Below are 61333 nucleotides of genomic sequence, written 5' to 3' on the forward strand. Positions count from 1 at the left end.
TTTAAATACATTTTTCTCTAATTTTAGTAGATGTACTGAAATGATTTCTTTACCACCTTGCATTGCATTCAGGTTAAATTTTGAGGGGAGATGTTTGAACTGTTAAGAAGACCAAACAGTCTTTTTAAACTACTGAAAAAGCCTCTGCTGAAAGGAACGTAAAGACCTGGCTCAAATCATCCTTCTTTCAGCAAGGAAAGAAACAAACTGAAACAATCAAAAGAAAAAAATAGGGGGGGTTTACCATTAGAGGCAAAGTATTTGTAGTTTTAGTTTTCATTTTCTATTTGTATATCCTTTCCTTTGTGTTATACACAAAGTATTATTATGGTGAAATTCATTGTTCATTGAAAATTCACCAGTACAAGCAATAAATTATGGCTCTTATATCTATATCTAGAGATAGAGATAGAGATAGATAGATAGATAGATAGATAGATAGATAGATAGATAGATAGATAGATAGATAGATAGATAGATAGATAGATAGATAGATAGATAGATAGATAGATAGATAGATAGATAGATAGATAGATAGATAGATAGATAGATAGATAGATAGATAGATATAGATAGATAGATAGATAGATAGATAGATAGATAGATATAGATAGATAGATAGATAGATAGATAGATAGATAGATAGATAGATAGATAGATAGATAGATAGATAGATAGATAGATAGATAGATAGATAGATAGATAGATAGATAGATAGATAGATAGATAGATAGATAGATAGATAGATAGATAGATAGATAGATAGATAGATAGATAGATAGATAGATAGATAGATAGATAGATAGATAGATAGATAGATATAGATAGATAGATAGATAGATAGATAGATAGATAGATAGATAGATAGATAGATAGATAGATATATAGATAGATAGATAGATAGATAGATAGATAGATAGATAGATAGATAGATAGATAGATAGATAGATATAGTAGATAGATAGATAGATAGATAGAGATAGATAAGATATAGATAGATAGATAGATAGATAGATAGATAGATAGATAGATAGATAGATAGATAGATAGATAGATAGATAGATAGATAGATAGATAGATAGATATAGATAGATAGATAGATAGATAGATAGATAGATAGATAGATAGATAGATAGATAGATAGATATAGATAGATAGATAGATAGATAGATAGATAGATAGATAGATAGATAGATAGATAGATAGATAGATAGATAGATAGATAGATAGATAGATAGATAGATAGATAGATAGATAGAGATAGATAGATAGATAGATAGATAGATAGATAGATAGATAGATAGATAGATAGATAGATAGATAGATAGATAGATAGATAGATAGATAGATAGATAGATAGATAGATAGATAGATAGATAGATAGATAGATAGATAGATAGATAGATAGATAGATAGATAGATAGATAGATAGATAGATAGATAGATAGATAGATAGATAGATAGATAGAAAATCAAGTCAGTCTGTTGTCTCTTTCATTCATTTTCACTCCACATAGAAAAAATAAGCGAGCTTCAGCTTAGGGAAGGTGGGGAGGGTGTCACGTGGTGTTCGTCTCCAGCCAATCAGGATCAAGTGCGCATTGCGATCCTGTGCAGAGAGGTTGTTTTATTGAGGGCTGCTTGCGATCAATGAGCGAGTGGAGCTGTCCGCCGTGCTGAAAGTTACTTCTTTGATTGGCTGTTTTCTGGCAGCGCTGACAGCTCCCACTTTCCTCTTTCCGAATGTAACAAATGACGGTATGCTTGTATTTTCACGCTATTTTTTTCCCCCTGCAGGTGTGCAGTCGTTATTTTTGTTTCCACAAATGACTGTTTGCGAATGATTGGTCTACATCTGAAACAATAAAAGCCCAATTAAAGAAAAAAAAAACTGAAGCCCCTTGAAATGCAGAAAACATTTCTCCAGCATAGAGGCTCTGATGCCTAATTTGTTGCCTCTGTAAATTCAAGAGGCGTGGATGATTTGAGTTCGAGCTCCTTTTTTTTATGCCTCACCAGCTCCTCAATCGCGGGTAGTTGGCTGCAATTCCTTGGGGGGATATAACTCTCCTGCTCCATAATAACACAGCTACCAGTGGTCCCATCAGTCTGGCTGCACACACAAACCCTGGTCAAATGGGTGCCATCCGGGCTGAAACTGTCACAGCGTCTAGTGAGCAGAATGAAATCATAACTTTAAGGTACAAGAGATATGTGCAATGAAACGATTTCTAGCATTTCATATTTTTGTACATTTATTCCACCACCTTCAGTGTGTTTTATTGAGACTTTGTCATGGATAAACACTTTGGTGTGCATAATTATGAAGTATCGTCTGCAAATGCAAATATTTTATTCCCTCTGTGTCTCTCTTTGCAAAATAGCTCAAATTCAGCTGGATTGGACGGAGAATCTACGTGAACACGAACTCCTCGATCAACTGGATTTAAATCTGGATTTCATCTGGGCCATTCTAGCCCACTTTGATGCAGAACACTCCTTGTCTTGAAGGACGGCTCCGTAAGTGGTTCTGCGCAGCTCCTCTGACCCTGCTGAGGATGAGGATTCCCACAGCATGATGCTGCCACCACCAAGTATGCACCCTTCATGAAACATTACTCTTTATTTACTGCAGATGCCACAGAAAATCATTTGAGTTTAGTTTACACCGCCTTTAGATGTGAAAACTTTTATCATTTTGTTTGCTTATTTTTGTTTTTTTGCTTCTTTTTTTTTGCAGAATAGCGAGGCAGCCATGATCCAACATCTTCTTTGCTTAAGCGAGGACAGGACACACAAAAGCAGGATAGGATTGGACTCGCAAACTTGTTAACCTATTTAATGACAACAGAGTAAACTGGGGCTAACTACTGCATCATGGTGCACATATTTTCTTTTTTTGTGAAAGACGCTCAAAATCTGTATCTTTTTTTTCTGCATCGATGTCATGACTTAAATCTTAATTAAATACACATATGTGTATAAGTGCTTTAGAAGACATGAACATGTTAATTGGATATTAATAATTTTTCATCCGTATTCAATGTGTTTGTTGTGTTTAAAGCATAATTGCCCAAGTTCAGTCCTATCCAGGTCCAGAGCTGCTGTCCTGCAACTCTCAGATGCATCCTCTCTCTGGATGAATCAAATTAATGGCTTGTCACCTGACTTCTGCAGAGTTGAACGACTACTGATGAATTTCAGCCTTTCAGTTCAGGTGTGTTGGCGAAGGGATGCATCTAAGCGTTGCAGGATAATAGCTCTGTAGGACTGGGGAAGCCCTGATTTACAGCAAATACATCATAAATGTACAGAGGACTTAAAGGAGCGCTTAGCTTATGTGTGGCTGTGAAGAGTATATTTAATACGGAGAATAATGACTACTACTAATAATAATACATTTTAACCCTTTTCGTGGCCCAATTTTCTTGTAAAATCGATCTGCACTGATAGTTTGTACTGATATCGATAATATTGTGCAGAACTTCACGTTCCAACCTTCTTCGTGACGTAGAAACAGTTGTTTTGGTCCCCCCCCCCCCCCCCACCCCCTCTCTACTTCCCCATCACCCCCCCTCTGCCCAATCGGAGGTCCATCTCTCACATCCTACCGGAGCCGAAATGGATCTGCTCATGCAGCGGCTCCGTCCTCCTGTGAGGAGGACCATAACGCCCTTTGTCGGGTGCTCTGTGGCGCCTGGCCGCTGCTGTGATCGGCAGCACTGACATGGAAACCCCCTTCCAGCTGCACAACGACTTCTTCCCAGAGCAGCAGCAGCAGCAGCAGCTCCAACACTGTAAGTACCAGCACTATTACTGCGGACCGGAGCAGCAGCAGCAGCGCGTCGGCAGGCAGCACGACCAATCCTGCACCTGCAATAGCTGCACCACCTGTGATGCGAGGAAAAGCCTCGTCTTTCGCGGGACGTCGCCGACCACTGTGGGAACTTTGAGGACACCTTCCGAGACGTCTTCGAGGCAGGGCTGCCAACACAGCACCGCCTGCGACTTCACACCTTCCAGTCATGGTAGTTCAACTAGACATCATCATCCTCACCGCCAACATCATCATCATCATCAGCAGCAGCAGCAGCAGCAGCAGTATCGGCAGCGGGGCAGCCAGGGGAGCAGCCACAAAGACAGCAACTCCTACAATGAAATAGCCATGAGCAGCTGCAGATACAACGGCGGCGTCATGCGGCCGCTGAGCAACTTGAGCTCGTCCCGCAGAAACGTACACGAGTTCGACTCCGAGTCGCAGCCTCTGCAGCCCATCTCCGCCGCAGATGCGTCGGACACTCTAGTATCCAAGCCGGAGAACAATTCCGCCACGCTGATGCCTTACGCATCGGGGGACGGAGGGGCCGGCTGCGGCCACAGCAGCGGCAAATCGGGGAAAAAGAAGAACCAGAACATTGGGGAGAAGCTGGGGCACCGGCGGGCCTTGTTTGAGAAGAGGAAGCGTCTCAGTGACTATGCTTTAATCTTTGGGATGTTTGGGATCGTTGTTATGGTTATAGAGACTGAACTCTCGTGGGGAGCCTATGGCAAGGTGCGTATTTACTCAAACTTCATGTCCCGCTTGGGCGATTTAGTCACTGCTCTGCTCTGTCACTGTGGATGCAACTCGTATATTTTAAACAACTTCTTCCAAAAGTGTGCAAGAAAAGTCTGAGCAGCGTCCCAACACATACAGGCCGATTGGCCCTTTGCTGCCCAACCATGAAAGAGAATCCTAATGATTATGATAAAAAAAAAACTTCAAAGTCCTGATTAGTTGCAATGGTGTAAAAAGAACTTATTATATATTTTTTAAAAAGTTGTGCATGTGTTATCATCATGTTCAGTGTTGTTTGGCTTTAGTGTTTTCACTCTTTTGCAGGAATCCCTGTATTCATTAGCTCTAAAATGCCTGATAAGCCTTTCTACAATCATTCTTCTGGGGCTGATTATCATTTACCATGCAAGAGAGATACAGGTAATGTCCTAAGTCTTTTTCTTCATTCTTCTGTTTACCTTTTTATTTTAATTCCTTTATTTTGTTGTTGTTTTAGCAAAGAGATCAACTTCTGAACTCTGTGTGATACTGAGAGGAGGTTTATGATCTCTGCTGTGCTGCACTTTTAGGTGTAATTCCAGTTGTGGTTTTTGATATGGCTGATAGTGGTGACAGAGTAATTTCTTTTCACCCAAAGCATGTTTTCTATTGTTTGTTTTTATATAAGTGGGGAGCTGGGCAGAAGGATTGTGTCATTCACACCATCAATGCAAACACAAAACAACAATAACATCTCTTGCCTTTCACATGTTAATTGCAAGTAGAGGAGCTCGAAGAGGAAACACAAAATTTTCTCATCTTTTTCTGCTTGAACGCGGTGATATTGTTTGGTCTTTAGTCTTCACCGGGTTCATCTTTAGCGTTCTGCCTCTTTGGTAAGTTGAAAGTGTTTTTATACAGAACCAAAGACTGCTAAGAATCTGGCATCCTACAAAATGTTAGAGCTAAATTTTGAACTTTTTTATAGATTGATTTGTATACAAAATGACACGAAATAGAAAAGATTTAAGGAAATGACACTCACATTTCTATGTTATTTGGCAAAGACAAATACCCACTGGTGTTTATGTTATGTCTTTTGCATTGTTATACTTTTTTCATTTTCATTGCTACTAAAGTATCAGATTAAACACCAACAATTTGTTAAATTATGATATGTTGGTCTTTGCAACTTCATTTGTTCAGTTGTCATAGACTTTTCTTAGAATATCATGACTGAGTTGAGGGCACATTGCTAAGCTCTTAATAGGAAGTGAGCGTCCACTGTTTTTGTTCTCTATGTAAGAAAATGACCAATGGTTCACAAATTTAGCTGAAGTTACCTGGTTTATTGCTTCTCTTGTCAAAGTAAGGTGTATATATTTTTAGACTTTTTAAGACATGTGTCATTTTTAACTTGCTTAGCTCAAACTGGAATTTTCTAGACTGAATCAGAGGGAATGCACATTATGACAGACTGCCTATCCATTTATTTAATATGTCAAACCTTCACTCTATTTGTAAAAAAAAAAAAAATAGATTTCAATTTTTTTCAACATTGTTAAAATCTTGCTTCATCTTTTCTGGTGTGCAGGATGTAAAGTTACACCCATAATGTTGATGTTGGATAATAATTACTAAAGAAAACAGCAAATTCAGACACTCTAGTATCATTTCACAAGGTGAAACAATAATTAATGTCCTTCCCTCAATGCTTCATAATTACAGGTGCAAAAACTGCTACTGCAATATATTTACTAAATCTGCAACATGAACATGATCTAAAGATGACTGGAGTTTAAGCTCCCAGCAAACATTTGCAGTCTGAGGCTGCAGAAAGTGCAGGTGTTGCACATTTGAAGTGGACATGTTGGGGAATCTCTGGCTCGCCAACTGTATCTTAAGACCAGAAGTATAACACTGGTCCACCGATCCAAGACGCCTTGTGTGAAAGACGAGGTGTTAACCAAACTACTGATAGAGACTTGTTATACCTAAAGATGTCCAATATTGTATGTAGACTGTAGTTTTGATTAAAAAAAAAAACATCTTATTGCATAAAATTCTGCTCTCTTAACTCGGAATTTTTTTTTATTTACAATGCTTACAATCTGAAAATTTTAGAAGATTTTAATCAACCTAACTACAAATATATTTCTCAAACATCTAGCAGCAAATAACTTGTTCAGCAACAGAATAAATGCTAATACAATTGTTCCTATGAAGCAGAAATCAGTATTACTAAAGTTTTAATTTGTTCTGATTAGTTGTTTAATTAAAATATTGTTTTCACATATAATTAGTTGTGTTTATTTTCAAATTTTAATCAAGATTCTCAAACTGTAACAAAAAAAGTGTTAGTTTTCATAGATTCAATGCTTTTGCGTTAATATTTCCAACTTTTTTGACGTTGTGAAACGGATCAAGATTCAAATGTTCATAAAAATTAGATGATTGAATTTTTAATTTTGCACACATTAAACCTGACTAACACTGGTGAAAGTTTTTCTTTTTACTTATAAACGGTGGCAGCCTGACAGAAGTCATGCAAATCGGGTGAAGTGTCTTCCCCAACAACGGATATGGACGGAGCAGGGATTTGAACCAGCAACCCACTGGTTACAAATTTCCTGATCCTCCTGAACCACTGCCCCAGTAAAAAAACAAATACAATCCTCATATGGTGAGTCAGTACTGAGATGCTCCAACATAAGTCTTTTCTAACATTGCCTTGGAACAGTGTTATGCTCTGTCTTCCTGTCTTCTTTGAGTTCATGCCTGTAATTAATTGTGTTATTTTCTGCAGAGCGGATGTGTGCTGCCTGAAAGGTTTCATATATCTGAAGCATACTTTTTTTTTATTTATTAAATTAAATCAAAAGGAAAACTTCACTTGAAAGGGAATTGCGACGTAAGCAGTTCTGCAAACAGCGTCATATTTAATCATGTTAATGCTTCGTCTTATGCATAAACAAAACTGTATATTGCGAAATGCCACAAAAGGTATACGCTGATCCTGGTGGTTTCTGTCCGGTTTGCGCTTCCCTGCGATATTTATAGATGCCTCACACTTTTCTCTCTCTTGCTTGGATGAAAAAGGTTAGCTTTCTTCCTTTCTTTTGATCTAAAGTCACATTATCAGTTGAATGCATCAGCCTCGTTGGTAAATTTAGTACTCGCAAATCCCACAGGAGGCTCAATCATCGTGTTGTAGCACTGCTTTCAACTGTGAATCTTTCTTCATAAAGTATGACAGCAAAGCACCGACATCACTTCCACATTTCATCTCACTACCTAGCTGTTTCATTTTCCCTGCAGGCAGGTTCAAGTAGATGCTAGAAATTATATGGGAAATTTGTCTTGTGTAGAACTTTACAATTTATTTGCACTTCGTTTAGCCTTTGCACATTTAACTTAGATGTGGTGTGAGTTACTGCATGCAGAAATATATTAAGATTTGAGAAAATATTTTGCTTTTGAACCTCAGGTTTAAGAGGAATATTATTGCTTTTCGTCCTGCAGTCAACAGGTGGTTTCATTGGATCCTGAAAAGTCCTTTGAGGGATTTATTGAAAACTTGGGTGCAATTTCCTACCAAAAGTAAAACTCTGAAGCTACTACGAGTCACATTGTTAAGGAAGCAAGTCCTGTACAAACATGGACTGAAAGGCCACTCATAGAGGAAGGCCTTACATGTGCAATCCAGATTGAACTGGATATTTTTAAAGACGTGCTCTGTGATTTGATTAAACTAACTTGCAGTCTGTTTCCATAATGAGAAGTGAGTCATCCAAATGGACAATGACCCCATGCACATCACCAGATTATTCGCAAAGCGTCTTAAGTACAGCAAGGTCAATATTTTGGAGTGGCTGTCACAAAACCCTGATCTCTATTTCACAGAATATTCATAGACAGATCTATAGAACCGTCTGTGAACAAGATGACCTACAAACCATCTTAGTTACTCCAGTTCTGTCAGGGGGAAACTATTGTGAGAAGTTTCTTGTAGAAAATCTCTCATTCACCATAGAAATAATGTCAGAAAGGGAGAAATAAAAGTTTTCATTGTTTTTTCATGCAGCGAATGTAAATATCTGGTTGCAGCTGTGCGTCGAATTATGAATCCTTTTTTATAAAAAGACATTTGATTAACTAAATGGAATAATTCAGTTTTTCTTTCAGGATTAAAACTGACGCCGAAGCCCAACTTTCTCCCTGTTATCTCAGGTACACTGAAATGCTCATTTTAGCTCCAGAACCAGCTCGTTTTGAGCTGCATTTATTGTCAGCCGATGCATATTTACCCCACAGTAAGGCCGTTCAAAGCTCTTTGATCCGAGCTCCTCCGACAGTCACATCAAGAACCAAAGCATGTTTCACACCAGATAGCTCTCCCTTCACACAGAGAGTGGTTTTTCATGTACTGACCTAAAAAAGAAGAACGTTGCCACAATTGTTTGCCACAGAGTCAATTGCTGCAGCTCCGATTTCACCACAAATTCTCAATAACTGTACTCTGGAGATAAATCAGGGAACATTATCATGTCTTGCTCAAACTTCTTGGCTCAGGGTCTTGTAAATGTGAAATATGATGGGAAGTTCTGTCTTGCAATTCATCAAACCCCACTGGGATGTAACCATCACCCAGTTCCCTTTTGCTGTTTAGCTCCAGCTCACAGTGTTTGCGCTGCGACTTCCACCACACCAGCTGCTCCTTTCCTTCCTCACCTCAGGCTCTTTTGTGGCGGTTCTGCTACTCTGTCAATACCCGTTTCCTGCAGACTAACATATGTGCTGGCACACACTCTCAAATAAGGATCCGCGTAGATGGATTACTTAATTCCAAATTAGTCTTGATCACGACACAAATGTATACAGCCTTGTTGATGTGTGTGTGTTTCCTTTTCATGCCCTTCAGCCTCCAGTTTCACAGGATAGGAAATGTGGCAAAATCTCTGTTAAAAAACGTGGAATAAAATCCTAAACTTGTAGTTTTTATGTAGTTTTATGGTAGATTTAGTCAATATATACCTAAATTAAGAGTTGTATTCATTTCATTCCAGATTTTGAGTAAATGAAGGACCTTTTAAGTGATTTGACGTCAATGTCTGGTTGGAAAACTCAAGTGTTTCAACTTGCTAGCTGGTGATTGTATATAAGGTTGAAAAATTTAGAGGTAGTCTTGTTTCATTCTCTTAAATCCACTTTCTTAAAATCACCAATAAACAGTGCAACAGATTGATGCTGCCACCATTATTGTCAACTGTTGCAAGTTTGAAAGTCTCAGATTGTCACTTCTAAGTATTATTCCTGTCAAACAGTTTTTTTCCCTTGGTTGACAGTGTTACAGATATGCTGACGTCAGCATCAGCCCAATCCCTGACGCTCTAAAACTGGCTTCTCTAGGCAGTGATATTGGTTTTCTAGAAGGTTCCAGACTTGAGTCTTTGAGGTTCCTGGGTTGTTTCAGGATGTCCTCACAAACTCTCCTTTAATCTAGGGACAGTTTGTGTCCGATGGTTGAAACTTGGATCCAATGGAAAAGGCTGGATTACAGTAATGCTCTGACTCTTTACTCTATGAAACATTTTTAGACTCTGCTTAAAATCTGTGTTTAACTTTCCTAATTCTGCCAAGAGGAGTCGTCCAAAATTAGCCCAAAACTATGAAAAACCTTGTTGATGACTGCAACAAAAATTCTTTGAGGTACAATTTTTTTAAAACATAAAAGACATTTATCCCATCACGAGTAGGGAAGAAGGTATATATGTATAAGTCTGTATGTATAATTTTGACCCGGTGAGAATTAAAGAAATTCAACAATATATTAACTTTTACATCGGATTCTTTTCAGAAATCACTTTCTATGCAAATTGTCCTTTGTATAATCAGTTCACTCTGAGGAAACATGGTTCAAATAAATCCTTAAACTTTTTAAATTATTACCATTCATGCCCATGATGAGTGTATGTAAACTGCAACTGGAGAAGAGTTTCAAGGGCGGGGGGAAAAAGATGCAAATCAGATAATTTGATCAATGTTAGATAATAGCGGCTGAGAGGCTTGAAAGACCGTAAGGACAGCGAAGGAAAACCACCCGTACACAGTTAGCTATCAGATCACAGCCACCCCCATCACTCAGCATTAAAAATCCATCACTGGTCTCAAACGGAGATAGGCAAGTAGATGTACAACTATATCGTTTTGTTGTTTTTTTCCCCTTGGGGAAAGTTTGCAAAGAGCAAATAAATGCATTTTATAAGATGTAGAATAGATCTGGTCAGTTGGTCTGAAAAAAATATTCACTCTTCATCTTAAAGACTGCATGGAAACTAAAATCCAAAACAGCCCCATTAAATTTGAGGAGGCCACACTAAACTAAATTGGAAAGTGTATGGAGAAATTTCATTTTAACTTTAGTGCAAGCCTTCAGTTCCACACAGGAGCCACGCATCAACCCTCCGCTTTAATGTGATGTTTCCTTTTTTGACCCTTGCTTCATTTCTCGCCACAAAAGTGCCAACGTGTTTGCAGTGTTGCAAAATAGATTTCTGCCTCTAAAGAGCACTTTTCCCCCTGCTCCTGCAGTGGAATAGATTATGCATGCACATCCATGTGTACTCACAGATGCCTGTCAGATGTAGAGGCATAAGTCAGGATGATGAAATGTTTCTCCTCACTATTTTCAGAAATCTCAAAACTGATTTCCTTGTCAAGCTCTGGAAAAGATTTTAAAGCACAAACACTTTCCCCCTTGGCATAGCAGAAAACTCCCAAGGTTAGGTCAGACGAGATGGAGACTGAATGCTGTAATTGTTTTATGGAAACATCTGGTTTACTTTTGCAGAGAACTGGGGATCTACTGAAACGGCTACTTTACAACAACAACTCAATGCATTGTTGGCCAAATGTATTGTGACCTTTGGATAAAGATGTGTAAAAATTATGAAAATAAATTCATCTTTTATCACAGCTGCATAATTTCGCACGCTTGATTTAAGAAAACTCCAACCTTTAGTTTGAGTCCATCTATTTAGTGAGTACAAATCCCATTTTTAAAAAAATAAGTAGTTTTAACAAGAGCAATATAATCAGTTTTGCTTAAAATATATGCAACTAAAATTTTATGTCTATGATTTGTAGTCCATGTCTTTGTTGCCCTTTGGTATTAATAAGATGTAACACAGCACCATTTTAGTCACAGACCGAAATGGTGGAATGCTGGAAAGGGAAATACTTCAATTTTGGGGTCATTAAACCCTCAAACAGATGCTATTTAAATGCTAAATACGAGTTTAGTTGTAAAAAAAAGATAATAAATGTAAAATTTGCTAAATAGAATTTTTAACAAGATGTTACCCACTCGTCTCGACTGTGTTGTAGGCAAAAGTTGTTCATTCTTTGGCCCCAATAATTATGTTATTTGCCTTGGAGCTCTTCATTTGAGACTTTTGCCCTGTCTGTCTTTAAATAATGTGGAATCATGAACGCTGACATCAACGCAGTGCTGAGGTGCTGTTTTTGAATTCCTTTAGATCGGACCATGACATATTGCTTTATGAGACATTTTAGCCTCATGTTGTCAGAGAGCTTCTGTTTAAATTATTGCTCGATCCTTCAGATTTAGCAGTAATCAGGCCTGGGTTTTACAAAACATTGTTTCACAAACACTATGGAAAACCACCGTTAATTCAAATGTTTGTGAAGAACAAAATGGCGCTGCAGAGTCAGTAGCTCTGCCTCCATGCAGGAAGAAACCTCCGTCCTCACGCACACACACAACCCTGCATGGATGGATGAAATCATCCGTTAAAAACATCATCATGTATTTAATTCAACATCTGTGTCTGACATAGAAATTTGTTGATCTGAAACAAAGGCTGGATTTTCTTGTTTGTAATGTCAGATTATGTTACTTTAATAAAAGATTCATTTATTTAAATGTGTACTATATATTCTGCTACGTCTAATCAAATTGTCTCCAGGTTCAGAAAAACTACTATAGATGAATCTATTTATTGTACTTTCACAATTAATTTTATCACTTGAAATTTTTTTATTATTATTATTATTATTATTATTCAGATGAGATGTTTTATTTTCCACTTTATGACTTCAGGGCAACTTTGGTGCATTTGCAGCAAAGCATGAATATGACTCTGTACTTCTGTCGTGACTTTGACTTCCTGTTGCCTAAACCTGATGCTAGCTGCAAGGACCCGAGATCCTCTTCTTGTCATCTGACAGCTGATGAGCAGAGACTTTTTCTGAGCAGACACAAACTCACATCAAGGACCTCTTTGCTTGGGAGCATCTGTTTTGAGGACACCATATCTCTCTTTACCTCATAGTGACAGTTTTGCTGAGTTTTGCAAAACTTTTTAAAAATGCTTTTGGGGCCTGTCCTGTTTTTTGGTAAAAGTCATTGCTGACAGACGGTGTTAGACCGTACAGACCACAAGAAATATAACACACCACAGTGTCGGAACTTGCACCAGCAAATCCGGCCGAGGCTGAACCCGACCGCGCTTGTCGAGTCGCCTTCCCTCTCCTGGTGCCGCCTAATGTGTCAGAGATATGCTGCAACGTGCAGGAGACGCTCCGCATTTCTCAAAGTGAAGGAGACGCTCCGCATTTCTCAAAGTGAAATCTGTCCTCTACCTGGGAGTCCAGATGGGAGTCGGATAACCAGCGCTGACTGGTGACCTTAGCGTTTTCACCGAACGTCCAAGCTTTCAGCAGCAGAGACGCCCAGTCATGCCAATCCCAAAGATTATTTATTGATGGTATTTACTGCACGTGACTTTAAACATTCAGATGATTTTGGATTATTAATGCACACAACTGGGCTGCAGCCACTGCTTTCTGAAAGACAGGCAGATTTACACACTCTGACTGGAACATTGCTTGAGTGGGCAAATTGCAAATGCAAGTTTCAGACTTAATCTCGAGAAACAAAAGCAAACTGAATCTGCAGCAGCCTCAGATTTACTCGGCAAAGTGGCCTCTTAGTGGCTCACTTTGATAACATAAATAAAGCATTGCTTTAATGCCTAATTGGACTGAACCTCTCAACCTAATTTACTAATGAGACTGAGCGATTTAATTCTCAATGACAAGATATATGTTTCCATCTCCACATTACACAGATTAAATATTGAGTCCCATTCCATTAGTTTTATTAGGAGTTGCGAAACCAGTAACTAAACTAACCGGTGTTTTGCCTGAAATGCTTCCAGACAGTTCCGAGTTCATGCAGGGAATAAAGCTTAAGGCCTATTCAGCTGTGCTCTATATCAACCTGACGCGAATAAACTTCTGTGGTGATGAGAAAAGGGGCATGCACTCTGAGTGATTAGGCCGCATTTTGAGTCCATCAGGAAACAAGCTGACTATCCGAGAGAAGCAGTGGATGAATTAATGTGTCTTCAGTAAGAAGCAAAGCGCTGGCTGCTTTCTCTTTGAGGTTTGTTTCACAAAATTTGTGATTACTCTGTGTGCTTCTTTTCTCTACTGTCAGTATGAGGCTGTAATATTAGGACAATTTTAAACATTGCAAACAACATTTTCATCTACAAAAGGTTACGAAGATTGCTGTTAATATGCTAATGCTGATATCTACCTTAACTACTAATGCTGGCATATCTAAAAACACTGTTTATATTTATTAAAAAAAAACATTCCCAAGCTTTAGGTGAAACTTCAAGTCTTCTCACATTTGAGAATTATATGTATTGCTCATGAACTATAATGTGTGCGTACTGGCATATATGTTTAGGTGGCTTATTATGCTTCCTTGAACAGATTGGATCATGTTTATGGGCTACGCAAATCATGTTTATTCAATTTTTTGCACAAAATCATTCGTAGATTTGTTGAGATTTTAGTCTTCTCAGCTGTGCCCATTTTGAGATCCTTTCATAAAAAAAACTGTTTTGGGGCCTCTTGTCACTTTTAATCCAAAGAAGTTGCTGGACACGTCACCCAACTCAACGTTTACACCAAACATGGAAATGTCTGCAAATAGAGCCATCATTATACAATCGTACTACTTTTTAAAGCAGAAATAGAGTCTCCTGAACAACCAATAAGAATGCAGCAAGCAGTTTCTGAATGGTAAATCAACAACAAAACATCCAATTGGAAGAACAAAAATGTGCAAAATGTGGATTTGGCATTATTTGTCCTCTTTAAAAAATTCAGACGGAGAGGAAAATTCAACGCTCGAAACAGTTTATGAATGTACCTAAGTGGACATTCATATACTGAATAATTATGATTTTTTAAATAATAAGATTTGGGTCCAAGCCCTCTGCTATGTGTAACAGCAAGTGTTTTGAATGCTGAGGTGGTTCGTCAGTGCATCTGCTAAATGCAGTATAAAATTGGGAAATTATAGGATTGTGTTATTATTCGAACATTTTTATAGCAGGGGATTTGCATCCAAATCAGTTATCAAGCCAGTTTCAAGTGAGGATTTATTCAGAAATTCAAAATTTTATAAAACCCCAAAATCATTCATGAGTAAATGTTACCCTTTTTTATACATGTGAATTTTTCTCACTTATTACTTTTGCATTCATCTAGTTACAGTGATTGCTTTGAGATTTCCGTCGGCTTTGGGAAGGTATCGCTTCAGGCATCAACAATACTGAGTTTTCTAAGATGACATGGCATGACCTGAGAAGTAACAACAAGAGTTCAAGTTTTGCTTTGCTCCCTTTCTCAGACAGCCTGGGGCAGCGCTTGTCGCAGTGGTGAGCAGACAGATCAGTCTGACAGAAGTATGAAAGAAATGCATGTAGTGAGAACAACCTTTTAACACACTGGCCAGTTGAGCGGAGACTATGTCACACCAGTGGGTAATATGTCCCACAACAGCATTCATGTTGTGACCCAATGTTTATTACTTTAGTCAAAAGAAAATGTCTTATCAACATCAGACTTTTTCCAATATTTGTGTTAAGATGCAGAACTTTATAGGACAAATAGTATAGAGGTAAGTTTCTCAGGTTATGATGGTCCTGTGTGGGATGAAATTGAAATATTTCATTTAAATGATCTTCAGGAATAAAGTCATAGATAATTAACAGCAAATGAAGATTAGGTGAGTACAAGCTGCCTCCTTGAATTCTCTTCAAGTTCTGCAAGTTTCACATCCATTGATTTTTTTTTTTTTTTTTTTTACATATTTTAGGCACCAAAAACCAAAGACGAAAACAACTAATGTCTTAACCGAGCCATTAGTATGCATTAGCAGGAATGCTAACATGATATCACTGTCATACTACAGTGGTATCATGTAGTCCACAATGCATTCAGTTTGTGTCCAAAGTTATCTGAATTTAATTATATACTAAAAATAAAATATGTTTTGAACACATTAAATGGGGTTGTAAACCGAATATTCACTTATGACAATAACAAAAGTAATTTACAAATGAAAAGAAATCAACCTTAATTAGTCTAGCAATGAAAGAGCAATAAGAAAATATAATGCAGAAATTTCAGAGAAAGCCCAAAACCAGCAAAATAAAGTTGATTTCCTGGCTCTGGTTGCATATTTGAGGTTGCTGTCCTCCCAGAAGGTGAACCTTAATTATGTTGTGATGCGTCATAATGTGAAAAGTTTTGCAAGACACTATTTTGCAAATTAATTAGGAAAGATTGGATTTACAGTCATTCATTCAAATCATTCATCAGAAACAGTGTGGTGTTTCTATTCTTCTCCATATGTCTGTCATAACTCCTGCTTCTGCTGCTGGAGGGAGATATTTTCTCATCTGATGTAAAGGGCCCTTGGGGGTGTTGTATTTCAGGTCATCCATTACTATAATTGCTTTTACACACCAAGTAGGCTTTCCTCATGCAACCTAGCCTAAATGTTTAATTACGCAGTTTTAAGGTTAACAAACTTTGTAATTGCTTTTGACAGGCCCGGTTTGTTGCCTAAAACGTACAATAAAACATGGCTTGTGCTTTGTGCAAACACTACAATGTGCTCAACTGCTTCAGGAGTCTCAGTTCTTCCAGTAAGAAACTGTAGTCAAGTGTGGTCCCAGCTTGTGTTTCATTGTCTACATTACACTAAGTTGGAAAGCCAAACAAGGGCAAGCTGTGGTTAGAGTTACGCACTTCTCCAACAGATGTCAGTCTGTTCAAGAAGCTCAGTGTCAATCATTTGAAATGAACAACTGCCCTTGAAATTTTAATGTGTGTGTTTTCTTGGGTTGGAGAGGAGAGTCATGGCAGGTTTCATATAAATGTAAACGAGCTGCAGAGGCTTTGTTGAACAGTTATAGTGCTTGTTCAAGGACGTGTGTTTATTGTTGCATTCTCTGCTTTGTTCCTAATGTGCCAGCTTGTTGACACTTTGTATTTCTGGCACAGAAGCTTTTTGCAGCAGAACTGAGTCAGAGGCGTGCAGCGTGCGCTAAACTCTGTGCATTAATGTGATGCGGTTGAAAAGCCAAAGTGTTCAGAGTCCTTTTAAAGCCGTCAAACTACACAAAGCATTCATGTATGTCTGCAAGAGAAGTGACAGCGCACTTTTTTTTTTGTTCCCTTTTCTTTGTCCTTGAGATGAATGCATTAAACAGGAACTTTAGTTCTTTTGAATTTGACATATGAGGGTTTTTTTTTTATTAATTCTGTTTTATATCTGAGCTAAATTTACCATCTAGGTCACTGATCCCATTAACGCTTCATGAGTGGGGCGGTTCTTAACTTCTATAAAAAGAATCCCAAACTGAACTAATGGCTAAACGCACAGTCATGATCTGACAGCATGATTTAACTGAATAGGAACAATTACATTTTTTTAAATAGTAAAACAGACATGTCGATGGAACCACTATTAATTGTATTTCAGTCCTAATCAATAAACCTTTTTGCAACTGAAGCAGATTTGGGTGTAGAAACTTAGACATATTTCAGTATTCATTTCATTCTTACCCCATTTGTTGCACATTTGAACAGCGTCCTCGCTATATTTGATGCCTAGAGCAAAGCAAACTGCATCAAGCACCATAAATACAATAACAGTGAACTATAATTTTCTGTGAATTTATCAATCATCTTTTAATGTAGCCAAGTAAGACAAAAGGCTTGAAGAATAGGTTGAAACATATTGCCAGGCATATATATATATATATATTATATATATATATATATATATATATATATATATATATAATATATATATATATATATATATATATATATATATATATATATATATATATATATATATATATATATATATATATATATATATATATATATATCATCCAACTATGATCATGTATGTTTTTGATGTGTTTCTGCTTCAGCACGCCTGATTCAAATGCTTCTATTACCATCTCAGCTTGTCATTAAATGCTACTGAAGCATGTTGATCACTCATTCGTTTTAAATAAGGTGTGCAGCAGCAGCAGCAGCAGCAGGGAAACACCTGCAAAAACATTCAGCACAGGAGTCCTGCAGGACCCAGGTTGAGAAGCCCAAAACAGTCAGATGTGAGCCAGAATAATAGAATACAAACTACAGCTTATAAAGTCCAAGTTCGAAACAAATGACTGGAAATGAACAACACTGAAGAGGCAACAAGCCAAACCATAGAAAAGTGGAGGATGTGGTGAGGAGATGAAGCAATTGAGAGGCTTTTAACTGCTGGGAGGATTGATGAGCACCATGAGGACCGGGCGTGTGAAAGCAGTGCAGCTGGGGAATAACCTGATCCGTGGAAGCTAAAGCACAGTGACTAATAAAAACAGACTGAACACAGAGGAGCTGAGCAAGATTGCAGGTGGTTCAAACTGAACCAAAAACCTAAACACTAACAGTGAAATAGGACTCTAAACCGGTGCACAATGAAAAAGAAGACAAAGAACAACAAATTAACTAAACATAAGAAAATTAAGTTTTTTTTCCACCTTAAATGAAGATAAAAATTAATCCAAATACAAAACCAATTTAAAACTAAAAAGACAAACACCAGACTGTTAGTGTATATTTAACAGTTTTTGATCTGAGATATATTGTGGCTCAAGTCAAGAATCTTTGTATAAAATGTGTAAAATCTTAAACCTGATTTTAGAAAGAATTGGTTGCAAATAAAAAGACGTTGGACAGCTGGAAGTGCATTCCCTCTTTTGGGTTTTGGTCTTAATAATCTTTGTTGGCTCTGAAAAGTTGAATATGTGTTTTTGCCTGATCGACAGGAGATAAAATCATAAATATCATCAAGTTACCATAAGATTTTAAACTGCTATAGCGCTATATTTCTATGTTTTTGAAGGGATGACAAAATACGTTTTCTAATGCGTATAAGTAAACTAGAATACACATTGAATTGCTTTTGTTTATTCTTATTATTGATGAAATTGACCAAAGCTATATTTACTCCTGAAATATTCTGCTGTCGATATCCTTTAACCCTTGTGACTTCTAGATGCACATTTTAAAGCTCATTCAACTTTAACTTCACATTCACTTCATCAGATATGCAGAAGAATGTAGAAGAAAAGAATCCAGTGGAAAAGATCCATGCCACTCCTCAAAAAAAAATCTGCCCACTTTGCTTTTAGCAAGCAAAACCTTCCCACTCTCACCTCCTATGGCTAAAGATTTCATACAGGCTGCAAAGCTTTATTAATGTTGAGCTAAAGGTTCGGTCGACCTTTGCACAATTTTGCCTCCAGCTATGTTACGCTGTAAGCAGGAGCACTGTGCTGTATGTGCATATTACAACCAAGCACATTTCTGAGGTTTTTGATCAAATGTAATGGTGCAGTTCTCCTTTTCTTTTCTCTTTTCAAAAGCCGTCCACTAGGATTAAAAATAAATAAATAAATAACGTCTGAACTGTTCGCTCATATTTGCTGACAGCAACATTTTTTAAAATATCTGCTGCCGCTTGTGACGGCTGGTGCAGTCAGAGGACCTGGAAGTCATTAAGTGGATGGAGCAAGAGCAGCTGTGGAGGAATACCGGTGCCGTGCGCTAGAGAGAGAGGAGGGGGGTTAATATGGCTCGATAGCACTTAATTTGCAACCCAAACCAGCAAACAGAACCTCCCTGAGACAAGGTAGATTGAGACGCTCTGTCCTCAAGCATGAGCATGGAGAGGGATTGTGTGGAAGGGGAGGTGATGGCAGCCATCAGGGAAGCTCACGGCAGATTGGATCGAAACGGCATGAGGTTTGAGCTGCAGCAGCAGAGGTGACCATGTGATGAAGCTACGTGTATGACAGAGGACAGGGAGGAGGAGAGTGATGATAGGCCCTGAAATCCATTATTTCAGTCCCCTATGAAACCGTCTGCCTTCTGGTCAAAGTGCAATGGTGATCAGAACCGTATGCTAATGTGTAGGCAGGCAGCTGTTTGCGCCAGAAATATCCCAATATTTACCACATGCTGCAAATGAAGTGTTTTGTGTTACAGCCTTTATTTTTGCTTTAAAGGAGTCTGAGATACAAGTAAGCAGAACTTTTAAGTTATTGCAGATGTTCCCCAGATTATTCCTAGTTATGGCTCTGAATTAGTGCCATAATGATGGCGTTGGAAAAACAACTTTGCGTAAAACTGTTGAAATGCTACTTTTCTAAGTTCCTGTTGCAGCAGGCTGTGTTAACACTCTTTGTATCTAAACAGGAAAAACAAGTTGAGATTCGGTTAGTTTTATTGGTCTTCTCCTATAAGAGTGCTGCAGTCAAAATGTTTTCAACATTTCCAGTCAAAGCTCACACCTCTCCTCCTTTATTGACAGCTCTTCATGGTGGACAACGCAGCCGATGACTGGAGGATAGCCATGACATATGAGCGCATCTTCTTCATCTGCCTGGAAATCCTGGTGTGCGCCATACACCCCATCCCAGGGAACTACACCTTCACCTGGACGGCCCGCCTGGCGTACTCCTACGTTCCATCCAAGACGGACGCGGACGTGGACATCATCCTGTCCATCCCCATGTTTCTGAGGCTGTACCTCATCGCTCGGGTCATGCTGCTGCACAGCAAGCTCTTCACCGATGCCTCGTCCCGAAGCATCGGCGCCCTCAACAAGATTAACTTCAACACCCGCTTTGTGATGAAAACCCTCATGACCATCTGTCCTGGCACTGTGCTGCTGGTCTTCACCATTTCGCTCTGGATCATCGCTGCATGGACAGTGAGAGCTTGCGAGAGGTGCCTGGACCAGTTTTTGCCGCTACGCCGTGCTTCACGGCATCAAACATAGATAGAGGCATAAAAATAGACCAAACACTTCTCAGCTCACTGTCTCTGAGCCCTAGGAGAGACGGAGTTATATCATAGACTGACCAGCAGAATGAATCTCTTTTCAGGTGAAAGTAAAACATTAGGTGTAAGGTAAACCTGTTATTGTTCTTTACAGGTACCATGATAACCAGGACATAACCAGCAATTTTCTTGGAGCCATGTGGTTGATCTCAATCACGTTTCTGACTATTGGATATGGGGATATGGTCCCACACACATACTGTGGAAAAGGAGTCTGCCTCCTGACGGGCATTATGGTCAGTGTACACTGGGTGCTCGTGACCTTTATGGTATTTTATTTGCTCTGTTTGCTTAATGTTATTGTTTAAAAAGTCAAATTTTGCTAACAGCATAAAAATACTTAACTTTTATCTGGGAGGAAAATAACTGAGACTGAACATTTGGTTCAGTTCAGTTCAGTTTATTAGTGTTGGTCAATTGAAATGAACAAATATAACCTCAAGGCATTTTACAAGATAAGCAGGTTCATTCATACATTCATTAATGTATAAATCCAGTTTGATCTATGCTCTGTGTGAATCCAATTCATTACAATAGCCAGCCAGATAATCACACTGCAAAAACACTAAACATTACCAAGTATTTTTTTGTCTAGTTTTTAGTGCAATATATCTTAGTAAGAAGTCAAAACTGACTTACAAATCTTTTCTGCAATATGTAGATATTTGTTTTAAGTAAATAATTCCTTAATATTCATTTAAAAATATATATATATATTTGTTTTCCTGGCAGATTGTTTCACTTATAATAATCTACCAACTTGTTTTTATCATAATGATGTCATAAGACATTATTATGGGAAAAACAAGATATTTTTCACATGAAACTAGTACTTTCTCACCAATATTAAGGAATTATTTACTTTAAAAAAAAGTTCTTACTGGAAAGCTACTTGTAAGTTTGTTTTATTTCAAGTGCACTAGAAACCAAACCAGAAATACTTTGTATGAATTTGTTTTTTTGCAGTGTACTTAAAAAAAAAACAGAAAACCAGACAGAGAAAAAAGTATTAATTGCAAATGGTGCATAGGTGGTGAAGAGCAGTGGTCGATTTGTCCTCCAGCAGACTAAGCCTGTAGCAGCTTTATTATCAGGATAGCTCAGTAAACCCTTTGCCTTTATGAGCTTTATCAGAAAGCAACACGTAAAGCATAGTCTGAAGATTGTAAGTGAGAGTGTGTCTCGCTTCATGCAGAAAAACTGGGACGTAATTCCCTCATGTCTCCAGAGAAATGGTACAGAGTAACATTAACACAGCTTGAGAAAGCAGTCAGAGGTCATCGCTGTAGTTGTTTTTAACAAAGGAATCAGGCATGATCAGAGAACTGACTGGAGAAAAAACATGGAGATATTTGAATTCATGAGGGCATATAATGACCCTGGCTATCAGTTCTGTAGAGAATGTCTTTGCCATGACTTGTCATTGGGTCTCCAGATTTATTTTCCTCAGCATGAGGGTGAAAGAAATGTAGTCCAGCGTGTCTGTTTATGTCTTTCTAGGGCGCTGGCTGCACTGCCTTGGTGGTGGCTGTGGTGGCGAAGAAACTGGAATTAACCAAAGCTGAAAAACATGTTCATAACTTCATGATGGATACCCAGTTAACAAAACGAGTACGTCAGCTTTCCTCACAGATCTCAGATGTTTCTCCTGTGCGCTTGGTTTTATTTATGTATTTATTTATTTTCATTTTGCAGGTGAAAAACACAGCTGCGAATGTTCTCAGGGAGACGTGGCTCATCTACAAGAACACCAAACTTGTGAGGAAGATGGACCACGCAAGAGTCAGGAAGCATCAGAGAAAATTCCTTCAAGCCATTCACCAGTAGGTCCCGCGCTCCTAAACTCGCCTACTGTGCAGCAGGATGTTCATTTAATTCAACAAAAAAAACCTGAAATCTGAATTGTTTGACACCTGTAGCAAAACATATGTGTGCTCATATCAAAGAAGAATGTTACGGTTCACATGTAGCATGCTAGAAAAGTGTAAACGTGCTGGGTTCGATCATGCATGCAGTTTAACCCAGCTGTTATATGTCATTAGTATGAATGCTCATTATGAAAAAAGCACAACAAGTAAAAGTGTGTTTACCTTAGAATATCGTTGTGCGTCAGGCGTGTGATATCGATTCGTTTCTTGCTGGCATTGTGCTGTCCCATTGACTCTCGTGCGTCTCTTTCTCGGTGAGTCAGATGTCAGGCTGACCTCAGGGCTGACACATCAGTGTTTCTGCTTCTCCGGTGGCCGATCAGGCGCATACCTGTCAGCTAGTCCTTTAGTGGGTCCCCAAGGACTTCCAACTTACTCCAAAACAGTATCGATTTTAGCCTCACCTCGCTGTTGTTTTTCCTCACGCTACAGTGCTCACCGACACTTCTGCTCCGTGTCCTTTATCTGTGGCTGCTGGAAATTGGTGCAGAGCTTTATCAAGAGAAATAACTACAGTGATTTTGTTATTATGTGGTGTAATGTTTAAAAAAAAAAGAAAAGTCTGCTTTGTGTGCATTTGGTTTCTTTCTGTGGTTTTACTCATGTTTATGGGTCTCTGTAGGATCTTGTGTGCAAGTTTAATTTGCTCATGAATATTTTTAACATGCATTTGTGTTTTGAAAATATTTGGGTGGTTTATTATAGGACAGGGGGAGTAAAGCAATGCTCAGTTTTACTGCTGCTTTTCCTCCTGCTGCAACCTGCATCCGGATCAGCAAAGTTTCTGGCTGTTTATTTCTTATTCTCCAGGGGTGGTGTTATTTTATTCAGCCAATTTGCAGCGGTGATGACAGTGTCTCACGTCCACCTCCTGTTCTCCAGGGTTAGGGTTAGACAGTCCTGAAATGGGAATTGCCCAGAGCTGCAGCTTAATCTATAATGAACAACACCCAGTAGGGAAAAGTCACATCCAGCATTCAGTTCTTCGTTTAAAAACAAATACTCAGCATGTTGTCGGTGTCATCTGGGCACACCTTTGTCTTATAAAGATTTTTTTTTTCCTTTGGCGGTTTTGATTTAGAGAGTTCGAAAGATTGAATTGGGATTTGAAGCCTACATGCTTTGTATCAGATACAAACACTTAACTGATATAAATATAGAAAAGAATAACTCACACATGTAAGATTTTCAGCCAAATCACATCACCTGTCATTGCATTTTTTTTCTACAGTTTTCAATACTGAAAGCAAATAACATGAGCTGGGAGCTGCTGCTAAATGGAGCCGTAGATGCTTTTTGACACCGCCTTTGTCTCGTATTGCTTGAGGAATGTTTCTGGGACTGTGAATGCAATCAGGAAGGTTGATTTTATTTACTCTACTGCAAAAATAACAAGATTAGTAGTGTAGGGAAAAAATGAGATTAGAGATAAAGTGTGAGCACAGATCCAGCAACCAGAAACAGTCTAAACATTAAGAAAAAGATTATGTGTTTTCAGGATGATTCGCAGCTAAGATGAGACTTTTGGACCTGCTCGTTAACGAAATGAATATCATATGAATTTCTGGTTTCTATTTAATGACATTTTGAAAAGATTATCCAGATGAATGAGCTTGCATTCATCTTGAATATACTGTAATCCAAATGGGGTCAAAGATACATCCTGACTAAAATACATACAAACACCCACATTAATGTTTGGAGCAGCAACCTGCCATGTACCTACTGTTTAAGGATGATCCTCACATGCTATTCCAGAAGTTTATTGATTATCTGTTTCATCCAAACCAAAAACAGTTTTAATATTAGGGATCATTTTCTAATTGGACCTCCCATTTTGGACTTGGTTTCATCAGTCATCTCTTAATTTGAGGAGACATTCAACTCAAATCAACTCAATTAGTTCTAAGCAGAGTCACTGGGTTCAACTCTTAAACATGCATGGTGGTAGTAGCATCATGCTAAGGTGGCTGTTTATGAACCGTTCTTGATAGGAAAAATACCCAACTTGCATATCCTTGCCGACAAAAAGCATAATTAAGCAAATAGTAAATCTTTATGAACTGGATACATTTGACTTTGAGAAAGAACTGTTCAAACACCTCATCAAAAGCTCAAAATGAATATGACGTTCATGTCGACGATGAGCAGATCAGTAAATGCGGACACGTTGCAGCTCATAGTTGAGGTGACATCGTAAGAGTTGGTCACTCCAATCTATACTAGCAGGGGGGGTTTTTTCATCTGAATATGTTTATCTGATGTAAAAATTCATCTGTCTACTTCATGTTTCCTTTTTTTTTTCCTGTTTGTGTCGACTCAATGAAATAGAGCTCGAAAGTAAGTCTTCGCCTTTAATGTAGATAGAGACCTGTTGTGTGCATGCCAACGAGAGCTTGTCCTTGAACCCGATGATGCTACTAAAAAATGGCACTCCCTCAGTTGATAAGTGAAATTCATTCCTTTTGCATCACTTGAAGATGTCCGTGTTATTTAAGGTGCTGCACAGGACTTGTAAAAAAAAAAAGAAAAAGAAAAGAAAATAGAATTGAAAACACAAAGTACAACTTTTTAACACGCCTACTGCATATTCTGAACACATCCACAGATCCATGTCATGTGAATTTCAATTATCAGTGATGGAGGGTGTTTTTCTTTCCATTTCTGCATGGATGTGATGACCTCTGACCTTTAATCAGAAAGCTACTGATTAAACTCCAATCAACTGTGCTTTCACATACCGAAGGATGACAGCTAGCACTCCCCATCAAGGCAGACCTGCTGATTTATAATTTATAAAATCCCTAGAAGACTTGTTACATGCAGTGGAGCCGTCGTGCTCATATAGAGCAGGGTTTGGGGGGTCATCTTTCGGCGAGTGGAACCATAATTACGCCTGTTACAGCATTTGCAGCCGCATTTTCCTCCATTTCTCTGTTTGACAACTCAATAGCATACACCCAAGCTGTTAACCAGCGCAGTAACAAGGACATTCGTCAGTCATACAAGGGTAATTAGGAGCGTTTGCAGCAGAGAGTGTCTAAATACTGTCAAGGGTGTTTGGATCAGACATGGTCAGTATACAAACAAATGTCTTACACCACGTTTTAGGCCATTGCAGCTGAGAATTGAAGTGTCCCCCATGCAACCCCAAAGTCCCCCTCCAAGGGATTACAATTAATTTTCATCCTGAAGGTTGAAGTGGGAATCATAGCAGGAAGCAGGATAGTGCTTGTTAGTTCAGAGATTATTGAACTGAAGACGCAGAGAGCGACCTGTGAGGAAGGTCAAACTCCAAGCAATCCCATTTGCTCTGAAGAGACTCAACAGTGACCGCCAGCGTGACGCTGTCAAACAGAAACTGGACACTAGCATTTACATAATTTCATATTTAAACTTATCTAGGAAGATTTTTTTACAGCACTGCATAGAAGGTCTTTAATCAATGTTTGTTTTTGTATATTGGACTGAAGCTTGTATAAGGAGAGAAGCTTTCATAGAATCTCTTCAGGCTTTCTGTGGTTTTTCTCTGGAGTTGTACTTTGTATCTGACCATTTTCTGAGGAATGTTGTTTTTAACATTAGTTAAATCCCTGAATAATGCAAATCTTCCCAAACTGAGGAAATGAACCATTTTAATCATAAAACTTAGCAAAAAAAAATATGTATTTTAAAAGGGATCTTTTCAGAATGCAGTGATCATAATCTTTGTCTGATCTTCAATCTCTGTTTGGTAAAGCTTTGATCTGCCAAAACTCATCCTTTTAAAAAAAAAAAAAACTACATAAAGATACGAGAACAAAATTCAAAGTATTTTTTCTAACCACCAGGCAGAAAATTGTGACAGTAAAAAGAATTTAATTATTTATAAATTATTTAGTTTATGTTTTAGCCATCTTCAGCTGCTTATTTTATCAACTACCAACATTTTGCCATTATTTGTTGTCAACAGACAATGGACAAAACGTGTTTGAAAAAGCATCAAAAGTCCGAAAGTAAAACTATAAAAAATACATTTAGAAAACCTGGGGAACTGTTAATCAAGACATTTTTAAGGAATAGCTGGTAACTAGGAAGCAAAACAGGAAATGAAACATAATCCAGAGCTCTTGTACAGTACTGTGAATATTTTCATCAAATACCTTTGTTGATTGTACCAGATAATCTTTTTATTCATAGAACAATTACATCCAATGTAGATATAAGTTCTTAATCTACACAAGTGAAAAAACAAAGTTAGTTATTCAGTCATGTGGTCAAATGTCTTCCCTCAGAAGTGGCGGTCATGGACAGAGACAGAGACACAGGGCAGCAGCACTAACTGAGATTGCCTTGAAAGATTTAGTGTGGCGTTGAAAAGCTTAGCGTAGCCGTTTTCCCCTGATGAATAGCAAGCAGATTTAGAGTGCTCGTTTAAAAGGAGAACGCCCTGAGAGGACTGATTGACCGAGGTGAGGGGAAAAAAAGACTGAATTTAACTTTTCTTCATTCTGACCTTGAGCTGCTTTGTTCTCAAAGCTCCCCAACTACTGTGAAATCTTTGTTTCAATTTAACACACACAAAAAACATTATATCTCTTAAAATCTCACTGAAACCGCTTTCTTTGTTTGTTTTGTTATTTTTTTTAAATAAATAAAGCGGAAGGAGGTATCCTACCAGACTCAGTTGTGAGGATATTAACTCGCTGTTGCAGGTTTCTTTTTGGCTGCTGTGGCGCCCTCTGCTGGACAAACGTATTATTTTTGCTCAACATCTGTCTATCATCAAACGTTAAAATTGACCTGCCCTGCAAAAGCATTGATAGATTTTTTTTTGTCCCATGTATTTCTTGATGCTAGTTCACATTTGAGTTTCAAATTAATGTTTAAATTATAATAAGTTGATTTTTACTCAGTGCAAGCGAAGCTGTGGATTTTGAGAGATTTCTAAATCAATAATCCAAACATTAGATCTCAAAAGCAATATATGTCTTTGCCTATTATGACTCAGATGAAAAAGATGAATTAATGTCTTGAATCCATGTTTAGTTGACACTCTGCAGGAGAAAGTTGTGGCTTTTGGGCCCCATGAGAACGTAAGTGAAGAGACTTCATTGGCCTAATTAAACAGGCAGTGTGATTCCTCAGGCAATATGTCTGCAGTGAATACATTAACTTCACTGTACGTCTTCTTTTCTGTGGTAAAAAAAATAAATAAATAAATAAAATGGCTTAGGTTGTAGTTTACATTTCACCAGGTAAATACCACAAAAATTTAAGCCTTCAACAGTAAAATTACAATGGTTTTGAGTTTTTTTAAGTTAATACTGAAAATTTTGTAAAATAACAATGACACACAAGGGTTTTGTATAAACTGTAGTAGAAACAACAAGCATTAAAGTGTCTTTAAAAAGTACTTATATCTCTTGAACCTTGTTATATTTGGTCACATTACAGCACAAACATCAATGTATTTTCATGGAATTTGATGTAATACACAAACAAATTGGTTCATAATTGTCAATAAAAAGAAAAAAATTCTTGTTTTTATTATTATCATTATTATTATTATTATTATTATTATTATTATTATTATTATTATTATTATTATTATTATTATTATTATTATTATTATTGTCACTAATACAAATCTGAAAAGTGAAATATGTATTTGTTTTCATCTCATTTTACCCTGATGCCCCTAATTAAAATCCAGTGCAACCAACTACTTTCATAAGTCGCTTCGCAAATTAGCAAATACGGCCCGCCTGTGTTTAACTTGTGATCATTTTGTTGGAGAAAATTATTAGCAGAAATCGCTCATGGTTAAAAACTAGATTGTGATATAAAACAATATTCCAAGACTTTAATATATTATAAAATATTGTTGAGTGGATCATCTGACAACATAGAAGATGCTTTGCAAACCTACCAAGAAATAGAGCCAGGAGACTCAGGGTAACTCTGGAGGTACTGCAGAAATGCACTGCTCAGGTGGGAGAATCTCTAGACTGGACAATCTATGCACATACTTGTGCACTTCTCAAATATGTCCTTTTCTGGAAGAGTGATAAAACCAAAGTCATTATTTAAGGCAACCATAAACAGGTTAGCTCAGTTTTCCATGACTTATGTAGTTATGTAAATAAAGAAGGAATTTGTTGAAGAAGGTTTTCTAGAGAAGACCAAATTTTATTCTCTGAACTTATAATTAAAAGATTTGACCTGAAAATAAAGTAAAGTATTAAATAAAGTGTTAAATCCCGGGGTGTGATCAAATTTGAAAATGATGTATAATTTTTTTCTAGCACTTCCCAATTATTCACCACTTTGCGTTGGTTAATCCCATAAAACCCCATTACAATACACTAAAGTTTTCTATTTTAATGTGCAAAAATGAGTGACAATTCAAGGAGTATGACTACATACAGAGACAGTCTTCTGTTTCCATCCATAAGCACGGATGCCGTTGACTGACTGAGAAAGGAATATAAAGAGACAACAGAAGACCTTCCCCACATCAGTACCGCATCAGAACATGAGTGTTTGTATACAACATAGACACTCTGAGATCCCTTCCTTCCCTTTGTTTGAAAATTGGTCGAGGATGCAGAGCTGATCTCGCTCTCCCGCCTCTGTGGCCTCCTCCCACTTGCATGCAGTTCAGCCAAACAGATTGCCATCCCCTACCCACCTCCCCCTTTCTCTCTCTCTTTCTCTCTTCAGTCCTTCCATTCTCTACACACATCCTGTGCATGTCCCAGGAGTGCTCTCCGTGTGTATGCCCTTGTGTGTGCACAACCTAAAAACTGATTTCTGACAGCGTTGATTTACCGGGTTGTGAATGGTCTTGTGTTCAGATTGAGAAGTGTTAAAATGGAGCAACGCAAGCTGAATGACCAAGCAAACTCACTAGTGGACCTTGCTAAGGTAAGATAGACTGTTCCACTGTAAATACGATTCGCTTAACTCCTGTGAGTGGCCTCAATGCATGCTGTTTCACTCACTAAGTCGGTGTTCTGGTGTAGACAAAGTCTACAGGTGTCAAATAAACAGACAGGCTTTACATCTATGTTCTGTTGTGTGGTCCACTCACCTGAAAGTGTCTGGGTATGAAATAATAGCCCCTCTTTATTTAACAGTTTAAGGTATTTATCCCAACATATGCCCTCTAATAAAAAAATTTTTTAATGCAGTGTAATTTTTCATTTTGTTCGCCTTTAGAGTCACTAACTACAAGTGGACAACCCTGTGGGAGAGCGCAGGCAGGGTGCCAGCCTGACGCAGCACAAACACTAACCTGGGAAGGGAGACACGCTGTGATCTGATGATTCAGCCTGAAATAAAGGCAGAGGAGGGGGAAAGGAGACCACAGTGACATTCAAAAACACAACACAGTCAAACTGGACATGATCCAGCATGTCACTGAGAGTGTTAGCTGATATCGCCCAATCATCTGTTGCTGTAAAACACCAGTCAGACTCCTAACATGTCATGGGGAGAAACTGACCGATTCAGTTCATTTTGGTCCTAGCTGTTGTCATGAGAAGACACAACCACGTAAGGGCAGTAAAACATCTTTTTCTTTTTTAAGGTTTGCTGTAGAAAAATTGAGCTCAACATGTGCAGCTGTCGAAGATGAATTGCCTCTGCAGTGCTCTCTGAAAATCATCAGATCACGGTGCATCTCTTTAATTCATTATCTCCTGCACAGCCTGTTGTCTGTGTGCTCGGTCTCTGACTGCCTCCTTTTCCTCCTGCTTTCATGAAGTCAGCTGGTGGTTCGTTTCATGCTTAAAGTGAATCTTTTCTTGCTCTTTTAATAAAATTGACTCCTGCACAAATTGCTGGGCCAGGTTGTTTGCCATTAAAGTTTAATTCCTTCTCACTTCATAACTCACAGTTAGGTTTTTACCTGAAGAGCTGCATCAAGTAACAAATAGTGTTCTCAAAATTGCACATTGGTTTATTTTGTTATATTATAGTCACAAATGTTGATTTTCTTTAACAGCATTTATCTACAGCATTTTATGCTGTAGATAAGCAAAGCATGGCACGTAACTGTGAGGTGGAAGGAACATGATTAATGGTTTTATAGTTTTTGGGCAAATAAAAAATCTGAAAAATGTGGCGTGCATTTGTAATATATTGTATTCAGGAAGGTTGCATATAAATTTTATTTGTCCAAACATTTTTGGTAAAATCTTTGTAAAATATCTTAACCCTCTCTATATACTTCACAATTATGTGCTACGTCATGTTGGTCTGAGTGAAGCACATTCAAGTTTGTGAAAAAAAATCAGAAAAAGTGCAAGGGACTGTGAACACTTTTGCAGAGCAGTATTTTTGTGATTCACTCAGAAATCTTTGCATGATGAGTATATATGGATCCATAAATACAATAGAACAAAGTAAAACTGTTGTTACCGGCATATTTAGCATTGCCAATGTTTCTTCAGTCAACACTGCAACAGATAAGCAACATTTTCCATCATTCCTGCCTTAAATCAGAATAGGACAAGGTAAGTGATGGATGACATTGCCTCTGGCCTGCCAAGGATGATTAGTCTTACACTGAATAATCCCTCAGAAGCCATCCTCTGACAATTTCACCCCGAAGGCATGTTTGAAATGTGACAAGAGTTTCTACATTTGCAGTTGAGGAATATGGAAAGCTAAAAGTTCAGGAGGAACAGACTGCAAAAAGAGCAGAAAGAAACCTCAGCTGACACATTTCCTGTGTCCTCCAGGCCAACAATTAATATGGTTTGTTCTCCACTGAAACATGATTTCTTGCAAACTTTGTACAAAAATGGTCCCTCGTGAGTTCTGTGATGTTGTGGACATCAGCTTTAAGCAGCATTATTATAGTATTGCTTGAAAGGATCTTAAACTGCTTTTTCATTATTTCTCTTCAGATTTCAACAGAACAGTATCGCAAACATTCTCACAACTCTTTTGCATCATGAGAACTGTTTGAAACATAAATAGAAATCTGTGGATTTTACCAGAAAATATCCAAATGGTTTAGTTCTGGGTCCTTATTCAGGGTACTTGTGTGAAACAGGTTTCTTACCAAGATGTGGTTTGAGAAGATGGTAATGTAATTATATGACATATCAAATTTTTCACATTGGCAGTAAAATCTCTTATGTTTCAAATACACATAAGATGCAAGTAGGTGAAAAGCAAAAAAATCTGCTCAAGGAAAGGTTTCAGGGAATCCAGATGTTCAAATAAAAATCCAGAGAGGAAAATTAAATTAACGATAGACTGGTAAATGTGCCTAAATAGAAGTATTCAAAACAATAAATATGTAAAGAAGCAATGGTTCACAGAAAAATAACTGTTATCGGGCATGTTGCATCTTTTGGATTGTTTTTAATCTAAGCTCCCATTTATTTCTCCTGGTTCCAAATGCAGTGAGGGCTAAAGTTAGCTTCTTTGAAAGAATGTTAAAAGTGGTTACAGTGAGACTTTGGTGCTTTAAGTTTTGGATGACTTTGCATTAATTTTAGTGTGGACCCACTGTAATCAACAGAAGCATCACTTATAGTTTTATCTCTGAAATCCTCTTTTTATTATGATATTTTTTTCCCTCTGTTGCATAGTTGGCAAAGCTCCTCAGGAAGCTTCAGGCTCAATTTACATTCAATCTATTTACATAATTTTGCAAACCATATATTCAGAGAAGATTTAGACTTGGAAAGTGTTCCTTTGACTCCCTTGAGGTCCACTGCTTTTTCTGCAGTTCCTATTTTAACCACTGCATGTCTTAGCAGGTCAAATTTTCCTGGATTCAACAATTAGAAACAGAAGAAGAAACTGTCAAGGGAGCACATTCCAAGAAGAACAGACAGTATCAAACTTCAAAATTAAAATAAAGTAACATAAATTTTAAATCTTAGCCAGTTTGAGATTTGTTTCTTGTTTGGTTTAAGAGTAATGATGTTTAGCATTTAAATCTACAATTTGAATTACAAATCCACCTCTGGAAGACATAACCTTTAAATCTCATTTTTAAAATGTGGAGAAGCTGAAACGCTACTTTGTGTGTGTTAGATAGATTACATTATTTTAACTAGGGTAAATTAATGGACTTTAATTTCTGCTTTGTTTTTTAGGCATTTTCTCATGTACAGTGTACCAATTGGAATTAAATCCGTTAATGAAGTATATGTTTTATTGGTATTGGTAACTTTTTCTTTCCTCTTTTCTTACAGAATCAACATAAACTACTTATTTAAATGGATGCCAAAGAAGTGTTTTTATCTCTATATTTATGAGTGTTACAACCTGCACATGTTAGCAGTGAAGAATGAACAACAAGTTGAAAGACTGATTGCATCAAGTGTGTTTCCTCTCTGCTGTTGCAGACGCAGAACATCATGTATGACATGGTGTCAGACTTGAACGAGAGAGGGGAGGACATGGAGAAGAGGATTGCATTGCTGGAAACAAAGCTGGAAACCCTACTGACTAATTTGCAAGCTCTTCCTGGACTCATCAGCCAGGTCATCAACCAGCAGCACAGGGACTTCCTGGAAGTGCAGCTCCAGCCTTATGACAAACACAGCCCTGAGCGCTCGCAGTCGGTGTCACGGAGGAGGTCATCCTCTACGGCGCCGCCGACCTCCTCGGAGAGCAGCTAGAGTCCAAACGGGGAATGCCTCCGCTCAAGACTTTTGCCATCATATGGCCAAGTTGCATTTACTGTAAAGCCTTATGGTTTCAATAAGTATTATCCAAATTCTGATGACAGAATCCGACTTCCTGGGGACGATGCATTTTAACGGATAACTTCATGCTGTTCTTATTTTTATTACCTCAAAAGATGATGTTATCCATGCTCTGGTGATAGACCACAAATAATGGCCCTTCCCTCAGTAATAAAAGGTCTCCCCAGGCTCTGACAGGAACTCTACTCCGTCTCTATGCAGAGGTAGCCAGCTCTAGGTGTCAAGGTTACCAGGCGTGAACCTATTGCACTAAAGTAGTGCTTCTCATGGACTTTGCACTTTTGCTGGCTTGACTCAGTTGCAAACTGAGAAACTGCTGAGAAACCAGACAGAAAGCATGTCAGCGATGTGACGGAAATAGTGAAGTGACATTAGACGGCAGGTAAATAGCACTCCAACACACAGTCGCTCAGAGATAAGGTAAAAAGCTTGAAATGAGGAAACAAACACGTATGTTTAGGTTAGAAAACAGCATCAACTATAGTGGGGGGGTTTTTGCAGAGTGCCCTCTGTAGAATGACTAATTTTAAGGGGGGGAGATGTTGCACATAGTTAAATCCTCAACTCAATTGAATGCATCAAAAATCTGTACTTGCACTTAATTTTTAATGAATGCACTTCAATGCTGGCTGACATATGATCTAAAGATCTATACCCATTTTAAAAAAAGTCGTATGGGCATGGGTTTATTGTTGTCAGTTCTCAATTTGTAGTGTTGTCTAATCCAACAAAGCCACATTTAGTTTCTTTTGTTTGTTTGTTTGTTTTTTATTTTTTATTTTTTTGGTTCTTGATAGAAATGCATTTACTTAGACTTATAGAGGTCTAATGAAATGCACTGAATGATCATAAACAAAGTAATCTATGCTATACCATTATCTATGCTCTCTGTCTTCCAAGCTGGGCAACAAAATATGCCGAACAACAACTGTCAACCCTATCTACCTTTTAAAGCTGAAGAAATACATATTTTTATATATTTTCATGAGGACAAGCACACCTCTTGCGATAAATAAACGGCAGGAAAAAAAGGTGAAGAGTCAGAAACGGCATATGGTGGAAAAAACCTGGAAATGGAGAAGATATGTCTGAGTTTTTCAAAAGACGGGGAAAATTAATTAATTAGGCATTACTTCAGCATAAGACCCCACTGATGTAATCTTTTCAAGAATGAAGAAGATAAACTGGTCACTCGTAAAATCAGCAGCTCGGCCAGCACTCAAACATAAACCAACCGGATGTGCAGACCACAAACATTAACAACGTAGAAACCAATGAGAGATTCTGTTGTATGCAACCTAAACGATAAAGCAAATAAAAAATACCCAATTAGATGGGTCTGAGTCCTTCTTTGTTTTTCCTTGTGTAACATGTCGGACGATTTAAAAAGATGGTTTCTATGTTCAAATGTTAACAGTGCAATGAAAAGGTATTTGTTCCCTGACAAATTCGCTCAATTTCTTACATATTGTATTATGTGGACAAAACTAAACTTGCATCCCATGTGCAAATATTTTCACTTGTGGAATAAAGATATCAAGTAAATACAAAAATAGGAAATATATCTGAAAGCAGAAAAATATTTTTCCTCATCCAAAGAGTTTTAGGAACAGGATTCAAAGCACACCTCCAAGTCAACTTGAATGGACACAAAATAAAGATTTTTGAGTAGCCTAGTCAAAGTCTGAACCTAAATCTGCATCAGATGCTGTGGCGTGACCTTAAATAGGACATTTCACCAGGTAAGCTTTCCAATGCGGTAGAATAAAAACATTTCTGCTCAGGAACAGTGAGCAAAATTTGTACAAAGATGAACAAGAATCATTGCCAGGCATCAAAATAAACTTTAATTTATGATCTTTACTTGCATATAATTTTTATCAAGTCCAGAGAACTCCAAAGCACTTTATACACTACATTCAGTCATTCACATGGTGATGATCTACGTTGCAGCCCCCCTGAGGAAGCCTGATCAGAAGTGAAGCTGCTGTATAATCAGCACAATCAGGCCTTCTAACCACAACCAGCAGGCACAAAGACTGAGACGGTTGGAGCAGGTATTCAAACCAGCAACCTACTTCCTTCCTCAGCACTACCTACCTCCTGGACCACTGTCATTCCAGTCAATTGTCACAGGGGTCACATTGTTTGCATGTCTGAGGGGTTATTATTCGAAGATCAGTTCAGCCTGGGAGCAAACTTATAAAAATGAGTTTTGATTTAAGATCTTTCTTGCATTGTCCTAAAAAGTGCTGCAATTCAAATGAATTGAAACATATTAGAATAGAATAGAATAGAATAGAATAGAATAGAATAGAATGTACTTTATTGATCCCCAAGGGAAAATTGTTTAATTGTTGAAAGCTACTCCATAATAAATACAAAGTTTGTAATATACCTAAGCGTGATACATTCATTTGTTTCTATAAACAAATAATCAATATATTAATCAATAAATAATCCATAAATGAGCACAGAAATTTTTTTATCAGATAGATAGACAGACAGACAGACAGACAGACAGACAGACAGACAGATAGATAGATAGATAAATAGATAGATAGATAGATAGATAGATAGATAGATAGATAGATAGATAGATAGATAGATAGATAGATAGACAGACAGACAGACAGACAGACAGACAGACAGACAGACAGACAGACAGACAGACAGACAGACAGATAGATAGATAGATAGATAGATAGATAGATAGATAGATAGATAGATAGATAGATAGATAGATAGATAGATAGATAGATAGATAGATAGATAGATAGATAGATAGATAGATAGATAGATAGATAGATAGATAGCAATTATATTACAACAAACATTAATAATGAAACAGATTATTCCTAACTAGTGAAGCAGTTTCCTGTCAGCCAAAACACCGGGTAATGCGCTCCTTGCTCCTTTGACATCGCGAGATTTGCTGTGAATTCTCGTACAGCGGCAGTTCTGTGGCGTGTGCTTGCTAAAACGGCTAAACGTTGCCAAATCATTTGTAAAATTTCTACAAATAATTTCATTGACGTTAAGTGCGAACTGGATACATAGTCATAATGAGTATACTCGCCAAGATAGCGGAGATAGAAAATGAGGTAAGATAAACATTACCAGATGGGAGTAGTTGAGTTAGTCACGTTTTAGCTAACAGTTAGCTGTTAGCAGTAGCTGAAATATTCTAATACCAGTAGTTTTTAGCATCCCGGCTTTTTCATTGTGATCGCTTTTACGTAAAAAAATATATATTTGTATTGAACTTACAGATATACTATGAATTGAACTCAACAGTAGTACCAATATTGTCATTGTAATAACTCCCAGTTCAACTAGCAGCCAAAATAAGTGACATGATTAAAAAAACAACAGAAAAGGCTGTCTGATAGAGAAAACAAACTGTTTGCAGGCAGTATTAATTATACATTTGAACTATCTTTAAGGATTATGACCATTGGTCCAACATTACGAAACAAAAAATGAATGACGATTAACTGTGTCAAATATGTACATAATATAATTCCTTACGAAACAACGTTTTATTGTAAACCTTTTATTGACTGTTTTTCAATATTTATTTGTTTTATTTCTTGTTAGTGTTCGGTTTATCTTCTTAAAAATGTAATTATTTGATGGATTTGAGGTTACTGTATAAGCTATTAATATCTAATACATGTGTTTTCAGCACTGCAATTTTGTTTTAGCGTAAACTGCATGTTTTGTACTCACAAAATATTAATGTTACGTTTATTTCTTGTTTGAGCTGTAATACAGATACCTTGTCTTTAATCGTCAATGAGCTTGGTGTTCTAAAAAAAAAAATTCAAATTTGATCACTGTTGTTTTATGTCTGAAAAAAAGTTGCAAGCATTGTTGTTGCATTGTTTTTTCTATCTGCTGAACCTGCTGTGGTCAACTAAATATACAGTCTGCACTGTACATATTTGCTAGAAGAACTTTATCCTCAATATACCTCGGATATATATTTCCTACCGTATTAGTTTTATGTAAAAAATAATAATAATAATAAATTGGAAATTTGTTTCTAATTCTTAAAATTTGTTGGGGTTTTTTTGTAATTTTTTTTTCTTCATTTTAGAAATAAGATACAAAAATAAACACATAACTTTGTATTTTCAGATGAAATCATTGTTAAATAGTGGAGCAGATGTTCTGATAAATTACTCAGTGTTACGTTTTTGGTTCAAAGACATAATAAATTTCCTTTTGATGATGATCGATGTTCAAATGCCAACAACTTCCTGTAGATGGCCAGGACACAGAAGAACAAGGCCACAGCTCACCACTTGGGTCTGCTCAAAGCACGTCTAGCAAAGCTGAGGAGGGAGCTGATCACACCAAAAGGAGGCAGTGGGGGTGCAACAGGGGAAGGTAGTATCTCAATACTGTGGATTTATTCCAAGTACTACTGTAATCTTGGTTTATTTCCTTCTGAGTAAAGTGACTTTCCTATAAAACTTAGAAATATAGTTAATATTTTGATGTTTCTCTGACTTTCAGGCTTTGACGTGGCAAAAACTGGTGATGCCAGAGTGGGTTTTGTGGGTTTCCCATCCGTAGGAAAGTCCACACTGCTCAGTAACCTTGCGGGTGTGTATTCAGAAGTTGCAGCATATGAGTTCACCACCCTTACAACGGTGCCTGGAGTCATTCGGTATAAAGGTGCCAAAATTCAGGTACAAAAATAAACTCTTTCTTTACCATATGGGAAAATATGCAGAAGTGTGGTTGAGTAAAAAAAGTATCCCTTTTAAATGATTTCTTCTTAGCTTTTGGATCTACCTGGAATCATTGAGGGAGCCAAGGATGGCAAGGGCAGAGGCAGGCAGGTTATTGCAGGTACTGTTGGGATTATTGATATTTGTTGAAAACCTTAAAAAACATCCAAATTATTATTTTTGCAATTTGAGTTTCCCTAGGTTTATGTTAATGCATGCAAATTGTTAGAAATATTAGCATGGTTATTGTACAGGCTTGAAAAGTATGAAAATTTAACTGAAGATTTTTCAGGTCTGGATAAATATGACAAAAGAAAATATAGTGTGAAAAAGTATTTTAAGACTTGATTCTCTCTGCCCTTTATGGAAATCTGACATATAGAATGTCTTTTTATACCAAAAGATGATCTTTTGCTAGCTTAGTTTATTGATTCATGTTATACCACCATAACTGTGCTGCATTTAATAATGGTCATGAGGATGAACTCTGGCAAACACTGAACTGTTACAGCTGTTTAACACTAGTAAAGAAATATAAGGAACAACTGTTGTTTTTATATTTTTAATTGTATCCACTGAAGACATAAAATGTATTCCCTCATCTAAACTATTGTTTTCCTCTCTCCCTTTCTCTCTCAGTGGCTCGAACTTGCAATCTAATCCTGATAGTGCTTGATGTGTTAAAGCCTCTTGTTCATAAGAAGCTAATAGAACATGAGCTGGAGGGCTTTGGCATCCGACTTAACAAGCAACCGCCCAACATTGGTTTCAAGAAGAAGGACAAAGGAGGCATCAACTTTACTGCTACAGTACGTCTCTCACTGCACTGCAGGATTTCTCATATAGAACCAACAATGGTTGCATTATATGTTCCTGTTTTTAAAAAACGATTCTAACAAGAATCTACTTCAACTTGATATGTATTTCTAGCTCACTAACAAATATGGTAACAGTAAGATAAAGACAAGTTTCCTGAACATGCTGAAAATATTATACATAAGGGGAGTATTGTCATAAATGCTTAATGATATTCTGCATAAAACAGTTACTAAAATATGTAGTAAAACATTTAGCAGAGCAAAAAAAGGTTAAGAAAGTAATTTACCATGTAAAATAGGTCACCAGAAATATTACTAGGTGTCAAAATATCATGCAAAAATATACTTAACAGGAATCATTTTAAAACATCAATACAAAACATTTTATAAAATTAGATCAGGTAATAAGCACCATAATAAGTAGAGGCTTTGGGGAAATTATTTTACCCGTTTTTTGCTTATCTTGCTGACAAAAAGTATTCATTGGTGCAAATTTAAAATATTTTTATTCTGCGTCTTTTCCTTTTCATCTGTGTCGTCAAGTGTGCACAAAGTGAGCTAGATTCCGAAACCGTTAAGAGCATCCTGGCCGAGTATAAGATCCACAACGCCGACATCACCCTGCGCAGCGACGTCACGGCTGATGACCTCATCGATGTGGTGGAGGGAAATCGGTAAGCTGCTGAGGCGGGCTCTCCGTTGTTCGTCTTTTTGGGTGTGGCTTGTTGCTTTCTGAAATCAAATGTCATATGTCTACGGCAGTGCAGCTGCACCTAAATCTCTCCTTAAAAGCTGGTTTCCGAGATAGAATTATGTGACAAATGTTGAATATCAACAAAAATCTCTACTAGGCACAGAAATTACAGCAGACAGTCTGTTTCTGTTATCTCATTTGCATATATGTTTTTTTTCTTTTTTGGGTGGGAAGGCGGTTGAGTGAGAGTTTCTAGGAGAAGAGACTGCAATAATTATTACATAATTACAGTGATCTCAAACAAGGCATCTAATTTAAAGAAAATGTCTTAAAATAAGAAAAAGAACCTTTTTTGTGGACTGCTCAATATTCTAACTTCAAAAGCTGTGGTGGACCTGAAACATACAGTCACTAGTATCTGTAAAACTTAATGAACTACAGCAATGCTGCAAATGAGAGTGGAGTCACGTATCTGCACAGCAATGTAAGAGAACAATACATTGGAATTTTTAAAAGAGGAGCTGCACACTGTGCTTTTCCATTTTAGTTTGGCTTCATTAAATTAGCAGTGACACATTGCGATGTGTTGCGTCTTGCGGTTTGCTAAAAATAAATGTCACGTTAAAGTCTGCTTCAAGTCGTGACTTAAGTGGAAGACAAAATGCAGTTAGTAAAGAGACTTTTTTTTCTTCCTTTCACATTTGGTCAAATTTATTGTCAGAGGCAAGTACTTACTGACTCCAATCATTTCTCCTCAGGGTCTACATCCCGTGCATATACGTGCTGAACAAAATCGACCAGATCTCCATCGAGGAGCTGGACATCATCTACAAGGTGCCCCACTGCGTGCCAATCTCTGCCCACCACCGCTGGAACTTTGATGACCTGCTGGAGAGGATGTGGGACTACCTGAAGCTTGTTCGCATGTAAGGGGGGATTGATTTGTTCTTTTTGTATTTCTGTGGGAATTCTGATTGAAGTGGGCAAAATGAAATATTTGCATATTGGCGAGTTAAAATCTGATTGTAATGTTCTCACTTACAGCTACACCAAACCCAAAGGCCAACTTCCTGATTACACATCTCCTGTTGTACTCCCTGACGGACGAACTTCGGTCGAGGACTTCTGCTTAAAGATTCACAAAAATCTCATCAAAGAATTCAAGTAGTAAGTACTTCACAGTTTATTCCAGATTTAACACTTAATTTAGTGTGTTTCATAAATTTTATGGGATTTTTTTAAAAATCACAAATTTCAGAAACAATGGATGTGTCATAAGCTAAAAAGAAGTTATTGCAGTAAATGACTGAACACCTCGTTAGAACCATTACCTTCTATTTATTACATGCTATAGACAAGAAGGACTAATGAGAAAAAAATGGAAACACCCAAGGATATGTATACCAGTCGTATTGTAAATGAAAATATTTATGAATGGCACATTTAATTTTAAAATATGTTTAGGTTTAGATTAACAGAAATAGTTGCAATTAAACACTAAATTGAAACAGTAAATAATCTTAGTGTATATATAATTCAAAACATACGCTTAAAGTGAAGTAAACAAACATCTTAAAATATAGAGCTGTCTAAATAAATAAAAAGTCAGTGATGACAATTGCCTCTTTCTATATAAGAGGAATTTTATCCTTCACAGCTTCGAGTGTTCATATTAGTGCTGCCTGAGTCAGCCTGAGATCTGGCATCTGTACAATAGCACAGTTAGATTAATGATGGCCCTGCAGATGTATTTTACATGCAGAGCAGTTTCAAGATTTGCACGTTATCCAAGGCAACAGCCACGCTCTTCATCAAACTCTGCATGCTGCACTGCATTTGTACACATTCTGTTCACTCTGCTCTATCATCAAGACTGTGCAGGTGTCTGTAAAGTAAATGAAATCAAATTGTAAAACTGATGCAGGACCTACTTGGGGAGGTTTTGCTACATTCATTCACTCTTTGCTGAAACTCAGGTTAATGTTCAGATTTGTAATATTTTTAAGATAAAACTCAGATATGAGTACCGGTACTTTGATTATCTCTGGGTATGAGAAAAGGGTTTTTTCTTCAGACCCTGCATTCCTAATTTAAATGATAAAAAAATCTTGTTAATAACTGGTGTTTTTCTGGACATTTCAGGATGTGTGAGTTTAGTTTTGTACCTTACATTATATTTTACCCGCATCTCTTAATGGGTGAGGCAGAGCCATCAATCACTCCCTGTGTTAGTGCTTTAGAGCATTAAACGTCCTCGAGGGAGATGATTGGTCAAACTGTGACACATGCAGTTAGAGAGATTTTCTGTCTTTACCTAAATGCTTTTTTGCCATGTTAGCCACTCTATAGTAAATTGCTAATTTTAGCCAAGAATAAATGGTTTTCTTTTTTTTTTTCCTTTTTCTTCCAGCGCGCTGGTGTGGGGCTCCTCTGTGAAACACAACCCCCAGAAAGTGGGGAAGGACCATGTTATGGAGGATGAAGATGTTATCCAGTTGGTGAAAAAGTGAACTGGGTTTCGAATCACTGCATGGCTCAGCAAATATCACCAGATGTCAATTAAAACACCTTTGTCATGTGGTCAAGTTGTTTGCTGTGTTGTTGTAATAGTGACATCAATGCGACACATCTGGAAGTACCCGCGGTACCTAACACCATAAATAGTTCATATTGAATGTTGGTTAAGGCTTGCATTAACAACCCAAAGCTGTACAATAAAAATATAAATGTACAATTGAATTTATCTTGTTTCCTCTGCCATGGTTCAGTTTGCACGAGCTGCATGTAATTTGCGACTAAAGCGTTTCTGCAGTGTGACGTTGAAGAACTCGTGTCACTGCGAACATTTCAGTCTGGCTGAAGAGGAGGTAAAATTTAAAAAAAAGCCTTGTTTGAAAGCAAAAGTGATTTATGTGACATTGATGATGAAGCCAGTTATTCAGACTGCTGGGCTCGTTCCTCCCCCACCCATTCCTGTGGGGTACAGCCACTCAGGTTAATCAGTTCATTTGCTCAAATGTGTTCTGGGGGTCATCAGATGTAAGTTGTTTGCAAGTAACAAAACTCCAGAGAGCAAAAATAAAGCTTTTATTATCAGCCATGGGCTCTGTGGCAGAGACTGCTGTTAGTATGCTGCATGCACCAGCGGAGGGTGGAGGAGCCATGTTGTTACTGCAGATACAAGTCGGCGAATAAAGCCGATCGCTTTAGTACGTGCAAAGGCAAGTGGTGCTGCCGACACAGCAAATATTGGTTATCTTTCTTGTTTTCTATTTCAAAAAATTCAACTTTGCTGTATATATAGAAATCCAAATCGTGATGAATTTATTGCTTTTTATTTTTCTCTTATTTGTTTTAACTGCTTTAAGTAATGCAGATTCCTGTAATGCAGATTCCTGTAACTATGTGGTCCTGAATAAATGAATGATGACAAATACAGTAAAAGAATATAGATGGAGCTTTTTGAAGATGAAAACTTAAAGTCAGAGCAAAGCTAATCCCTGTTTTATTATAAAACAACAAATATTGTGATTTATCAGGGGTTTTCAAACTTGGCGAAACTTCTCATGTGGAGAATATCAAACAAAAGCTATTTGAAGAACATTTGCAGCCCTGATTTATCTCTATTCACAAGAAGTGTGAAATATTTAGTTTTCTGGAAAGAAAAAACTGGAAGACTTAGCTTGGCAATACTGGAATGTTTTTGGCACTACTGAAAACCATTTAATTTCCCAAAATCTATAAACTTAAATTGTTCCAATGCAATGTTGAGAATCAAGGTCTTTATACAATGTTTGAAAGAAAGTCCAGGTAATTTTAACAAGACCAAAAGGTTCTGAATGGGAGATTTTTTTTTTTGTTATAGACTGAATGTAACTAACCAGATGCTCTTTAGTAAAACCTGCAGTGGTTGAGCGTGAGGTCTACTGTCCAGCAACAGCAAGATCAGCCCTCCCCAGACAGCGCTTCTACCCCACTCCCCTTTTTACCCTGTAAATTATAGCAGCACTTTAGCTAATGAAAGAGTTGAGGACTGGGCACTAATAAAAGCCATTAAGTGAATAAAGCACTTCCCCCTCTAACAAAATTAAAGAATCCACCCATTTAGAGAGGGCAGACTATGTATTAATATTTATGAAATGCGGAACCGGCTGCCCCCACCTACCCCAAACTCCACCAACCCCGTATCCAATCCCAGATTGACCAAGTCTTCATTGCCATAGCACCTATCCCAAGAGAATGTCGCCAACTCCTCCTAGCTTGAAGGAGGGGCACAGGAGATGGGGACTTGAAGGCTGCTGAGGATGAAGTCAGAACAGTCTTTCACAAGTAGAGCCAGCTAGAAGACCCCAAGACTCGACTCAGATCATCCAGGCGTCTTCATCACCAAACAGCAACCTGAGGCCAAGGGATACAAAGGTGGGTTTCTTGGCTAGAAGTTGTCTGGAAAATCCAAAGTAGATGAAGAGTGTTTTATTTAGCGGTAGGTTGCTTTGACCTTCAGTCAAAAGAGCATTTAACATCTGGTTTGTCTTTTCTAACATTTCTATTCAAAATCAAGATTTATAGATAATTTGGTAGCAGTTCCTGAAAGATCTCTGTTAGGATGACCCTTCTGAAAGCTTGGAAAAAGTAAGGTAAGATAGTATATTCATGTGTCATAATCATCAGAACATTAAAATCATCAGCTTTATTTCATCTTACAGAAACATGCTAATCCTGAAAAACTTCCACCGCCATCGCCCACCATCTTCGCACAAATCCCTCCAACTCCTGAACCATTTGGTCCCTACGAATAGCGAGTTTTTCCTTGCTGCATTGATATTCATTACGACATCATTTCATCACACAAAGTGGTTCAGTTGTCTGAGCTCTAAGTTGATTATCTCACCACGCTTTCTCGTTTGAGTAAGACGTCTCTGGGGAGCTGAAAGAGACACTGGAGAAGGTAACAAGATTGAGAAACCTTTTGGGGAAACGACTCCCTTAGCTTGATGGTATCTCGACTCTTGATATTGCACTCACTGGCCGATAACAAGGTTAGTACTGAGATCTAAGACGGGTCGTGTCTTTGCGTTGAGGAGATGGTCAATGTCCGCAGATGGACTGCAGAGATACAGCTGTAATTCCTGAGGTCAGTGGGCCACCATGGCTCTTTTAGAGTTAATTACAAGCTAAATTCGAGAGTATGGGTTCTTCGAGACCCAATGAGTTTAAGTTAGATCGCCCAAACTCAGTTTTTATTGATCAGTGGGAAAATACCCATATGACTTGCAAGAAAAAAGCAAGCCAGTGAATCTTAGACTTGTTGCACACATCATAGTGAAAATTATTTGGTGTATCGAATGCATATTTTAAAAAGAAGTTACAGAATTTTCTGTTCAGGCGTGTCTAAAACAAAGGCGAGAAGGGCGAGAGGGTGGGGTTTGACGCAGTTTGTGCGCAGGAAGGGTGGTACCTTTTTTTTCCGCAGTGAGCATGACCTATGACTAATCTTTTTTTTAATATTCTGCAGATGTTTTTAACTGCGGGATCTAAGTTTAACCAAAGGTTCTAGCCAATTAAACGACAAGATAGGACTCAAAAGAACTTTTTGACTTTACCTAGTAGAAGCTACTGAACTGAACTGGATTATTCTATTGTAGAAACCAAAGGAAAAACAAATCATAACAGAGTTTTTTAGGATTTAAGCTTAGGCTAAGAGAATATGTATATTTTAAGAAATAAAAAATGTGTTATTTTGTAAAAGCCCTTCTACCATGTGAATTCAATGATATGCACTGTTCTTTGGCGGAAATGCAGGGCAAGACTTTGGCGATATGTGTTAGCTTTTCTTGTCTTTGCCCAAGACCCCATTGTGCTTGATCTAACCATGCAGTGCATCCTGTGTCCATGGTTGTGCCAAGCACCTTGGAAGCTTGTGAGCGCAAGCTACAGTCATCTCCCAAGCGAAGGTCTCAAAATATTTTACATGTTCACAGTTTTGCATTTTCTCTATGTGAAAACCTGTAATAGGGATGAAGAGTTGATAATAACTGCAAGCCCCTGAATATTTTTTTTTCTGAGTTTGGTTTGAATCAAGGTGTCTTGTTTTACTTCTTTATGCACATTAAAATTCGGAACTATGACCAATAAACTGAAACTAAATGCTCTGTGTGTGTTCATTTATTCAGTTGAATAAACTGAATGGAGGTGGTGGGGGCAGAAGTCATGTAGTTCAAATTATTCAAACAGATAAAGCTGTCATTATCTACAAGCTGGGTGGCCAAAATATGTCCCATTCATAGATACGATCAATTACAGTAAGTGCTCGGTGGCTTTTAACTCCGTCCAATAATTCAGTCTCTAGAGGTCATACATTAAAACGATCCTCCGCCTGTCAGAAGTGCAGACGCATCACAGATGCGTAAATCAAACCACTGCTGCACAAAGACTGAAACACAAGTGTTCAGAATGAGTTTATGTACCTGGATTAATGATGAAATTACTTTATTCTTTTCTATCCAGAGCTCAGCTGCTTATTTAAATTCAGTCATTGTTGTCTGATCAGAACTGATACACTGCATCAATAAATTTTATTTGTGAAAACCAGACTCTTCGTTTCCTTGTGTCTCCTATTGTAATCGATTCATATTTTGCCTATTTTTTTGTTTTGTTTTGTCTTGAATAAGAACCACAAATATATTTTCTCTAGTTTAGAACTCACCATGAATGACCACCCTTGCACTATACATGGTGAACTTCTTAATGGAGAAATACCATAAATAAATATGTAACATGAAAGTGTTTCACAGGTTCATCATCAATATTTACATGAATAAAAATAACTTGCATTGTCAAAACTTCATGTATTTTTTAAAACTGTAACTCCTCAGCTATATTTTCTGTCTAGTTATTCTTTTTTTATTATTCTCAAGGTTATATTGAGAACATTTCAACAATTACTGATAAGCATTAGTAACCCATGACACTAACATTAAATCAAAAGGGGGGTTATAAATACCAGCTACTTTAGCTATTGGGAAATTAAATCATTACTGCTTTGATTTTGTTCATTGTCTGACTTGTCAAAATGTCTTTGTTAAAATAAAGTCAAGAAAATCAATAAAACTGCAGCAATTTTGGAGATCCAGAAAGCAGGACACGCACAGACGAATACAAGATCACCTTATTTTTATGTATAAGCCACCAGTGCAAAAGGGAGAATTGCCATTTACTTTGCATTTATAGTGTACCGTACAGAAGCTACGAGAAAATTATAAAGTATTCTTGTAAATGTTAATGCACATTTCTTTCTGCTTTGGTAATAAGTACAAAAAAGTCCAAAATATGGGATAGAGATGGAAAAGTTATGTAGCTATGGGTGAAACAAAATTGCTGCAAACATTGAATGAGGACTTGAACTGCTCCCGTCTCCAAAATGATTTCTCTGAGTGCTCCATGCGTGAAAGAATGAAATCTTTATTTAAATAACATAAAAAACAAATGTTATCAAACAAAAAAGGCAAACTACAAATATAATGTAAGATATTGAAGGCCTAATAAGATCTGTCAGACTTCATAATCTGAAATTTTACAGCAAAGCAATGAATGAAAAAAAAATCTATTCAAAAAGAAGAAAGATTATAGCCAATAAAAACACATCATGTATGGTGGTTATAGATTGCACTACCTATAAATATTGCATATTACCCTTTGTTAAGTTATTGTGTAAAATTCATTGCATATCAAAAATATGTATTTAATATATCTAAATATATCATACTTTTTGTAACACAGTCCTATTTAAATTAAAAATTATACTTCAGAATGATGTATAATATGCATTAGTTTTACCTTGATGAGATTTTTTTAAATAACTGAGTCCACTTTAACTGAATTTTAAAAAGTATTAATCAAAAGATATATCCAAAAAGAAAATACTTATGTAAATTAAAATGCTCAGTACTTTTTCTATATCGACATAGTAAACGTGATAAAAAAAACAAAGAAAAGTTGCATTTCTTGTATTTTTTTTTTTTGTTGGCGTAATAGTCTAACTAAATAAATACTACATTAAGCTTAGTATAATGAACAAAACGTTTTGTAGCATAAATCTGACAGTATTTTTCAGCAGCAGATCAATTCAGCAGTGCTTTCAGTAAAACCACGGGGCGCCTCTGCAGCTTCTCTCCGACCTTTCACCCAGACTGCAGTACGAGGTTTATACCTTATCCCATTAGACTGGACTACATTGGTTTAACAGAGACAATGCTGATGATATTGGCAGGATGATATATCAGCTGTTCTCGAGCTGAAGACGGTGAGAGCGACAAAGACGTTTATTTTAAACTCCAAATTCAGGTTATTTTATTTATCAAAATCCATTTGACAATAAATAAAAATAGTTAACATGAACTACTCCTCAGGTACTTAATGAGGTTAAATTAAACGTTTTGCGATAAAGGGCCAATAAGAACAGCGAAAAAGATTGCAGTTTGAGAGAAAGCCTTAAAAATCTATGCACACGTTTAACAGTAGCAAATATGTTTTATTGGCTTGAGATTTTCACATTTCAGTTCAATTACGGCAGACTGAATCTGAAACAAACATTTAAATTTCAATTCATCACATTTCTTTTATCTTACACTACCAAGTTTATTTAAAAAGCAGGACATGCTTCACCACTGAAGTAAATTAAACAAATTCAGGATCAGACTTTGTCACAAAAAAAGGAAGCAGACTGGATTACACTGAAACAAGAGATTCACTCAGATGCATCAACTACAAATTGTGAACATAACAATTTAGTAGAACACGGAGAGCTTTGTTAAACACCATGTCGGTGCCAATTTAACAAGCTGTAAACAGTTTAATTAGGCAAGGTTTCAATCCACCTCATGTGGTTAACTTTGTACATTCATTGGAGACCCTGCGTACAGCTCATTATAAACATTGATGGAGAACACTATGACGTTTCAGTAGAACCTGCATAGAAAAAGAAAATGTATAATTGAAACTCGGGTTACGTACTGTGAAGCTTTTTGCACATAAAAACCATAAATGTCCCAGATCTACAACAAAAGGAGAAAACCACGCAACTCACAGACTGAAAACAAACTAAACAGAGAAATGCAAAAAAACAAGATTTGAAATGAGAGCTTAAATATACATCCAGACAAATTGTCATGTGGCACGGTCTACGCAGGGCACGGCTCTGTGTGGTTTTGTACAACCTCCTCACTACAACCACATTAGTACCTTTTTGTAATGAGGATTTATGTGGTTTTTATAAGACACTATGCCTGTACTGCTGAAAGACTGCAATATCTTCAGAAGGCTGGCAGCTTTGAACACTGAGATGTCTACAAACTCCTGTTTTTCTTCTTCAAATGTAAAAAAATAAATAAAGAAAGAAATAAAAGATGTTATTTATTTATTTTTTTACATACAACCCCTTATCCAGTAAAATTACCCTATTGTGCAGCAAAAAATCTACAACCTCCTCATCCATGAAATGCGGGAACCTCTTGTGAAGCATTTCTCACAGCGGCCACAGTTCTTCATCAGGCAGTGGGTTCATTGGGTCAAGGCCTTGCATTTCAGTGATAAAGTCCACCAGGATTCAGTCTTATTCACCTCCCTGTATCAAAGTCAAGACAAACCACATGACTTCCCATGGAGCTTTGAAAAAAGGAGAGAGAGAGAGAGAAACAGTGTTTTGGCAAAAGCCTCTTCACAAACAGGAAAGCTGGCTGGATCTTATTGTTACAGAAGACACGCCACTGCCAAACAATGATGAGAGACACATGGGATGGGCTGGATACCAAAACTGTGCCGCCATCATCAGTCTGCACCTTGTCTCCACAAGGATAGTAATGCCACCCATTATATTCTGGCTGCCTCATTCACAAACAGTGTAACGGCATCTACCTGTGTCTGCAGGTTGGACTACAAACCCCTTAACTGTCATGAGGACACCAGAGTTCTTATGTTCCCATTGACTTACATGTGGGTGTGTTCGGGGTGACAGTTAAGGGGTTCATTTGTAGCAGTACCCTAAAGGTTTCATTGGAGGACTTCAAACAGACTCTAAGTGCAAATTAAAACATGCCAGAGTTGACTCCTGGACGACTTCCGTCTCAAGCGTAGATGTGACCAGGACCACCAGTGTGTGTGTTTTCAGCACCTAGGCGCTCCTGGCTCGGCTGACGGCTGGACTCGCTGGATTTGATGACGCCGGTGTAGTCATGAATCCTGACCTCCAAGTTCTTGGCCTGCAAGGCAGCAGTATGCAGCTTCTCTAGAAAGTCTGGCATACCTGGCAAGGAGTTCACCAGCAAATTTACTCAGAAACGTATGATAAATACGCAATTAAAGCAAAAAAATAAATAAATAAAACTCTCCAACATAGATAATAAATATGAACAGCAGTCCTATGAAGTTGCCATTTCAAAATTTCAGGATTTCCCAAAATTTTATTAAATATTATTCAGCTTCTAAGAAAAACAAATTCTCAAGATGGTTTAGTAACAGCAGTTTGATTATAGTTCAGCATCCTAAAATGGAATTTCAGGTTAACCTTGTTTTGTGATGTAACAATTGCTATATCTATGTTGTTCATTACACCTTAACAACAAAATGATGAGTTCCCAGTCATGTTTTCGGCACAATACCAATTTAGTTACGTCAAGATCATAATATTCTGAGCTCATTTGTTATAACCTTAATTAGATTAGATTAATTGTCACTGCACATTATTTTTAGCAGTAAAATAAGATTAATATTTGCACTGTTAGCCTTTATTCAAACTCATTATACCTAACAGAACAGAGAAGAATGTAGAAATATTTGCTAAATAATCAATTTTTGAAACCCCTAAAATCTACTTTTCAAGACAGTGGAGGTGGTTATTTCAGCTCCGTGTGTGAAACTGGTATATTAAATACACTTTAACTGAACGCTTATATACATCTAACAAGAGTTAAACGTAGAAACTTTAAATTTAGGGCAGTGAAAAAGAGCTCACCACTTGACACCATCCAGCTCACACAGTAACGAGGAAAGACCGTATGTGGATCATCACTGTAGGTCAGCAAGTAATCAAACCCATTCTGTGAAGAAAAATGCCAAATCAATACAAAACTTTAAAAACACACATTGTTTAACTGAATAATTCAAAACTGATTACAAACCTCATCAAAAGACTTATGAGGACGAATGACCATCTTTGACTGGTATGAGTGGACCCTCACAAAGTCTTGAGTCTCTGGGACTCTGGGATGCTGCACAGCTCTACACAAAACAACAACATACAGCAAGTTATGAGATTCAAACATCATTTGGTTTATGTCTGTAAACGTACCAAATACCAATCAAGTTTGCAATTAGATACAAATATTTATGAGACCCACCTGGATACCAAGACCATCATGTTATTTTCCACGTCAACATCATACCGCCGCACATAAACATAGTCTCTTGAATACAACGGATACTGTGAAGGAAAGACAATTTTGTTTCTAAAACTGAAAAATTGTGGTAATTTCTTTGTTTCTAATACATAAAACATTACGGGGAGGATATGCAGCGAACTTACTGGAAAGTGTGTCGCCCAGTGCACAACTTCCGAGCCCGTGTTGGCGTCCCTGTCAACCACTTCAAGCTTGATGACCAATGAATCCCACTTCTTCCTGTACTCAGTGTCCAACTGAAGGAAAGGGGAAAAGTGTTAGTAAAAACAGAACAAGCATTTATGGTTTACATCAACTTTGTGATACAAATTTTGAGAGAATTTTTTAAAATGTTGCGAAAAAGAAAATGCTAATCAACTGTGTTTACATCTATGTGAATCAATACGCATAGCTATTAAAAATAAAACAAAAGAAAAAAAATAAAATGAGAAATTTTTCAGACTTCCCCGCCTCCAGTATGGCACAAACCCACCAGTGGATTTTTGTTCCAAATTTTAGGCTTTTAAAACTCTGAGGACATTTCAGTACAAACCATTATCTTAGCTAGACTTTATCTTTATTATCAACATTATTGAAACAGCAGAAGTGGAAGTTGACATTTTATTCAACAGTGTCAAAGGAATATTATTTAGATTTCTTGGCATCGACTGAAATGAGCTACAGCTAAAAAAATCTAAAACACTTAAAACTTGTAAAATATAGACAAGTGTTACCTATACTGAATACATATTATTCTTAACGCAAGGGAAGTAAAGAGTAAAACAGCTCTTTTTATTTTTGAATTAGGGCGCTTTTATCTGTGGGGTTATCTTTACTTGAATATCAAACAGCATAAAAAGCACTTTTGGAAATTCCTATGACTTACAAAACATTTTTCCAAACCTATCTTTTTTCTATGAGCTTCCAAGTACTAGTTTCAGTCGACTGCTCTTCGAAATGTGACACAGACGAATGAGAGTTTACCTGCACATTGAAGAACTGTCTCGGTGTGACGTCGTTGTAGGAACCCAATACTGCAGGAAAAACACAAGAACAAAAATGCCAACTCAGATTGTTGTCCAACATGCCCATCAGAAACTTGGGTGTCAGATAGCGGCCATGCTGACCTCTGTATTCATAGAGCTGGCTGTTGGGAATTTGCCTCTTCCACACTCTGATATCCTTCTTGTCCACCACAACTTCCCAGCCACCTTCCTGGTGCTCGACCTTGTTGCCAGACGGTGTGCATAGCTTTTTCACACCTTCCATGGCTTCCAACTCGAGTCCACATCTTTAAAGAAATTCCAGTGTCAAAACAGGATTAGCACACAAGTCACAGCTCACATGACAGCTCACAGGGAAATCCATCCAACTCACCAATTGGTTACAAGTAGGCATGTGCCGGTAATAGGTATCAATGTATACTAAGGTTATAATAAATATGGAATTAGTACTTTCTGTCATTCAGTTTCTATGCATTAAAGTCCTGAAAATGTAATGCCAAAGAACACGTGAGAGTAACTAGTTTCCTCTGGCTGAATAAAGTGGCATAGATTACTGCAAGCGTTACCATCTTGCAGTAAATGCTGCCCATAGCTGATTTATATCAGCTGTGGACAGCAAAAGTCCATCCAGAGGCCAATATTGTTGGCAACAACAGCATGACTGCAAGAACTTGAAACATAATAACCTCCAAAACATTGCTTCACGGGTCTCCTTTGCAATTGGAGACGTTGATCAGTGAGGACAACACTTTTATATTATGTCCAGCTGGTTAAGGAGTAGTTAAGGAGTTACCATCAATTTGTTATATTCAGCATAACAAACCGTTGAAAACTGCAACCATACAACATACTTAAATAATATGTTTATTTATTTCTCAATTTTAGCAAATTATGAATAATTTCACTTATAATGCCCTTTATTATATCTTCAATTGAAATCTCAAAGGGTGCAAATGACCACAAATAAAAGACTGTCTAAGTAGCAAATTGGTACCTTTTTTGTTCTGCATAAAAATAAGCTGGCCATGTTAAAAATTATTTTACAATTTTATGTAAATGACATGCTATTTTTACTGAAGGCAATCACGCTCTGAAAATATACATGGAAGTGCATTAAAACTAATGTCTCTAGCAACAAGATTTTGCAACAAGAGGGCAATTTCTTTGTCAAAGTGACTGTTTTAGTTCCCTAAAATAGGATAACATCTCTCCATCCCAACTATCCATGGGTGCAGTGCAAGGAGTTCTCACCTGTGGATCTCCTCATCTTGTATCTTCTCACTCTCCCACAAGAAGACCCCAGCCAGAGCCGCCACAAGTTTCCCTGTGGGGGCGTGATTGTTCTGAAATCTGCGCCAAATGTTTCCAACCAGGGTCCACCTGGTCCGCTCGGAGTACAGGTTGGAGTAAAGCTCGCCCACTTGGCAGGCCCGCCGGAGCCTTTGACCGGTCACAAAGCCACAGTGGTCAGCAAATATGGACAGCAGCCCCTTCTTTTTCTTCTGACCCGAGGCCCTGTCGGAGCCCACACCTGCTCTCTGCAGCCAGGAGAGAAGCAGGCCCACGTTCCTGCCCAGCATGGGGAACCTCTGGAGTTTCTCCACGCCCTCCTCCACAGAGCACCCGAGAGACCTGCTGCTCTGGAGCCGCATTGTATTGACCCCGATCTCGCAGATGGGACGTCGGGGCACGGAGTGAAACATGACTGACAGCTGTGACCGTGACACAAGGTCCCAGAGATAAATACCAGTGGCAGGACGATGCAGCAACGTTACCAAGCTGAAGTTTTAGACAAACCGGACGTCCCAAAAAGAACCACCATAGATTACTTTTGTGTATATAAAAAAGCAGGGTTTTAGTTAGCAATGGTCATAACTTCGTTCTGGTAACAACTCTTGCTGTCAACCCCTGTGGAAACACGCTACATGTGTGGTTAGCATTAGCTAGCAGGCTTTCATACTAACTATTTCGCCGCAAACAAAGGAACCCAGACCCATCACGCCACTCTTATATTCGAAATGAAGCACAAAAATGTGCAACATAAACGATATGATCACACCAAACCTCTATTAACTTGGTTATCTCTCCTTAAGACAGACTCACGCTTTCCAAACTCTACCATCTCATTTGACCTCCTCTTCCTTTCGTGTCTTTCACGCCCACTCCTAAGGCCCGCCTTCCTCAGCGGAAGTTAGCAGTATATGGCACTTCTGATTGGTCGAGAGGGATGCCTGTCAAAGCTTCATGCGCTTAAGTGCTAGCATGTGCGTATGTCCGCTTCTTTCCCTCAAAGAAGGCTTTCCCCATCAGACTGTACCTGGATCAGCTTGCTTGTCCCACGTTTTCATGCGAACACTCATTGTTTAAAAAAAAAAAACTGAAGCTGAAATTTAAAATCTGATCCAGGATCGGTGTTATAGAAAAGCAGAAATGACAAGATATAAAGAGGAAGTGAAAGTCGCCCTCAAGTGGTACAGTTAAAAAAACAACAACAAAAAAAAATCTTTAGCCAACATTTACAAAAATATAATCGTATAGTACGAATGATTTAGGGTTCTCATAGCTATCCGTGTCGTAAAATACAGAATCGTCCTTTATGTGGCAGTTTCGAATTGGACCGATACGGAAATATCCAAACTCTCCTGTCACACACAAACATCAAAACTAAAGGGAAAAACAATAATAAAAAATATATATAAAACAAATAAATAAAATAAAACACATGACATATTAACCACACGCCTTGCTGCTTTCAAAATCCGCGTGAAAACCCACATCCCTGCCGAACAGCGTCAGTGGGAATAAATAAGACAAACGGTCAGGTCATGGATCAGGAGAGCAACACAACACAGAAGATAAGAAAGCACACGACCCAGTCACTTCATTCCTCAACCATCTCCTGAAAGTGACCCGGTGAAACATTGTGTTGTGATTGATTCTTAACTTCACAGTTGTCTTGAAACTTATGTTTTAAAATTTTTCTCCTTGAGGTTGTCTTAAGTATTTTTTTTAAATCAATGTATGGTGTACAATTATAAAATATGAAATGGTTATGGATTTTTTTGTTTTTACTATATATTGTAAATTGTACTTGATTTGTTTTCCTTGCAATTCAACTTAATACAAAAAGAAAGTGAAGTATGCTGCCAAAGTGTTTTAATTAAATATTTTTTTGCAAAAGTCTAAACATTTTACATTTTACATAGCATTACAACAATTAACATACAGAAATAATTTACTCTGCAACACAAAATGGGCCTTGATAATTTGCCAAAACACAACAGTTGTGCCAGATTTGATTGACAGTTCCTATTAAAGTAAGAGGCACCGGGTAATCCCAGATGTGGCAGCACTTTACTCTAGCGATTGCTCGCTCTACAATGATCCGCAGCTGAGCAATGATCTGGTCTCCTCTGTCTCTTCCTTGCTGAACTGACCAGAACGCCTAAATGGTGGAATGATGAGTTTGGCTCCAACTTCATGAAGGACGTCTTGAATGAGGAAGACTTTATCTGCCATGACTTCATCTCCCAGCTCAAGCAGAGGAAGGATTCCACTGACCTTCGTTATTCCTTTGTTGGAGATGCAGCCTGTGTACAACGCTGAAATAAATGTCACCAACCCACAGGGAGCAACTCCAATCAGCCCTTTCAGAGTGGTGTGGTTCTTGTAGGCAGAGAACGTTTCAGACTGTAAGGTGAGGGATGATGGCGTTTCCAGAGCAACTTCTGTGCAGTCCAAGATTACACAGACATTTGGAGAGAACTTCAGAAATTTCTGAGGCATACTGGCTTTTACCTTCTCACGACTAATCCACAGGTTGATGGAAGAGAACACAATGAAGAGGTAGTTGGCCCAGGTGATGGTCACCCAGCTGACAGTAGCTATGCTGACTTGAAACATGTCAGCAATGAGCTGCTCCTTCATGCCCACTGCAACCCTGAATGAGTACATCAGAAACTCATCAATCAGAGGCATGCAGCGGGCAGGGCTGGCTTCAGCACATGTTTCCTCTCCAAGTTTCTGTGCTCTGGTCCAGTACACCAGGCGTGATGCAGAGGGTGCAATGGACTCACAGAAGATCCGGAACACACATTCAGATGGAAATTTGGTGTAGAACCGAATCTGGTCATCAGAGGCACAGTAGAGGCTAAAAAGTGTGGCAGACAAATCCACTATTTGAAGTCTGGCCTCCAACTCCTTGATATAATCCAGAGTTAGAGCAGAAGAGCTGCCTTGAGTTACATGGGAACTGTGCAGGTCCACGGCTCAGGTGGGAGAAAAAAATTTGAAATAGTAAAAATTTTAGACATAAATCTGTCCTTCACATCCTTCTTGCCATCACGCCACCATGTTTGTAGCAGCATCAAGCTGTGGGGGTGATTTTCTTCAGCAGAGACTAGGAAAGTGACCAGAAGTGATCAGAAGACAAATCCTGAAAGAAAATCTGTTTAGTGACTGCCAAAGACGAGACTGGGGCAGTGGTTTGTCTTTTAGTAGCATATTGACTGGGAATATTGAAAGGTGGTTTAGATCAAAGCATTTTGCTGTCAGAACTGAGAAAAATAAAATCCAACTGAGAATTTGTTGTAAGAGCAATATGTTCTCCATCCAAGCTGCACTAGTGACATACCCCAAATATTTCCAGCTCATTTTGCAAATGCATTCCACACACTTGCCTGATTTTTAATAGCAAATAAGAAATGTTGTATTGTCTTTTCTCACAAAAAAAACATATACTCTTCTGAGTTGGTATACCACACATAGTTCCAATAAAATACACAGATGTTTGTGGTTGCAACGTGTCAAAAAAGAAAAAGCGAGATGGGCGTGAACACTTTTGCAAGGATCTCGCTGTACTGACCAAAAATGTAGTGTCTGAGCCTCCCTAATTGTAGTAATCATAACAACACTCCCTTTAAGAATAAACAAAATGTTATACTGGATACCAGGAAATAATTTCTGCAAGTCATGATTCATCAGTGAAAGGTAACAGAATGACAGACATATAGACCAGGGGCCTCAACTCCGTCTGACCCCATTACAAAATTACAAACATACCCAAATTAACTTCTCCTGTTCAATATGAGTACCAATAATATAAAATCTTTATCAGATTTAACAGAGCTCCTCTCATTTACAATTTAATAAACAAGCTCTGTTAACTCCTTTTATACCTAAACTGAAAATATTCCTACAAAAGATACAGTTAACCTTTGGTTACATTATTTATGTAAGACAAGGTATACACTCAAAGCCTTGTGTTTTGTTTTAGTAAAAAAAAAATAAATAAATAAAAAAAAAAAATAAAAAAAATAATAATAATAATAATAATAATAATAATAATAATAATAATAATTTGTTCAAAATTGACCTAAAGCAGCAAGGTAGGAGAAACAATTCAATTGTTGTTGCCGTAATATGCGCCAGGGGGCGCCGTTTCACTTATGCAGTAAATGAGATTCACCAGAGAGCATTTCTAAAGTTAAAAATTAATTTGCAATGTAGATAACTTGCACCAGAAAGTTCAGGTCGTCGTATATGAGCGACACTACATTGTTCCCACTCAAGAACTGACATTGGCTCTATATTCTGCATTTACAGTCCCATGAAAAGTACTCATACCTTTTAGGAGTGTGGGTTGGATTTGTTTTTGTTTTTTAAAATTTTTTAGTTATTTCAAATTCCATTGTATCTGATCTGAACTTTATCTCCTTGACCTACTGAAGCACGTAATTGCATAACTGATGGAAAGTTATTCTATCAATTTGCCATCTGAAATTTCTTTCCCTACATCGTCTTCATAATGTAGCCCTGCTCAGACTGGATGGAGGGTATTTTCAAATATTAAGCTTCAAAAATTATCAGCTGGTTTTAAGTCTGGAATTTGATTGGGTCATTCTTTTTCAAAAATATGCTTTGATCTAAGCCATCTGGCCATATCTTTAGGGTTGTTGTCATGCTAAATGGTTAACATTTTATTTGGGAACAGCAAATTGAAACATAACAAAGTCTCGCAACAGATTCTTAATTGGTTTTATGTCTGGACTTTGATTGGACCATTCTAAACATGCAAATATGCTTTGTTCTAAGAGAGTGATTAACAAAGTTGAGGTAAGGGACCTATTTGGGGTCATAAAATGTGGAGTTCTGAGATTTTAATTTATTATTTACTCAGCAATAATAACTGTATGCTGAACCAATAGACGGTCACAAATGTCTGCCACTATTATTTTGTGTGTTTCGTATTGTTGTTCTGCTGTAAGGTAAACCTTCAGCCAGTCAATTATTTTGCTGCCTGTAGCAAGTTCTGTTTTTTTTTTTTTCCTGGATTGTTGTGCCATCCATGTTGCCATGATTTCTGACCAACTTTGTTGATCCTGCTGAAGCTTCCCCAAAGCATGATGCTATCACCATGTGAAAAGAAACATCACGAGACTGGACTCTATTCATAAGTCAGATTACTTGGGAAGTGACTAGATTTTAATTCAGTGTATCAGAGTATATGGGGGATTTAAATGTACAACACACTTTTCCATTTTGTCTTTAAGTATTTCCTTTTCTCTTCGCAATTATCCTACACTCTTAGTTGCTTTGTCATACAATATGTTCTCAAATGCATTTAAATCTTGAATTTAGAATGTGAAAAACTGCTGAGAAGCTTGAGAGATATGATGATTTTGTAAAGCATCCTTACAAAATTAGCTTCATCATTTCATGCAACAAACAATTAGGTTAAATTAAAACACAACTTGCCTTTTTCCAAAGAATCACTATTGCACTAAAAGACATGTTGCCAGAAAAATAATGAATTTAGACCCTACAGTGTTGCTTGAGATCATGTGTTTGTTACTCACGCTGTGGTGGATTTCAGCATCATAAGACTGTGAGGTTAGTGTTAAGAACCACAGTTTTGAATTTGTGTCCTTGTTTTTATGAAGTCTGCTTTTCTCACTGACCTCCGGTCAAGGTAAACAAGAAGGTTTCTCAAATCGGTTAATTGCTACGTTGAGGAAAGGTGGGAACTGAAGAACACACAAATTATATCTTTAGAGATTATGGGAATTGCCACTATAAAACCGTAAAAGTTACATTGGAGAGTTGATGTGTTATTGCCATTCTTGTCATTCCGGTGCTTGGAAACAATTACAATTATAACCCTTACTTTTGCATAGATAAAGCTGCCCTGATCCCCAAAAGTGTGATGTCAATAAACAATGGGGGAAAGCAGACAAATAGTTAAACCCAAACACAAAGGGCCCTCTGTTCCATTGACAATAAATCAGCCTTGTATATTTTGTTCTACCTATCGAGCAATGCTTTTATGTGACATAATGCATCTCTGTTGACCATATATAAACCAGCAGAGACCAAAGAAAACAACTTTTGTTAGAGTGAATGTTATCATTTCCAGCTGGATGCACTTCAATATGTGACAAGTCTTCTGTAATGTGCCCAACATCACCGGCTCAGACTGTTTTCCTGTTTTGCTTTGTCCTGACATTGTTTTTCCATTTTTATGAAAACCAGACTGTGATGGGCTATTCTCCAGAGTTTTATGTGCAGAGGCACAAATTTAATGATTTCCTTCTTAAATCATTAAAACACCTTTGGATTATTTGGCAAACGCTGTACATGTGACGAAGACAGAACAACAGCTGACACGTTTACAGTATGACTCAGAGAACATTGTGTTTCATTGCCAACATTACAATAATCAGCCCAACCTACTTTGTATCGTATTTCTGTACTGGACTTGATTTTCTAGTCTATGTGACTTTGCAGAAACCCCAGTCTGGATGTGATGTGTTCAAACCTGCTCTTCAGGGATTGCCCCCCCAGATAGACATTCTATGAACTGAAAAGGAACACTTTTCAGTGAAGATGTAGGGAAGATGTGCCCTCCATCCAGTCTGAGCAGGGCTACATTCCGAAGAAGATGTAGGGAAAGAAATTTCAGATGACAAATTGGTAGAATAACTTTCCTTCAGCTATGCAATTACATGCTGAGGTCAAGTAGATAAAGTCCAAATCAGCTACAATGGAATTTGAAATTACTAAAAAAAATTTAAAAACAATAACAAAATCCAATCCACACTCCTAAAAAGTATGAGTACTTTTCATGGAAAGGAACACTTTTCAGTTCATGGTAAAACAGAAGGAAAAAAAATACTGCGATTCTAAGAATTACATTACAGAAGACTTGTCATTTGTTTAATGCTTTGCCAAAATTATTTACCATAACATTTTTGTTGAACACATTTCTCTATGAAATCTTTTAAAAAACAAAGAAGAAAATCAATATTACCTAAAACATGCATTAAATAAAAAAAGTAAATTACGCTTTTAGCATTTGTATGACACAGACTACAGAAATTTCTAAACTTATTTCTTCTTTCATCATACAAATGTACTGAACAAATCAACCAAAAAAACAAATGACAAAAATCAATTAAGAGACTTTTTTTTTAAAAAACATAGAAGGTGCAGCAACCTGATTCCAGAAGTGTGTACAGCACATCCGACACTACTACATACTTAGTTGAAAACACATTTTGAGAATTTTCAAAATATACTTATATAAATTAGTTTGCCTGGGTTTATGTCATCATATCTTATAGGAAGCTAAAATAAAATTCAACTGTTGTAACAAGACTTTCTAGTAGAATTTTTTTATTTTGCCAAAATAGTTCATGAAGAGGAGATACATTTTCAAAATTATCTAACTATATAAAGATATCAGTATGAAGGAGAGCACAAAAAACAGTAATATGAATGCAGTATGTACAATTGTACCCAGAAGGGAATGGTAAAAACACTGGGTAAATAACAAAACTGAAACTTTGTTCCTAAATTGAAGGGATAAAAAAATATAAAAGTAATTAAAACTGTGAAAGCTGCTGGAATTTCTAACATTTCTAACACTAGTCAAACTTTTTATGTTAGACAAGTGTCAATAATATTATATATTTCCATATGTCAAAACTTAAAGTTTTGACATATGGAAATATATAATATTTCCATATATATAATATTTCCATATGTATTTTTTTCCATATGTATTTCCATATGTATTTTTTTTTTGCTAAAAAAAAAAACTAAACTTAACATTGTCCAGTGCAATGTGGTAGATATGGTCTGCCAATGTGATCTGC

General features: G+C 37.4%; 3 protein-coding genes across 5 annotated transcripts; 2 read left to right on the forward strand and 1 right to left on the reverse strand.

The window, feature by feature from the left end:
- Nucleotides 1-3592: 3592 nt before the first annotated feature.
- On the forward strand, nucleotides 3593-34834 carry kcnn2 (potassium calcium-activated channel subfamily N member 2). 2 transcript variants are annotated; one of them, XM_055040593.1, is made up of 9 exons: nucleotides 3593-4552; nucleotides 4883-4978; nucleotides 20310-20728; nucleotides 20937-21078; nucleotides 22343-22453; nucleotides 22538-22665; nucleotides 25102-25110; nucleotides 29610-29679; nucleotides 33126-34834. In XM_055040593.1, the coding sequence occupies exons 1-9, from the start codon at nucleotides 3728-3730 to the stop codon at nucleotides 33399-33401; spliced, it is 2076 nt and encodes a 691-aa protein (XP_054896568.1). In that variant the 5' UTR covers nucleotides 3593-3727; the 3' UTR covers nucleotides 33402-34834. The 2 variants fall into 2 exon arrangements, with proteins under 2 accessions (XP_054896568.1, XP_054896567.1); XM_055040592.1 differs by lacking the exons at nucleotides 25102-25110; nucleotides 29610-29679 and having other exon boundaries at nucleotides 33126-33264.
- Nucleotides 34835-36432: 1598 nt separating this feature from the next.
- drg1 (developmentally regulated GTP binding protein 1) lies at nucleotides 36433-42322 on the forward strand. The gene is made up of 9 exons (XM_055040754.1): nucleotides 36433-36592; nucleotides 37760-37883; nucleotides 38013-38188; nucleotides 38282-38351; nucleotides 38870-39039; nucleotides 39592-39722; nucleotides 40501-40668; nucleotides 40787-40909; nucleotides 42153-42322. Exons 1-9 carry the CDS (start codon nucleotides 36554-36556, stop codon nucleotides 42250-42252), a joined length of 1101 nt encoding a protein of 366 aa, XP_054896729.1. The 5' UTR covers nucleotides 36433-36553; the 3' UTR covers nucleotides 42253-42322.
- A 5929-nt stretch (nucleotides 42323-48251) lies between these two features.
- On the reverse strand, nucleotides 48252-54231 carry stard7 (StAR-related lipid transfer (START) domain containing 7). 2 transcript variants are annotated; one of them, XM_055040544.1, is made up of 8 exons: nucleotides 53430-54231; nucleotides 52302-52465; nucleotides 52159-52208; nucleotides 51321-51431; nucleotides 51136-51218; nucleotides 50917-51016; nucleotides 50751-50835; nucleotides 48252-49998 (listed from the first exon to the last, which is right to left on the reverse strand). In XM_055040544.1, exons 1-8 carry the CDS (start codon nucleotides 53879-53881, stop codon nucleotides 49970-49972), a joined length of 1074 nt encoding a protein of 357 aa, XP_054896519.1. In that variant the 5' UTR covers nucleotides 53882-54231; the 3' UTR covers nucleotides 48252-49969. The 2 variants fall into 2 exon arrangements, with proteins under 2 accessions (XP_054896519.1, XP_054896518.1); XM_055040543.1 differs by having other exon boundaries at nucleotides 48252-50042.
- Between the last annotated feature and the right edge of the window lie 7102 nt (nucleotides 54232-61333).

This window comes from Poeciliopsis prolifica, unplaced genomic scaffold (genome assembly GCF_027474105.1).
Source record: "Poeciliopsis prolifica strain line A6 unplaced genomic scaffold, Auburn_PproV2 SCAFFOLD015, whole genome shotgun sequence".
In the NCBI taxonomy this organism is placed as follows: Eukaryota; Metazoa; Chordata; class Actinopteri; order Cyprinodontiformes; family Poeciliidae; genus Poeciliopsis; species Poeciliopsis prolifica.

Coding starts and splice junctions, on each gene's coding strand:
- stard7 (XM_055040543.1), bottom strand. CDS start 53,881: ATGTTTCACTCCGTGCCCCGACGTCCCATCTGCGAGATCGGGGTCAAT. Junction 52,466..53,429: donor CAAGATGAGGAGATCCACAG/GTGAGAACTCCT, acceptor ATTTCTTTAAAG/ATGTGGACTCGAGTTGGAAG. Junction 50,043..50,750: donor GAGCTGGATGGTGTCAAGTG/GTGAGCTCTTTT, acceptor ACTCCTTGCCAG/GTATGCCAGACTTTCTAGAG.
- kcnn2 (XM_055040593.1), top strand. CDS start 3,728: ATGGAAACCCCCTTCCAGCTGCACAACGACTTCTTCCCAGAGCAGCAG. Junction 4,979..20,309: donor ACCATGCAAGAGAGATACAG/GTAATGTCCTAA, acceptor CTTTATTGACAG/CTCTTCATGGTGGACAACGC. Junction 29,680..33,125: donor CACTAGTGGACCTTGCTAAG/GTAAGATAGACT, acceptor CTGCTGTTGCAG/ACGCAGAACATCATGTATGA.
- drg1 (XM_055040754.1), top strand. CDS start 36,554: ATGAGTATACTCGCCAAGATAGCGGAGATAGAAAATGAG. Junction 37,884..38,012: donor TGGGGGTGCAACAGGGGAAG/GTAGTATCTCAA, acceptor TCTGACTTTCAG/GCTTTGACGTGGCAAAAACT. Junction 39,723..40,500: donor GATGTGGTGGAGGGAAATCG/GTAAGCTGCTGA, acceptor ATTTCTCCTCAG/GGTCTACATCCCGTGCATAT.